The sequence below is a fragment of the Gastrolobium bilobum genome, unplaced genomic scaffold, assembly GCF_033153095.1.
Source record: "Gastrolobium bilobum isolate Gb01-03AN ecotype WA unplaced genomic scaffold, APGP_CSIRO_Gbil_v1 utg16477, whole genome shotgun sequence".
In the NCBI taxonomy this organism is placed as follows: Eukaryota; Viridiplantae; Streptophyta; class Magnoliopsida; order Fabales; family Fabaceae; genus Gastrolobium; species Gastrolobium bilobum.
In genome coordinates, this window is record NW_026897272.1 from 144,213 (window position 1) to 199,237 (window position 55,025).

At 34.4% G+C, this 55,025-nt stretch overlaps 4 protein-coding genes across 7 annotated transcripts; all 4 read right to left on the bottom strand.

The window, feature by feature from the left end:
- Positions 1-5,033: 5,033 nt before the first annotated feature.
- On the bottom strand, positions 5,034-5,549 carry LOC133305627 (uncharacterized). Its single transcript, XM_061505886.1, has one exon. It carries the CDS (start codon positions 5,547-5,549, stop codon positions 5,034-5,036), a length of 516 nt encoding a protein of 171 aa, XP_061361870.1.
- Positions 5,550-9,294: 3,745 nt separating this feature from the next.
- LOC133305633 (replication factor C subunit 2) lies at positions 9,295-14,017 on the bottom strand. 4 transcript variants are annotated; one of them, XM_061505893.1, is made up of 12 exons: positions 13,894-14,017; positions 13,715-13,793; positions 13,553-13,632; positions 13,339-13,461; positions 13,153-13,222; positions 12,981-13,054; positions 12,391-12,511; positions 12,212-12,274; positions 11,179-11,238; positions 9,927-10,052; positions 9,750-9,830; positions 9,295-9,554 (listed from the first exon to the last, which is right to left on the bottom strand). In XM_061505893.1, exons 1-12 carry the CDS (start codon positions 13,935-13,937, stop codon positions 9,348-9,350), a joined length of 1,128 nt encoding a protein of 375 aa, XP_061361877.1. In that variant the 5' UTR covers positions 13,938-14,017; the 3' UTR covers positions 9,295-9,347. The 4 variants fall into 4 exon arrangements, with proteins under 4 accessions (XP_061361877.1, XP_061361879.1, XP_061361878.1 ...); XM_061505895.1 differs by having other exon boundaries at positions 9,312-9,561; positions 13,339-13,440; XM_061505894.1 differs by having other exon boundaries at positions 9,312-9,561.
- A 15,816-nt stretch (positions 14,018-29,833) lies between these two features.
- On the bottom strand, positions 29,834-30,799 carry LOC133305628 (uncharacterized). The gene has a single exon (XM_061505887.1). It carries the CDS (start codon positions 30,797-30,799, stop codon positions 29,834-29,836), a length of 966 nt encoding a protein of 321 aa, XP_061361871.1.
- Positions 30,800-42,539: 11,740 nt separating this feature from the next.
- On the bottom strand, positions 42,540-48,359 carry LOC133305629 (metal transporter Nramp7.2-like). Its single transcript, XM_061505888.1, has 13 exons — positions 48,219-48,359; positions 48,041-48,119; positions 47,902-47,942; positions 47,544-47,622; positions 47,264-47,368; positions 46,994-47,106; positions 45,725-45,906; positions 45,314-45,383; positions 44,541-44,714; positions 43,702-43,806; positions 43,450-43,581; positions 43,253-43,348; positions 42,540-42,881 (listed from the first exon to the last, which is right to left on the bottom strand). Exons 1-13 carry the CDS (start codon positions 48,357-48,359, stop codon positions 42,540-42,542), a joined length of 1,659 nt encoding a protein of 552 aa, XP_061361872.1.
- Positions 48,360-55,025: the final 6,666 nt, after the last annotated feature.

Consider the following 55,025-nt stretch of genomic DNA (forward strand, 5'->3'; position numbering starts at 1 on the left):
ATAGGAGATAAAATATGTGAATTCCTAGAACCCTTTTACGAGACTACAAACATGATTTCAGGTTCATCTTATCCAACCTCTAACTTATACTTTGTACAAGTTTGGAAGATTGAGTGCATACTGAACGAAAACTTGTATAATGATGATTATACTTTAAGTGAGATGTCACTGAGGATGAAAGAGAAGTTTGACAAATATTGGAAGGAACATAGTACAGTTTTAGCTTTTGGAGCTATTCTTGACCCGCATTTGAAGCTTGTTTTCTTAGGCTTTTGTTACACAAAAATTGATCCATTTACCTCCCAAAATAAGGTTAAAAATATAAGAGAAAAGTTTGAGAAGCTATATGAAGAATATGCGAGCAATCTCAAAGGATCAAGTGCTTCTAATTCTCATTCATCCATCAAATCCAATCTCTTGCACAAGTCAAGTGGTGAAAGCAATAGGTCAAAAAAATCAAAATTATACATAAGTGTAAGTTCTTTCGTGCTAATTTAGTCATTTTTTTTCATTGTTGTTTCATTTATATAATTGATATATCAAATTTTGCAGGAGTTTGAAAGGTTTGAGAATGAAAGTATGTTTGTTGGTGGTAAGAGTGAATTAAATCTTTATTTGGATGAACCAAAAGCTAAATATGGTGATGGGGAGGATTTTGACGTGCTTAATTATTGGAAGCACAGTGAGAATAGATTTCTGACACTCTCTATTATGGCCCGAGATGTGTTAAGTATTCCAATTACTTCAATGGCATCAGAATCGGCTTTTAGTATCGGTGGGCGTGTTCTTACCAAATATAGAAGTTCCACTCTTCCTGAAAATGTCCAAATGTTGATTTGCACTAGGAATTGGTTGCATGGTTTTCTCGAGAATCTTAATGGTAATGCTTTGAGTTATTATGCTTAATATTTTAATATTGCTTGGTTATGTAGGGATTGATTGTCTAATTTAGTAGTTTTGTTTCAATTGGTTATGAGTTTTAGATGAAGATGATTCTAATACTAGTGATCATGAAACAACAACATCACAAGCCAATGTGCATCAAGAAGTTCAAATTGAAGATTAGAGAGGTATTTCTGTTAGTAGCTAGTCGAAATTTATAGTTTAGATCCATTGATTATGTGTAGGTTGAGCTTAATTGATTTAATTGTGATGATATTTAGTATTTACATTGATTTTGTGCAGAATTGATCCCGCAAAGTTGAGGCCACTGCTGTTGCTGTATATTTGGCATACATTCTTGAGTATATGACAGCTGAATTTCTTGAACTTTTTGACAGCAATGCTTGGAATTTACATTGATAGCAATGCCTCCATTCTTGAATATTTACATTGACAGCAATGCTGGAAATGCATGTAATTAGAATATTTTGTTGCCTTGATTCAGTTTGTAGGAAAGTATGCTAACTTTTTTCACTTAATGCTTGGTATTCTGAAGATTTAGTCATTTAATTTCTTTGTTACAATGTTGACATCTTATTGTAATCTGCTGCCCCATATGGATCACACAAGTCATTTTATATAAGATTAGTTTCCTCTGCATTACTATAAAATCTGTTTTCATTAGTGTTCCAATAATCTATGAGAATATGTTGTCACTTTTTTTTTATATGAGAAAATGTTGCTCCTTAATCTATTTTTAATGCAGGTAAGGACTTTTGAGATACATTGCTATATCAAATATGAATTTTTTTTAAACAAAAAAATACATATTAAATTTTTGGAAGGCCCATGGGCTAGCCCTAACCCTTAGGGCTTTTGGCCCATGTGGGCCTATACCATTGTGGGCTTTTTGACCCTGCGGGCTTTTTGGCCCTAACCCACATGGACTAGGGCTAAATGGGTCGGGCTGACCCATTTTGACAGCTCTAGTTGTGCGTTTGCTGCTTCGCCACCAATTGAGTGCTCAATTCTTCGGTTGCTCCACCGTGTCCGTATAAAAATTTGAAAATAAAAATTTCTCTTTAAGGTCTATAAAAAATAATATATTTATTTTTAAATTTTAGTAAATTAAAATTATAATTATTAGGTATTTTGGTCATGGATTTCAAACTAGACAAATTCAACTAAGCAAATGATCAAGAGCTATTACACACATTCTCAATGTACTGATGTAGTGCTATCATTGCAAATGGTCTACAAAATAAAATAAAATAAAAGACACAAGTTCTCCATTCAATTTCAATGTCTAAAGATTTCTGTCATAATTTCTGTAAAAACATTGGAAATATGTTAGATACAATGAAGGACAGAACTGTCATCTAGACTAAAAGAACCAAAAAATCCATTGAAACAGATAAATTCAACCCAATGCTACAATGATTCGTGCAAACGGACAGACGCAATGTTGTCTGTCATTTGAGAATTCCACCACAGAAAGGTTAGAAACGTTTCCAGCTTGTCCAAAAAATGATCGTAGACCTACGTCCCGGGCTGGTGGGCCGAGGTAGGCTCATATCCTGTCCCATGGCACATGAATACCTGGAGATCCTAAGCCGAGAGTAACCTGGGCCACAGGGCCCAGGCCCTACCCGGAACACTTACTATGAGCTGCCAATGGTAATGGGAATGAAAACAGCAACAAAATGACACATATACGGTGCATTGTTTCATTGTTTCAGCTTCTCTAATTACTTATAAAAAGGTGTAACAATGTTTCATTGCTCCATAGTTCATTTTTGTAGGGATCTAGATTAAGCAAAAGCATTTAGAATTTTAGACCAGTGGCACGTTAAATGCAATACAGTTTATGATAACTGTATGTCAATTTAATTTCATTTTGTTAGTGTTCGGTCTATGGCTGAAGAAAAACAGAGAGCCAAGCTACAATGAGAACAGCCTATAGAAAGAGGCAACAACGGAAAATAAATATATATTTAAACAAACATACATTTTTAATTTTTTACAATAGAAAGAAATAAAACTGAAAACAACCTCCTTAGGAGTCACAGAAATCCAATAGCTATGAACTGGTTAATAAGTAGAAGGATCATCACATACACATCTGATCTGAAAGGAAGGTTCGAAATGGGTAGATGTAGTAGATTTCATCTCGACCTTGAAAAACTGAACTTTTCAATCCAAAGATCAAATTCAGCAAGATAGATTGTATCTTTTCTATTCAGAATAACACAATCAATTAATACAAGTCACACTTTTTTCTGGAAGAAACAGGATGATTCACATACATTTGGTACCTTTTGATAAGGGAATTTGAGTTTAGCTAAGGGACCCTGCGTGAATGCATAAGTGCTGGATAAATTGTTCTTTATATTAGAGTTCTATTTCTCTAGTAAAGATAAGTATTTCCTATTATAAACACATAATGTGGTGGGATCCATCACTCATTAAAATAAAAAATGATAGCACAACTTTTTATGTAAAGAAAATATCAGACAGTTATTTCGTGTAAAATGAAACAATGATTTTCTTTTATATTATATTCAACTCAAAATGAATTTAAATACAGAGATTATAAGTGAAATATAAATAAATAAAAAATCCTTGAAAATATCTCCAACTACTACGGACGACTACACCTATTTGCTAACTATTTTTCATTCCTGTCTACCAACTTGGAAAATACACAACCACGTAACGATAGAAAGAAAACAACTAAACAAACAACAAAACTAACAGTAACAGTAAAGTTCAAAAATCCTTATATGGTTTACTCTAAACAACCTCATCGATCACAGCATACAATCCAAATCATTTTATTAATTTTTAAGGATTTAGAATTACAAAATCAACATTATATCCACCAATTCTCATAGGTAGTTTATTGTTCATGGAATAAAAATACACGTTATTAAAATATTAAACCCCAAGACAAATATGCAAATCTACAAAACCAATATTGTCTTCTTTTTCATCTTGAATTCTTGACCCAATCCTGACTTCTTGAGCCTCTTGTTATTCTCGTGTATAGTTTATTGTTTATGTAGCAAAATAGATAACTTATATAGGGAAAACATTTTCTCGTTGCATTGCATGATAATTCAATTATCATATTGTGATCTTTCGATTTGCGTGCATTTTTTTTTCTTAATAAATGTGGAATCCATTACTGATTGAGTAAATGTGAGATCCACTACTGATTGAGTCACAACATGAGAATTCAATTTTCATGCAACATGCATGAGAAAATGAAACCCCATTTATATAACTTTCACCAAAGTTGAGGTGAACTTTGTACAAAAATAACCACAATAAAAAAAATTAAAAAGTAAGTGATTTTAGAATAAACACGTGATATTTCAACTTTATCTTACAAATAATTAAAAGGATTAAATTAAAAAGGGTCGTAAATATATATTTTAATCAATTGAAATACGCACCAACATTCGTAGATCCAAATAGACGATATTGTCAGGTATAGTCTATGATTGTCCCGATGCTTTAAAAAATATGATATGGACATTTTTTTGATACTTTCAGATACGTCAATAGGCATTGAAGAGTTCAATACATATTGAAGAAATTCAAAAAAAATTCAAAAACTATGTTACGTTACATTTTTTTTTCTAAGTATTAAATTCGTTAGATTACTATTATTATTTTATTTTAATATAAATATTTAAGATATTTTAAATTTATTTATATCATTTTATTTAAATTATTAAATCTTAAACATAATACACATTATATAAATTTAAAATATTATTTAATATTATAATGTGTGTCCTGTAATGTCCCGGTTTAACATAAAGTACAACTCAATTCAAAAGTTGAAACTGAGAAGAAATTACTAGAAAACAGAGAGCACAGAGATCCAAAGAGACGCGAAACCATAAGAATTAATACAGGTTAAAGACACTTTTTTTCACTAAAAAGCCAATGATCATTCCAATATTCGCAAATGATATATATTTACACCAACAAGCATAAGCATGACCCTTTTCCATTAAGAAGAAAAGAAAATTATGTGCGATTCCAATTACACACACGTTTTACAAAAAAAAAAAAAAAAAAGTTACACACACGTAAACCCCAAAAGATAAAAACCGAAAATGACTAAACACATTAGCTTTTCAAAAAAGACCGAACCCGGCCCATTCAGCATCGCTCACGGGTCGGGGCGACGACGCCACAGAAGACGACGACGTTGAGATCCGGAACGGCGAGAAAGACTTCCTCGACGACAAGGACCACCGAGGAAGCGTTTCTAGCTCCGATGTATAATCGGGTTCAACCACTTGCTTCGGAACCTTCTTCTTCCTCCTAAGTAGTCGCTTAAGAAAAGGCGACAAGAAACAACTCGTAGTAGAAGACACGCTCTCGGTTCGAAGAAGAATGGACCGGTCGAACCGCAATCGCTCAGACCGGATCCTTGGAGTAGACCGGAAGGACTGGCTCCGGGTCTCCATCGAATAAAATGGGTACTGCCCTACCGGCGGCGGCCTCAGCTTCAATGACGGCGATTCCGGTGACAGAAAACGCGGCTTCTGGTGGTTGAATTGTAGTTGGGCTTTGGGGAGCCCAGGTTTTATCTCCCATTTGAATGGAACTGCTCCTGCCTTCTTGAATGAATCATCATTCTCACTCATTGTTTTCAATTTTAGTATCCTAAACCTATTTTTTAAACAAAAAACATAAAACTAAAGCATTTAGTTTGTGTGTGGCATGTTGTTGTGAGCACTAAGGTGCATTTATATGCTGAATAGCGAAATTAAAGGGATGGATTAGTGGGGACTCTTGAATCTTGATTGACCCACACTTGTTGTTACGGGTCCATTTTGATATGAGTAGCTGTTGACTTTGTTCCCGTTATTAGAAAACCAAAGTACATGCCATGTGACTAAGCTTTGTGTTTTGGACTTTTTTATATCAAATTTAAGATTGAATCGTCTTTTGAGAAATGAGATTTTGGACCTATATACTCTTTGTGTTATTTTTTCTTGTGAGGATTTGAAATGAAAAGAATGATCGCTCCGATTTCAGCGGACGTGAATTTCTCTAATTTTTAGTTACTTTTTGTCTCTTATAAGCCAAAGAGTCCCCAATCAATGCATCAATTGAATGTTCGAGGTTATGATTTTTATTATAGCAGCCTCAAAGGATGATAGTCAATTGATAATATTCACGAAAAAAAAAATTGTTTAAAATCGGGTTTTTTTGTCGAAGTTTTTAAGTTTATACCTTTTATAGTTGTTGTGTCTAACTTAGTTTCTGTTCTAGTATAATAAAAATACGTTAACCCTTAGAGGATCTCTGCCCTTATGTGGCAGCATATGTTTCCTTCACATATTATTAGAATTAGATTTGGCTTATTATTATTAATTCACTCTATGTAATTAATTCACTAATTATACAAATTAAATTTTAAGTGTAGCACATAAAATAAAATCATGTTAAATTAGAAGATCCATAATTAATGTGTCTCTTCATCAATCATACAAACAGACCTCTTTGTTTTACAAATAATTTTACAGGTAAGACATAAAATGAAAAATCATCAAAAATGAGATTCTAAAATTTTAGGTGCATTGAAATTACTTATAAAATAAGATGCGCGTTTGTGTGCATTATTTCCGGAAATGAATTTTTATGGTATGTCTTACAACTAAAATTAACTAATAGCTTATCATATTTGAGTAAAGTAAAACCTCATATGAAATATTGATTCATTAATTATGAATTGGTGAGTGCAACAATTTTAAAAATCAATAGTAAATATTATTTACTATTATTTACCATGCTCTGATTCTAGACTTTTTTTTTTTAGTTAGGCTCTACATCATATCCGCAAGTTTATGTTACTGTTCACTTATCCTAACTACATGGACCTAATCATTATCTTAATCCATTATGCAGGTCACTTATTGGCTCCGCTAGGGTGGTGAATAGTTAAACATACTAGACGGGGCAAGACTACCTAACCCATTTTATATTATGAGAAAATATGATATATACATAAGAGAAACTAACAAGGAGAAGAATATACAAAGGCTTAAAATAAAAAGTTTTAAGAAGACATGATAGTACCTTAGGAAAGGAGAAGGATTTCCCTTTCGAAAATCCCCGAAAGACTTCTAAAAGAACTGAGAAATGAAGAGCAGAATTATTTTTTCAGAAATGAAAACACTTTTATTTCAAATGAAGATGGATTACAGACACATTGTGAACTTTCAACACAGAACACTTGCACACACTTCACTCGATATATTTTACAACTGAATACTACATCTATTTATAGACCGGACTTGAAACACGAAATTAAAATACAATGGAGAATCTCTTCTTTTCTGAGTCGGGTGCTCATTGGGCCCCATCGATACTTCAGGTTGAAAAGAAGGAATCTTTGACAAACCTAATTTTTTTCTTAAAAAGAAAAACTCAATATTTCATAACCCTGCCGACACTAATAATTACAAAATAGCCTGCCGACATTCACTATTTAGGATTCTCTTGATACTTTCTGTGGTTATAATTTCTGCCAACACTTGCTTTTCTTCTGACAAAATTCCCATAGGGTCTAATGCTAGGCTCTGTCCTCTACGTTCTGTCTTCCAATTGTCTCTATGGAGTCTCCAGAAATTGGTGAAGATATGTCTTCTTCTCCTTTATCTTTTTCAGATTCTACTAGCTGTCTGATCTTTTTTTGTGCGTTCAATATCTCTTCTATTTTTTTTAATATTTCTAAAGTATTCTCTTCTTGGCTTTTTGGCTAAGCCACAGCCTTCAACGGATTTGCTTTTTCATCACAAGCACCGTTTGAGCTTGTGAAGACATAGAACTTGCTTCTATGCTAGCTTCTTGATTGCTCAGAAGGGAGCAATTACCTATCTCCTACATACATGTATTATTACAAGCACGAAAATTGATAGAATAACAATAAATTACTTATACTTTTATTCCAATTTGCATTAATGACAAACCAATTTCACAGATTTCTAATTAGGTGAATTAATTTATTAAAATGAATTAATGATAAATAAAACTAATTTTAATAAAATGGAAAGAGATAGTCAACGTGTTTCAAATAACCAAGGACAAATAAGTTAACAACATTCGCATAATGAATATAAATTAAAATTTTTTACCGTAAAGGTAAACAAATCCAGAAAATAAGATTCTACATGGTTCGCAAGAATAGACATTTAACGGTTCATTTTCAAAGGGACAAGTTGAAGTGCTGAACCACGTGTAATCATTTTCATAGGGACAAATTTAAGCGCTTCTCGTACTTGAAAGGGAAAAGGAAGTTCTATTTGGCACCACTAGACTCTTGAGTAAGACGATGCCAGGCAGGCCGAACAATGACATTAGTTGTAGGTTATGAATACTAGAACAGTCTCAATGCCTCATAATAATATTGTCATGCAAGACCAGAATTAATGAATAATGTTAATGTTCTTGAACATTATCATGAGGCAAAAGAATACTTATGGATCTCATTTTCAGCAATTACTGCTTCCTGAGGGAAATAATCTTCGGCATGCTTATTATTTCCTCGTTCTGACCGTTCAATTAATTAAAAGCTTCATAAAATCATACAGTTACGAAATAATTTTCCTGAGTAACAAACAGGCCACATGCATGTTATATCCATCTGTATGAGAGAAAAAACGACAGTAACAGTATTCGAAAAAAAAAAAAAAGACAGTAACAAGATAAATACACAGACTTGTATTATCTAAATGGAACAATATTTTCATGAATTATTCATGGGCATGTGAACATTAGAAATACAAAACTGGAAATACAAGATAAATACCTTGGCTCAATGCTATTGTGATTATTAACTGTAGAGTTTAAGATGATTCTAGATAGTAATTTTATTTTCACCAAATTCTGTTCTGATAAAATTATTAAATCAACAAGACGCAAACGAAATAAATTGCAGCTGAACTAAAAAATTCAAAATTTGAATTGAATTCGTTCTGAGATAACACTTTTAGAAGTAAGGACTTGAAAGGAAAGGGCAGTGCATAATAACTGTTTTAAATATGGATTCGCCTTTTCTAATTACTGCATATAAGTTATATGCAGTAAGTCCAATATGACATCGTTTTAGAACAGAAATCATAATGTTTTTGTATTTTTAATTTATCTCAAGGTTATAATAGTATTTATATTCATAATTTTTTAAGATTTTAATATCATGTCTTTTTGAAAATAAATGCAGATAACTTATATGCAGTAAGTGCTGAAATATTTTTTCTTTTAAATATTTTAGTGCAGAAACAGCAAAATTCTCCCGTTATATATTGATTTTCCCAGCTGCAGCCTTAAGTTTGTAGTTAAGAATGTCCTATGTTAGAAGACTTGCTTTTAATGGACCTGTTACTTGAGTGCAATTACCGAGGATTAATTTTTCAAAATTCAATTCTACACAAAGCAAGTTAACAACGGAGCCCAAGTCCGATTTCATTATACAGAATTTCATGAGTTTCTTTTTCTTTGCAGCAGAATAATTGACCCTCCGGATTTAACATGCCGACTATATAATATTTAACCTTCGTATGCAAATCCTTCTGGCATGTTACAAAAAGCTTGCATGGTATTGCTGACCACATCAAGAAGCTGCAAGTATTCATCAGCACCATCAACTAGGCACTGCAATTCCACAAGCAATAACTAAGAATTGTACCCAACATAGGCATATGCATTTAAGCAAACTCATGAAGCTATTAAAAAAGCCAACAGAAAAAAGAATTGTGCGTTAAAATCATATCCAGGAGCAGGAAAAGGAAAAGGTATGGAGGATTATTGTGTATATTAATTACTAAAGCGTCATATGTAACCTTATCTGCTTCACCCAGCTTCTTGAATATTCTTGCCTTCTGTTCATCTGATATGTCGTCTTCAATAATGGCCTCAAATAACTGGAAAAAAAATTAAATCAGTTCCGCAGTAAAAGGCTTAACTTGGCAAGCACGGTTATTGACAAGAATTCCAGGATGAAACTGGCAAAAAAAGACCTGAGTTAGCATCTGAGAGGCTGGATATCCCTCTGCGATGAAATTATTGACTTCCTTGTTGGCTAAATCAAAATTACCACTTTTGCATGATTTAAGAAGTGCCTCCACAACCTCTGCTGGAACAACCTGATATATTGATATTTTAGAAAGTCAAGACAAGCAGGAAGGGAGAGAAAAAAAGTGGTCCATTGTCATAAAAATAACCATAAATTATGTCGCAAAAAACACAACCAATTTAAATTGAAAATCAGTTAATCATGCAAAAAGGTGGTACACAGCAAAATAGAAGATACCACCACATAGGAAGCCACTTCAAGCAATATCAGTCGACATTCAATATTTCACAAAATGGCATAGACTGTGAACCGTTAGTGAGGCAAGAGAGCCACGTATGTAACCGCGAAGGGTGTAATGATCGCTATAGAGGTGCCCTTAACAGCAATGGTATAGACCAAGACTATATTAAGAAGTCCCAGGTGCAGTTGCAGTGTGTATCCATGAGGGTGGTGTTTGAATGGCTACAATAGCTCTCCAAGTTGATAGAGTAACGGCTAATAAAACAGTGGTATTGTGTGTGTTCATGGTGGAAAATGGACGCCGGGGGTGTGGGGGGGGGGGGGGGTGGTATTTATAGGTTCCAATCAAATGGGTGAGTGAGCCAAATCAACCACATTATAGGTAATAGCCAACGTAGCCTGGCCTTGCAGAGGCAAGGCACTTTGCAACTGCTGACAACAGCTGCTAGGAAGGGCAGGATGAGAGGGGAGAGTTTATTTTGGTGCCCGAGGAGGCAAGAGGGGAGGAGAGAGTGCCCCAACGCAAGACAATTTGGTGTCTTACGTTGGGATGTCTGATAGCAGTGCAATGGGTGGCAGCGCTGGCACAACAGAGTTGGTTATGGTTGAGGTGATCTGGACCCTTGATATTGGGTCTATCTTATTGGGCTAACCAATTGAGCCGACCAGAAAAGACTGCAATGATGTGAACTTATATATATCATGGCACAACACTATTAGAACCGGTGAAAAAACTTTTTATCCATATAATTTACAAAGCCAGAAAGGAAATTTTTTATAATAAGAATAAAGTCAAACTGCAACTCAAATCCCTTGCCCTTTAGCTAATAATTATGTCAATCATTAAGTCTTAGAATGTGCATTATCAGACATGCAAACAACTTTAAAATGTATATTTTAGCTCCCTTTGAAAATAGAAACAGAACATGCCACCGGAAATTAGTGCCACAACCTACCCCAGACACAGAAATCAGATCCTTTGAAGAAATGGAAGATCCAAATAAGCGAGCAGCTGACTGCAACATTAATACTGTGTTAGTTCAAATAATAACTAGGATATACATAGATGCCATATACTAAAGCTTGGACAACATTGTTGTTGAAGAAGAAATTAACACAAATGCAGAAATAGAAAGTAAAATCATAAAGCATAAAGTCCCTTTTACTTTAAGATTGCCTTGATTTAACAAAAAAAATAACATTATTTGGAGATAGCAACATTTGTATCCAACTATAGTGCATAAAAGAATTCCATTTTATTCTAATAAATTAGTTATGCATGAAAGGTTAAAGCAAAATCTACATGGAACTAATTGAACGCTCATTTGAAAATATTTCCTAAAGGATGGAGCAGGACGCAAATAAGTGGCCGTAACACCTTTCTTCTACCAAGTTTTATCAGAAAACATGATTCTTAAGTTAACAGCATGAGTCACTATCGGCTGGTGTGACACAGCTCCCATTTCAAGTAGAAGCTCTCCCATCCTATCAGCCTGGCATGGGTAGACTCTCCACTACATCATCTTCCCATTGAATTTATTCCCGAGTCAGCATTAGAAAAGAATAAAGATGAAAGCATACATTCCTACAATCAAATAACTCCCATTAATCGTAGAGGCTCTCCCCTCCTATCAGCCTGGTAATATGGACTCTCCGCGTATCATCTTTCATTGAATTTTATCATTGAGCCAGCATTAGAAAAGCATAAAAAGTGAAAGCATAGATTCCTACAATCAAACAACTGCCAACACCAGAACAATCTATCTTAGGATCATTACCAAAAATAACAGTTTTATATACATTACTTATTTCCTAAAAAACAGCATTATTAACACAGATAACTTGGTTACTAGTTTGGTGGAGTCAATCAGAATAAGTTCGAATCATAGGCATCAAAGATATATACACACAGATTATTCAAAGGAAACTGGCTCAGTTAAACAAATTACCCACGAAGACCTACTATGTTAATCAGGAAACATCTCTCACCTGCAAGTATGTGATAGCCCGACGAAGATCTCCTTGAGAAATAGAACTCAGGGTTGAAAGAGCCTATGGAAGCAAAGGCATTTAAAATAATTTGTTATGATGTCAACAAAAACTCTATAGACAAAGGGTTGAAACCATTAAGAATAACACTACCACTATATAAGCTCTAAGGCTCCCACCTCAGCATCAAGATAGAGTCCTTCTTCTTTACAGATGTATAATATTCGGCTGCTCATAATTTCTTCTGACAGCGGTTTGAACCTGAATTTTGCACACCTTGAAGCAAGTGGTTCTATAATCCTACAAAAAATGACAACCTTGTCACGTATAAAATCAATGTACCATCAATCCTTGATAAAGCATTGACATGGACAAAGGACAAAAAGACTATATCAAAAATTATTTTAGCATTATTATTTATTAACAGGCTTGACATGAAACTTACAAAGAGGGAAATCCTCACTGTTTGAGGATGATATTAGTGTGGTAATTACCCAAAAAACAAATAAAGATATCCTAGTAATTTTCTTGCAGGTTGGAAAAAAAATGATGTAACAATCAAAACAGTAAAAATATTTAGTTAAGTTCAACACAAAGAAAGATATCCATCAGAATCGGACCTTATACCTATGAAAACATTGGACATGTACCCAATTGATCAAAATCATGCTTATCATGGCCACTCTAATTCTCATTGACTCCTTAAAGACGTGAGATTAAAAATACCAAAGAAAGTAATCAGTAAATAGTATCATGGAAGACAAGGTACCTGCTAATGTAGTTGCATATAAAAAAGAACCTCGTAACTTTAGAGTAAGTTTCCATCGTACGCCTCAAAGCATTCTGCACACCAAATTGCAGGTGGTGTGAAACCATAGCACTTTATGAAGAAAAAAAAAAAAAACAAGCAAAGTTAGGGATGAAAAACACAGAAAACATGCCTGAGCATCTTCAGTCATTGAATCTGCCTCATCTAGAACAATAATCTTATATGGCGGGCAAGGATAACCACTGAAATATCAGAACACGAAAACAGAGAGTAAGTTAAACAAATCTAATAGACATAGAAGGGAGAAAGAAAGAACAACAGCCTCAAAAGAGGATTCGATTATTTATTTTTTGCATACTTCTTACGCTGATGAGTGCCAACAGCCACAGCAGCAAAATCTTTAATCTTAGTCCGAACAACATTAATCCCACGGTCATCACTTGCATTAAGCTCCAGCACCCTAGACTTGTAGAGTTCAGGCCTGTAATTTATATTAGGAAATGAATTAAAGGTACTTGAAGACACTTAAGAGGTCTATTTGCACAACATTAAACAAGGTTAGGTTACGTTACCCGAAAAGTTGATGCGCGATTGCAAGTGCGGTAGTGGTTTTTCCGGTGCCGGGAGGACCATAGAAGAGCATGTGAGGGCACTATAACACAAGATCGAAGCGATTGAATTAGATATCTTGAGAAGTATAAGAAGAAGAAGAGGGATTTAGAAATTGTGATTACGCTTCCGGTTTCGAGGGTGTTTGTGAGTACTCGAACAACTTCGTCTTGGTGAGCAACGTCTTTCACTTGCTTTGGCCGGCTGAGACATACGATTGTGATTGAAAATTAGAATTGCGAAAATAAGAGATAGAGGAAATAGAGAAGTAATAAATTAAAATTGAGAAAGAAAAAGTTGTTACTATTTCTCAACCCATGGCTGAGAGCTTTGAAGGATTGGCGCCATCTCTTGTAGACTCACTCCTACTTCCTCTATTGTATGGTATATGTATATATGGCTTCTTCATTTTTCCCGCTCTGGTTGCCCTAACACGCAGCGTTTACCCAAATGTAATTCGCGTTTTTAATGGGCCTGTACAATCTCTACTCGGGTTCCGCACTTGCTAGCCCGCGGGTAAACATCACAATGCAAATATGAGAAAACAAGAATTCTTTGTAATTTGAAAATTGGATTTTTAAAATTGAGATTAAGTTCAAAAGTCTGATAATGCATAGGAAATTCTGAAAATTCAATAACATTGTATACCTTGATAAATCTATTATTAAATGATTAAGTTACTTGTAAAAATTAATAAATTTTAAAATATTTCTTTATTGCAAAAAAAAAATGAAATAAAAAGACTAAAGTCATCAATTATAAATTAAAAATTAAATTGTGAAAATTTTAATTTTGCTTTACCAATTACAAAATAACTCGAACTCTGATGTAACTATATATGTGAATCGATCTTTTAACATCTGTGTCAAGTTAAAAAGCTTGATATAAAATTTTAATCTTTGATTTTCCTCAATCTAACAATTATAATTTATTGAGAATTGATAATTAATTAATAAGTGTGACCCAATAAATTATAATCGTTTGATTTACAAAATAAACAATTAAAATTTGATGTTTAACATTTTAATTTCACATCGACACCGATATAATATATATCTATATATATATACGGGGAAAATATTTCTCAAGCAGCTTAAGATAAGTTCATCTCCGGCTACCCCAAAACTACGTCATTATATTTATGTATTTTCTTATATCAATTGATTCACCTTTGAATAGTTATGATTCCCTTTTTCTCTCTCTTCCTTTATCACCATTGATCCATCTTTGTACGGTTATGATTTAGTAGCCGGAGATAAGATTATCTCAAGCAGCTTGAGAAACGATAAGCCATATATATATATATATATATATATATATATATATATATATATATGAAGAAGGTTCTTTTGACTCCGTCTTACTCCCCATCTCAGTCGTTGATGGACGAAAATCAACGGTTGTCATTTATAGTGTAATTAACAATTAATTAATATAACTTCCTAAACTATAATCGTTGGCTATGTAGCACCGATACCGACACGTGGCACGACACGATACGACACTCCGATACGTTAATTCTAAAAAATGTTAGATTTCGACACGTTAGGACACATTTTGATATTAAATAACATTTTTAATTTATGTAGTGTATATTATATTTAATATTCAATAATTTAACAAAAAATGAAACTAAACTTATAATATTCATCAATTTTGCAAAGAAACATAAGATATCCCAAATATTTATATTAAACTCGATAAAATAATAATCGTAATCCAACGAATCTAATAGTTGAAACTAAAAACTAAACACAACGCAACCTTTGAACTTTTATAACGCGTGTTGGAGTGTCAGAGTGTCGAAAAGTGTCAGACATGACACGTTAGGGTTTTTGAAGTGTCAGTGCTTCATAGACCGTTGGATGGACATAAATCAGCATTTAAGTTGGAAAGAAAGTCAAATGATCTCTTATATATATATATATATGATAGGATTCGTTTACAAACTTTTTTGCAAATTACACTAAGTACGACCGGTCGTACACTGCATGATTAAAGTATGACCAGTCATACTTAGTATAGTTTGTAAACAAATATATATATATATATATATATATATGTATATATCAATTTAACATTCAAGTTGTGACAGCTTAGTTGATTTTAAGTTTACATGATTACAAAAAAAAAAAAAGGGGTTGCTGTGTTAGGGTTTGTTGTGCCGTCGAATGTCGTTGCCGGAAAAGGGAGTGCCATCGGTGGAAGAAGTGGATAATCTCCACAGATCTAATCGCAAGAAAAAGAGGGGTGAAGGCTCCTTTAGCAATGATCAGATTTTGAAACCACGGGAGGAGGGGAGAAAGTCCCTCAAAGAAATGGTCTTGCGGCATAATGGGGAATGGCCAATGGAGGACGCAATCCAGGATGAGGAATAGGGTAATCAAGAAGAAATGGAAACTGAAGCGGGTAAGGGCTTACCGGAGGTCACTTGCGAAGTGGATAAAGATGGGCGGACCAATTTCCTACTGTCAAAGGAATTTAAGAAGCGAACGTGACGTCTATGGCATCAATCGGTTTATGTCAAACTTCTGGGTAAGAGGTTGTCCCTTACTTTTATGAAAAAGAGATCAGAAAGCATGTGGGCAAGAGTAGGGAAATTATTGGTGACTGATGTTGAAAATGGATTCTTTCTTGTGCGTTTTTCTGAGAAGAAGGATATGGATTTTGCACTAACAGCTGGGCCATGGGTTATTATGGATCATTACTTAGCAATCCGATCATGGGAACCAGATTTTGAGCCTAATCAAGCAGCTATGAATAGGATTATGGCTTGGGTTCGGCTACCGCAGTTCCCAATTGAGTATGTAAATACTGATCTTGTAAAAAGTATTGGAAACTGGATTGAGAAATTCATTAGGCTTGATGCTGCAACTACATCTCTGGCAAGGGGGAGATTTGCTAGGGTTTGTGTGGAGTTCAGAATATAAAGTAGAAGGCAAGCTGAAACGCATTGAGTATGAGGACTTACATATTGTTTGTTATTCTTGTGGACAATATGGCCATAGAGCTGACAATTGTCCAAAGAAAAGCAAAGCTCCAGCAAAGGAAGGGACTAATGAGACTTGTGATGTCGAGGGACCAAGCTCAGATCAGAGGGAAGAAGGGACTCATACTGTAAAGGAGGATGTAAGATATGGACCTTGGATGCTTGCCAATAAATATAGGGGTTCTAAGCGGATGGGTCTAATAAGGCAGGGGATACCAAAGGCAAGGAGGTGTTGAAGCAAAAGGAACCTATTGCTAAGAATTCTCAATTTGGTGTTTTAAGGAACTTGGAAACTGAGGCAGGGGATATGGCAAACATTGAGGTGGTGGCTGAAACCCAAATGCACCAGGAGAAGAATCAGGATGTGAATTGTCATTTAAAGGAAAAGCGAAATCAGAAGAGTAATTCTAAATTGGTGGAGACATCTCATGCCTACAAGGTAGTTTGGGACACCATAAAGGAAACAGATGCTTATAACAAGGTGGAAATTGTGGACAATGTGGCTATCCTGGATGCCAAAGTTAAATCAAAAGAAGTTAAGCAAGGTCGTGCTAGGGGTGATCCGACAGAAAAGATGGTGATAGATATTGGTGACATTATAGAAGAGCAGCCTTCAATCCAAAGCAAGGGTCCAAAGGAAGCAGTGATACTGCTTCCCTTTAATGATCATCAAATGGCGGATGTGGAAGTCTCTTTGGAACCCAAACCGCCAGACCAAGGAGGGATAGCACGAGATACTAGTGGTTTACAACTCGGTGTTCAGGATTATGATAATAGGACTTTGTCTGGTGAGAGGAACATTCTAGAGAAGCAGGTACTCCTAAACCCTGCTAATTCAAATGTTGGTTTTTAATGACTGTTCTATTTTGGAACTGTAGAGGGGCTGCCAAAAGAGATATGGGTCGTACCCTTAAATCTTTAGTTAATAAGCATAGATTGAAATTTGTTGTCTTGCTTGAACCAAGAACGGACAGTAGTACATGTGTTGCTCTGATGAAAAAGCTTAAATTTGATAAATATTGGGTCGAAGAAGCTAATGGTTTTTCAGGAGGAATTTGGTTGGTTTGGTCTTCTACTTGGGGTCATGTGGAGATCAAAGATCAAAATAGTCAGATGATTCATTTGAATATCACTATGAAATGTAATAGATCTTTCCTGTGTGCAGCTGTGTATGCAAGTCCAAGGGAATCAGAAATAAGTCATTTGTGGGATAGTTTACTAAATATTAGCAGAACTATCAATGAACCTTGGTTAGTGGGGGGTGATTTCAATGAAATTGCTAGCATAGTGGAGAAATCTGGAGGCTCTCCCCCTACCCCTTCGAAATGTGAATTTTTTGCTGCTATTTTGGATGATTGCAACCTTTGTAGTCTGGAGTTCACTGGATCTCCCTTCACATGGCAGGGGCCAAAATGGATCAACCATCGTAGGGTTTATAAAAGGCTTGATAGAGTGGTTGCGAATTCTCAGTGGAGGATTATGTTTGATAATGCTCAGGTTTGTCATCTTCCTAGAGTTCTGTCGGATCATAATCCATTATGGGTCAACTTGGAAACTAGTGTCTCTCTGGGGGGTAAGAAGCCATTTAGGTTTCTGGCAGCTTGGTAGGATCATACTAATTTCCCAAATCTATTGCAGGCTCATTGGGATACCAGCTTTGATATGCCTTACATGCTTCAAAGGTTTATTCCCAGTATTAGAAGATGGAATAGAAAGGTCTTTGGTGACATCAACTTGAAAAAAGAAAAGATCTTGAGGAAGATTTCTCATATCCAGAATCAATTGGTTAATAGGGATTCTAGTCATCTGAAAAGAATTGAAGCTGAATTACAGCGGCAGTTGCAAGGAGTGTTAGCGGATGAGGAGCTCTTGTGGTTTCAGAAATCAAGACAAAAGTGGTTAGAGGATGGTGATCGTAATACCCAATTTTATCATCTTAATACTGTGATTAGAAGAAACTGCAACAGGATAACCAGGCTTAAGAATGATGCTAATGTCTGGATATCTGATGTGAAGGTCCTTAAGAGAATGATTCTTGCCTTTTATGTCACCCTGTTTACTGAAGATGTGGTTAATAGGAGGTGGTTGGAATCTTCAAATATGTGGCCTGCTCTGCCGGTTAATGATATATCTGATATGGCTAGAATGCCAAGTGGTGAGGACATCAGAATGTGTATTTTTGACATGCAACCCCTTAAGGCACCAGGGGTGGATGGATTCCCTGCTTTATTTTTCCAACGTAATTGGGATACTTTGAAGAATCAGGTGGTTAGTTTTGTGCATGAGGTGTGGAGGAATCCTGATTTGATCAAAACGATAAACTCTAGTTTGCTTGTACTTATTCCAAAAGTTCAAAGCCCTTCCCATATCAAGGAGTTTAGACCCATCTCTCTTTGCCCGGTCTTGTACAAATTGGTGTCTAAGTTAGTGGTTCAGAGGCTAAAGCCTAGTTTGGAAAAGCTAATTTCTCCCAACCAGGTTAGTTTTGTTCCTGGCAGGCAAATTCAGGATAATATTGTGATAGTTCAAGAGCTTATTCATAGCATGCACAGAATGAGAAGCAGGAAGGCTTTTATGGCCATTAAAATAGATCTTGAAAAAGCCTATGACAGAATGAACTGGGGCTTCATTCAAAAGACACTGGAGGAGGTGAAGATCCCAACCAATCTGCTAGATATTATTATGGCATCTATTCAGTCTCCTTCTATTAATATTTTGTGGAATGGTGGCATGACTCAGGAATTCCAGCCATCTAGGGGAATCCGTCAAGGTGATCCTATGTCTCCATATTTATTTGTATTGGGAATGGAAAAATTATCCCATATTATTGAGACTGCTGTTAGTGGGCACCTTTGGAAGCCAATGAGAATTGGAAAGGGGGGTCCTCCGATATCCCATCTGATGTTTGCTGATGATTTGATGTTGTTTGCTGAAGCTAGTGATGACCAAATTCAAATTATGATGAAATGTTTGAATCTGATTGAGGAGGCTTTTGGGCAAAAAATTAGTGTGCAGAAAAGCTGTATTTATTTCTCTAAAAATACGGACGAAGGGCTGGCCTCTAGAATTGCTGAGACTAGTGGGTTTAGAAGAGTCACCAATATGGGGAGATATCTTGGAGCTTGGATGAAGCATGGGAGGGTTTCAAAGAAACACTATGAAGAAATTATTGTTAGAGTGAATAATAGACTGTCTGGGTGGAAAGCTCATTGTTTGTCCCAAGATGGTCAGATAACTTTGACAAAATCTGTTTTGGCTTCTATTCCATCTTTTCAAATGTAGTGTGGTAGATTGCCTAATGGTATTTGTGCTGAGTTGGAAAAAAATCCAAAGGAAATTTATTTGGGGAGATAAGGATGGGCAAAGGAAGATGCATCTGATTAGCTGGGATACTCTAACTAAATCGAAGGCTGAAGGGGGTTCAGGGCTAAGGAAGATGGCTATTGTCAATGATGCTTTTATGGCCAAAATTGCTTGGAGTATTTTTTCAAATCCTCATGCTCTATGGGTAAAAGTCTTGTTAGCAAAATACTCTCCTAACAAATCAGGTATGGAAATTTTTTCTTGCAGGACTGGTGATTCAGCTTTTTGGAAACACATCTGTCATATTTGGAGGAAGATGGATGCCCACTCGAGTTGGGAAATTGCTGATGGGTCTACGGTTCAGTTCTGGAAGGATAGGTGGGTTGGGGGATCCGTAAGGCTTATGGATGTATCCTTAGCTCCAATTCCTTGAGAGGAGGCATCCAAATCAGTAGCTGACTAAGTGGATTCCTCGGGAAACTGGAATATTCAGGTACTTTCTAATTGGCTTGCTGCGGAACATATGCTAGTTATTCGCAGTATACTTCCACCTCATTCTCTAGATGGGTGTGATCAATTTAAATGGAACATGGCTGGGAATGGGAATGTTTCGGTCAAGGAGATTTATAAACTGCTAGCTGGGTATAAGAGTGGGATGTCGATTAATTCTAATATCTGGAAGTTTATTTGGGATTGGAAGGGCCCTCATAAAATTCAAGTCTTCATATGGAAGGTTGCTCATGGTCGGTTACTAACAAATTTGCGCCTAAACCACATGAATATGGGGGATCCTCTTTGCTGTGTTTGTCAAGTGGAGGATGAGTCAATCATTCATGTTTTACGTGACTGTTTTTGTATTCGTAATTATTGGTTAAGATGGGAGCTCAACGCTACTGCCAGTCTTTCTTTCTATTGGATTTAGATGGCTGGTTGCTTTCAAATCTTCAAGTGCACAAGTCGATGATAGGGGTGTCCCTTGGTGTATCCATTTTGCAGTAATTCTTTGGCTTGCTTGGCGGTGGAGAAATGATAAACTTCATGGAAATCATGGTTTGTATAATGCTTATAGTTTGCAGGCAGTTGTTACCCATTCGAAGGAAATTTGGGATGTTTTTAGTATGAAGGATTCTATTATATCTAGGCCTAGTAGGGTAGAGGTCCCCATTGTTTGGAAATTTCCAGAAGATGGTTGGGTGAAATTAAATTCTGATGGTGCTGCGAAAGGGAACCCGGGTCTGGCTGCCTGTGGGGGGCGTGTTTCGTAATAGTTCTGGTCAATGGCTTTCTGGTTTCTCCTACAGAATTGGTCATTGTAATGCTATTATGGCAGAATTATGGGGTATCTTGAAAGGTATTCAAATGACTTGGGACAATGGCTGGAGGAAGTTAGTTATTGAAAGTGACTCTGCAACAGCGGTCACGTGGATTACTGCAAGTAGTAAGCCAGCCTGTGAGTATCATATTATTACTCGTATACGAGCTTGGATGAATAAAGAGTGGTATGTTGTTATTAAATACTCGTACAGAGAAGGAAATTGATGTGCGAATTGGTTGGCTAACTTCCTTTTGTTGAATCCGGAGATGGAGGATTGTTGTATTTTCCCTTCCCCTCCTGCGGGGATTTATTTCTTGTATTTAGCTGATTTGGGTGGGTTTGGTCGATCTCATTGTATTGAGCCTAGTTAGGCTTTTCTTGTGGGGGTTTTCTACCCCTTTAGGGTACCAAAAAAAAAAAAAAAGTTTACATGATTGCTAAGTTGTTATAACTCATAAGTACTTATCCCTTCGATTAAAGCAAATTAAGTGTTTGTGATTTTAAAAATTTATAAAAAAATAAAAAAAATCAGGAAAAAAGAATAAAATAGAAAAATTATAAAAAGATTCTTTCATGTATCATTTAATAATTCATACATGAGAAGATCCACTTTTTTTTGGATAGCCTATTCTCATAATCAAAATGGCCTAAATTAAAGTCAAAAGATTTAATAGTTGTCGTAACTTAATTAATTCTTTTTAATTAATTTTTAATATTTTTATTTTACAAATTAATTAGTCCAAAAATAATATTAAAAGAATGATCCATTTGAATAGGTATGATAAGTAAGTTGTTATAGCTAAAATGTCTTTAAATAAAAACCATTAAATTAATAAACTTAAAAACCATGAAATTAATAAACTATGACTACTTAAATAACCATTTTTAATTAAAATAAATTAACTTTTGATATTTTTATTTTCAAATTAATATAAAATTTAGATTAAAAAATTGCCGACTTTCTTTAAAAAAGTTTGGATCACCTTTTTTTTATAGCTAAAATAGCCCTAATATTTTTTTTAGAATTAATAAGCACTACCAGAAAATTCAGAATCTCCGAGGGAAAATATCCCTCGCAAAATTCCCTTGCAAAAACAGTCTGCGACGAAATTTGTGAGGGTAAAAGGTTCCTCGGTAAAAGCCTCCTCGCAAAGATATTTGCAAGATAAATTTGTGGAAACAAAAATCCCTCGCAAACTGCTAGGAAAATTTTTCCATGCAAAAAACTACATTTTCGTCGCGAACAGCAGACCCCACTACAACATTATTATTCCGTCGCAGGTTGCGATGAAATTTGCGGGGGAAATTTCCATCGCAAATTTGCAAGGGAATGATTTAAATTTCCCTCGCAATATGCTACTGAAACTGCAACGAAAATATACTAAATCCCACGAAATTTGCAAGGGAATTTATAAAAATTCACTAGCAAAAGACTGCGAACTTTGCAACGAAAATATTAAAATTTCCCTTGCAAATTTAGGAATTAAAAAAAATAAAAAAAATTAAATAATGTACTAATTTTTTTTAATTTTCCTATAAACAGCAAGGGTTTCAAATGAACATAAATACATCACTGAGCAATAGTAATCCTAAAAAATACTGGATAAATAATCAAATTAAAATCAAAAGGTGTATCAACAAAAGTGAGCAACAACAATCCTAAAAAATAAATAAAATAAATAAACATAACTTAAATGTCTCTAAAGTCCTAAATAGAATAAAACATACAAAAAATAACTAGTATGCCTCTAAAGTCCTAGCAAAGTCATCATGGTCATTATCCGACGCTGGTCCCTTCATCTTCTTGCAGTTGTCTTCCTTCTCCTGCATTAAAAGTCGGAGTTGTTCCTGCATTTGTTTCATGATGTATGCTTGCTGAGTCAGTTGCTCTGTCGCAGCATGCAGTTGCTCCTCAAGCTGGGACATCTTCTGTTGATTCTCTAGCTGGGATCCCCTCATCCTTTTAAGCTCATATGAGAATACATTATTATAAAACAATAAGTTAAATTTTTTGCTTAATATAAATATAATAGATATTGAAAACATGAAAGAATTAACTATGATTTGAGTTTACCTGCAGAAACACTTTCAGCCTGGGAAGAAGGTCGCTTACTAGGCTTCAGCCGGCTCGCATATCCTCACAGCCCTACCACCCTTTCTTTCTTGTTGAATCCACATGCAGTAGTAATGAACATGCTCCCATTGTCGGAATAGGAGGAGCTGGACTGACCGTCTGTCGGCGCCTGAGTGGACCTCTCATCATCAAGCTTTTGATAGTTTTCCTACAAGTTAAGAAAAACCAGCACACATGTGGATATGTAAAACATGACATAAACCCTCGTAGGGAAAATAAACGTCAAATAGTAACATGTTTACTTTGGTATGCATAATAACGCAAACACACAATTATATATGCTTTGTAGATTGTTACCTCAATATACAAAAAACGACTGTTGAAAACAAATGGCACGTGCTAAGGATGCAGAAGAGAATATCCCAGACAAGATCCAACTGCGCCAAATTCACAAATCATTAGTATTCCAACAAACCATTGCAAATCAAGTTTTCAGCAATATATTATAGTAATTATAATAGTCCAATCAATTTTTAATACACCATTTAATATTTAGTCCCTCAAGTATTAATATATTAATAAATATAAATTATGAAAAAAATAATTTTACACATAAATAAAATTTAATGCGTTAATGAATAATTTATAAAGACAAACTCAAATCAACGTAAAATATAGAGATAAATACCTAAATAGTAAGAATAATAATAATATAGGTATTTGAATATTATAAAATAAAAAATACATTTTAAAATCAAAAAAGGTTAAAAATGTAAAAATAAGAATCATATTTAAAACATGTGTTCCTATTATACAAAACTTAGCCTTTGTTTCTATTATACAAAACGTTTGTAATTCTATAAGTTGTAAAAAGGGAAAGCTTTCGAATTCAGATTTTTTATTTATTTATTTTACCAGATTTGGCAATGAAGTTGAATATTTAAAGAAAGAAAAAAATAAAATAAAAGTAAGAAGGAGGGAACTGGGGAGTACATTATATATAATAATAATAATTATTATTATTATAGTTAATAACATGTATGAATTTATAATATAAACAACATACCATAATTGAGGACCTTCAATTGATACACCAATTTTATAAAGGGAACAGAGATACAAAAGATTAAATTTAAAACAATACAAGAGACACGATAATCAAATCATCACCATCAGCGAAAAGAGAATTTGATTAATGCATGCTCATAATCTTTTATTAGTAAGTTATTTTCTTTTTTATATGTATACAAGTTATTTTTAAATATGAGTATAAGCTCATGTTAAAACTTATGTCATGTTTCAAACGTAAAATAATCTTTATTTTTTCTAAAGTTTTTTCTATTAAATCAATTAAAGGTATAAAACATATCTTCTTACGAGCACAGAATCTAATATATACAAACTTTTGTTTCATACCTTCCAAATAATTATGATAAGATATATAAGATTCACATTGCTACCAAGTAGTATCCAAAAAGATTGATGAATTAATACATTAATGGAATGCACGTAATAAATTTTCAAAAAAAAAAAAATAAGTGAATCATGAAGCCATCTCATGGATAATTTTTTGAACAAAAATTTGTAAATGGTACCGGTCATTATACAAAAATTGAAGCACCGCTCTATTATTTTAGAGAAAAATAAAAGGCCAATCATAATGAAAATTATAATTTGGTTTATATCAATCAAAAAGTCATAAAGTATGCAATGGATCAAAGCATATTTCAGAATGTCATAACAAATAATTCCAACAAATAAAATAAAAGTAATTTCACAAGGATGGGCAAGGAAACGTTGGCTTCTATTTTACCAAAGTAGATGAAATTGGCTTCATAATCTATATTCTGAATTCACAAGGTAATTGTGAGGAGAGATGGTGGAATGAAGAGAAGAAAGACTGGCAAGTAACATGGAATAGTCATCAATTGAAGCAAATAAGTTGGTGGTAACAATGGCAACATATTCAACATTGAAGCAAATAAGCAATTGAAAATGAAGCAACACTCCAATGTTATATAGTGATATATGACTCTGAATTAATATCTTGTGTCTTTAGTGTCAAAAGAGACGAAGCCCAATATTTTCTGGAGTCAATTAATAATGGAGAAGCATATTTGGTGAGCTTAGAAGCAGGTCTTGCGTATAATGCATTCATCAACTAAGTACGCGATTGCAAATGATGCCACCTTAAAAGAGGCAAAGATTTCAATTGAGTTGTTCTGCGTGGAAAAGGAAGATAAAAGCCTTATAAACCGGTTTTGGAGTGGCATTGAGAGTTTGTTTGTGACTAAGGCTCACAAGACAGTTGATGCAATGACTCAAGAAGTGCAAAAAGATGCTGTTATACAAGAATAAAACTGGATGGGCTCTCCACAGCAAAGGGTCATCTATGCTGGTCATGGAACCACAATCTTGAAGACTGTGGAAGAGTTTGAGAAATGTAAAGAGGTTGTGATCAAGAAGGGATTTGAGTTCTCCTTCAATGAATACCATGAGAGGATTGTGAGAACCACTCATCGCTGCTCACACCTTGAGATTCCTATTGTTGCGGGAAAGTTACCAGAGACCATAAAATGCCCCGAGTGTCCCAATACAATGGAGATTTTCATCAGCTACAAATGCTACCACAATGAGAATACTGCAAATGCCAATCATTAAAATTGAGTGTGGTTTGAAGTTCTCTGTTGAGTGTGGTTTGAATTTCTTTGTTGTCTTGAGTCAAGAGTTAAGGTCAAAGAGAGCTGCTCCTATTCTAATTATGATTATAGTTTGTGTTTTTTCAAACTAGTTTCTTCGTACTTTTACCATTGTTTTTAATTTCACAGAGCTTAAGTAACTACAAGTTAAAGTTCCACATCTACAAATTAAAGTCCTTAAAATTGGGGTACTTGTTGGAGCTAAAAAATAGGTACGAATTGTGGGGAAAACTATTAAATGGGATGCGGTGGAGAAGGCTGTAAAAAGGATAATGGCTGGGGAAAAGGCAGAGGAAATGAGGAACAAAGCCAAATTGTTATCACAGCTTGCTAGGCGGACCGTGGAAGGAGGAGGATCATCCAATACCTAATCTTCAAAACATCCAAGATTCCCTATTCCACAAAACACTATGAAGTTTAATGCAGTTTGAGGTTTCCCCACAAACCAGAACTTTGCCCTAACTAGGGACTTGCGCAAGGAAGGGGAGAACCACGATGCTTAATGCACGACAAGTATATATCAGAAAAAATTGCTCAAGTCACAGAGTAGACACAATGCATCAATACCACCAAATTGATAATAAAGCAAGAAACCACCTTGGAATAAGTCACTGCCACGGGACACGGTGGTTGCGAAGATAGGTGAACTACACAATGAAAAAGTGAAAAAAATCAGATATTGGGGAGCACAAATAAAAGGCGCGTCTTTTTTGTGTGTATAAGTATGAAAGTTAACAAGACAAAAACAAGCTACTCAGGTCTGGGTTCTCCTACACCCAGACAGTCATCTAAAAGCAAATCACTACATCCAACAGGAGGATTTCTATACCAAACTACGTTCCAATCCAATTCGGGAGCATGCCCAGCCAACCAATCAACAACTGTATTCCCTTCTCTGTGAGTGTGGGATAATTCCACCTTCCAGTTCCTCTCAAGAGCTTGCTTAATTCTGATTATCAACATATGACAGGGATGAAACTCAGGGCATCCATTCTGAGCAATCTTCAAAGCTTCCATGGAATCTGTCTCCAGAACCACCTGTTGATAGCCCATTTCCCAGGCCCATTCCAATCCAATAACCATACCCCAAACTTCAGCCAACAACACATTCCCACATCAAATCCTCTTTGAGAAGCCAGCAATCCATTCCCCAGCATAGTTCCTAATTACACCCCCACAGCTAATTGAAGCTCCCTTATTGAGACATGCTCCATCTGAGTTGATTTTGATCCAATTAGGAGAGGGATGTTTCTAAAAAATACTAACCTCTTTTCTCCTTTCAGGAAGAAGACCAGCTTTCAACAGCATGTTATCAGCCACCATTAAATCCTGAACAAATTTCGAAGCTTTGTAAACCATATCTATGGGATGGTTTCTAGAATTATTGAAGATAAAGCTGTTTCTTTCCTGCCATATTAACCAGCACATGACACCAAAGAATCTCCTCCAATCCAAGTTGGTTTTCTTCCTGTTTAAATTCTCTTCTATCCACTCTTTGAATCCACTAGTGTTGGAGTATCTAACAATCATTCCCTTACAACATATCCTCTAAATTTGTTGGGTCCAACCACACTCTCTGAATATATGGTTACAGCTGGCATATCCCTTACAATCCTTCCCTTACAACATATCTTCCACAGGGTTATTGCATCTACTACAGCTGGCATCGGCATATAAGCTCATTCTATTTCTTCTTTCATTTGTGAGTAAGTTCCCACCAATCAATAACCAGAGAAAAGCTTTTACTCTTTGGGGGCCCTCTCTATCCCAGGCTAGATACCACTTATTGCAATCATTTCTAGTCAGAGGAGGAATTAAAGAATCATAAGCTGATTTCACTGTGAACATACCTATTGAAGAATGGTTCCACATTACCAAGTCAGCTCCATTAGCATCAGAGGGAGGATGAATATTTTCAATGATTCTGATAGCCTCATCTTCAATGAATTGGTCAAATTTGGACCATTGCCAGCTTCCCTCTTGATTCAAGCAGTCAGCCACCATCCACTCCTTATCCCCATCCGGAACTGGTTTTTTCACCCCATCAATAAGTCGTCCCACACCAGGAACCCATCTATCCCACCAAAACTTTGTATTGTACCTATTACCAATACAGATCCTTGAGCCATTCTGAACACAGCTCCAGTTCTTACAAATTCCCTTCCAAGTACTGGATCCATTCTCATCTTCTTTCAGAACAGGCATAAGGTCACTACTCACCTTATATTTTCTTCGAAGGATTTTAGCCCATAAGGTGTCTTTATTAGTCAACATTCCATATCTGATTTTCATGGAGAAGGCTTTGTTTACTATTCTTTGGTCTCTTAATCCTAGCCCTCCTTCCTCCTTGGATCTACAAACACTGCTCCAGTTAACCAGGTGAATCTTCTTTTTATCAGAGTTTGATCCCCAAATAAAATTCCTGGTCAGTTTCTCAACCTCTTTACAGACATTCACAGGAATGATGGTTGATTGTATTGTATAAGCTGGGAGGGCCTCCAAGACAGACTTAGCCAAGGTGATTCTCCCAGCCAAAGAGAGAGTAGACTGGTTCCATGAAGAAAGTCTACTATGCACCCTTTCCATTACATTAATGAGAGAGTTCCTAGAGACTCTTTTATGACTCAGATTGACACCAAGGTACTTGCCCAAATCATTAGTAATCCCCACTCCAAGTTTTTCACCAATCTCATGAGCTCTAGTTGCACCCACATTGCTTGAAAACATAACTCTCGACTTGCTTGCACTGATTTTCTGTCCTGATGCCGCAGAGAAAAGCTTCAGCACCTGATTGATGATAAAAGCTTGATCCACAGTGTGCTTCTGCACATAATATGATGTCATCTGCAAAAAACAAATGGGATAAAGGGGGAGCCCTCTTATTCAGGAAGACAGGCTTCCAAGCCTTAGAGTCCACAACTAGATGAATTAGGTGGGCTAACCTCTCAACACACAGCACAAAGAGGTAATGAGATAATGGGTCTCCTTGTCTAATACCTCTTTTTGGTTCGAAATCCCTGGTTAATCCTCCATTCCACAACAGATTCATTTTGCTGGTGGCTATACAATTATAGATTAGATCAGTGAGACTGTTGTTGATACCTATTTCCTCCAAAGCCTCCTTGATAAAACTCCAGCTAAGCCTATCATAGGCCTTCTCCAAATCCACTTTCAGCATCATCCACCCCTTATTCCCTTTTTTCTTTCTCATGGAATGGACCACTACCTGAGCTATGATGATATTATCAGCACTTTGTCTCCCTTTTATAAAACTGCACTGATTGGGAGCCACCATCCGAGGCATAAATTCCTTAAGCCTCTCAGTTATGATCTTTGTAACAGTCTTGTAAACTACATTACAAAGACTTATAGGTCTAAAGTCCTTCATACCCTCTGGACTCTCTTTCTTGGGAATGAGGCACACCAGTGTTTTATTGACCTCCTCCACCTTCTTCGGGTTCATAAAAATCTCAGAAACCAAACTACAGACAGAGTCTCCCACTATATGCCAGTGAGATTGGAAGAAAACAGCCTGTAACCCATCAGGCCCAGGGGCTTTAAATTTTCCCATTATGAAAATAACCTTCTGGATCTCTTCAGGAGAGGGAGTTCTGGACATAACTTCCTTCTCTTTATTCTTAGACCAGGGAAGAGACCTTTCACAGGATAGTCTTCTAGCTCCTCCTCATTCGCAGCAAAGAGATTTTCAAAATACTTCACAGCCATATTGATTAGGTCTTCTTTGTCACCCACCCAATTTCCTTCATCCTTTTTAAGAGCAACAATTCTGTTATGCCTCCTCATTGAAACTGTAGATGAATGAAAAAACCTAGTGTTTTTGTCTCCATACTTAAGCCAATGACATCAAGATCTTTGAAACCAAGCTAACTCCTCCCTCACAAGAATCTCCTGAAGTTCCATCCATAAGCTTCTTTGAAGAATCTCCATATTATGGTCATACAAGCCAGATTTATAGCTGTCAATGCCACTAAGTCCAGCATATATTTTATTCTTCTTTTTGATATTCATCCTATAAACATTATGATGCCAATCTTTAGCCTTCATTTCAAACAACCTCCTAGCATTATTCCAATCAGGTTGATTGCTCCATCTATCCTTCACCACTTCCTCAAAGCCTTCCACTGTCATCCAGGAAGCCAAGAATCTAAATGGTTTATCCTTATCTTCCATCTTATAAACCTGATCCTGAATTAATAGGATATGTCTATGATCTGAGTTAAAATAGGGCAGATGAGATAGGATGCTATTAGGCCAACTTAGATTCCAAGCCTCATTCGAACAAGCTTTGTCCAGTCTTTCCTGGAGTTTACCCCTCTTCCATGTAAAGTCTGGACCTTTGAAACCAATGTCACTAATATCACAGCTAGAGAAGCATTCCTGTATATCATTTAGGCTACTCCAGCAGATCTCCTTACCCCCAATCTTTTCAGAAGCATTCAAAACTGAATTGAAGTCTCCTAAAACCAGCCAAGGGCCATCAGTCTCCTGAGCAATGCTCTCCAGATTCAACCACAAAGTTTGTTTCTCCAGTCTTCTTGGACTACCATAAACAAAAGTGATAAACTCAGATTTCATCTCCTCCAAATAAAGCACCTTAGTATGAATATATTGATGATGGTCATCAATAATCTCCACCTTCACCTTCACCTTCTTCTCATCCCAAAGTAACCAGATTCCTCCAGAGAATCCTACTGCATCCTTTTTGAAGCTCTTAGAAAATCCAAGCTTCTTTATTATTCTGTCCCCTCTAATACCACTAATTTTAGTTTCAAACAAAGCCAAAATACTAAAATTTAACCTATATGTCATATCTCTAACTAAGGCAGGGAACTCTTTTTTCCCTACCCCTCTACAATTCCAAGAGCAAATAAACATAACTTTATTAAAAGATGGGGACCACACCACCCCTTTTAGAGATTATTCAGAGTCCTAGCACCCCTTAGGGTGTTAGAATTTACCTCACGAACCTGCTCCTCCTGGGGGATAGTGCCAGAGCTTAGCACAGCAGACACATCCACTCCTTTACCCTTGATGCTGGCGTGACTTGTCTCTTCCACTGGACTACAACATCCAACTGACAATTCTTTAATTCTGCTTTTCTATTTACTTCATGAATCAGGACCTCCCCCCGTAACATTGGGAGGTAGATTTTCCACTTCTCCCTTTTTATGACCATAAGGCCCACCTTTAGTGTTTTTCACTCCACTAGTTCCAGTTTTTCCTCTGCTCTCCTTTAGAATTCCTTTTTTTTGTCTGCCAGTTTCCAGCCTACTAGACTTTAGAGAAGGACAAGGACTAGAGATTTCAGAGTTACCTCCTTTATCAGCTTTACTTCCCTCTTTAATCACAGCTTCCCCACTAGGCTCAACAATAGGCTTCTTAGCAAGATTAAACTCTTCCTTAGGTTCAGCCTGAGGTAGATTTGGAACAGAAATCCTAGCCTGTCCCATAGTGATATCCACTTTCTCCATCACATGTTTCGCCATGTCAACCGCAGCACCATCTTCCTCTCCATGAACCTTCTTCATTGGAACAACTTTGGTTTTACCTCCTCTCTTATTTCTCTGAATAACCATCCAGCTGCCGAAAGCTTCCTCCTCCTTAGGCTTTTCCCTATAAGTTTCAGCTAATTTTGCTTCCATTAATTTCTGGTTTCCTGAATCTGTTTCCATTTGTTTACCCTGCTCCCTGATCTGGTTAACTATACACTGGTCTTTCCTGTGGCCATACATGCCACACTGAAATCATATTAAATGCAAGCCTTCATAACCCACTTGAAACACTCTATCTCCAATTTTAAACTTCAACAAAAAGTTTTTCCTTAAATCCACCTCCACACAAATTCGAGCAAACTTTGCTCTCTCAGTAATGACATTATCTCCTAGCTCATTCCTGCGGAGGGAGTTCCTATATACTTTAAGAGTCCTTCCAAACAGGTTACCAATTTTCCACATGTAATGAGCCATATAAAATTCAATAGGGAGCCCAGGTACCCTTATCCATACCGCCAGTTTCTTAAACCCCTCATCATATGGATCAAAAAACGGACACCATCTCTGGACCACAAATTAGTGATCAGCCACAATCCATGGACTTTCCTCCAGCACATGCAAATAGTCCCCCTCATCATGGAATCGCAGAAGAAGATAGCCATTATCCAGATCTATCAGCTCATAGGTCGAGACCAGATTCCATAGCCTCTGTAACCTTGCCATTAGGAATCGAGCCCCAATCCTTTTCCCCAACAATTTGATAATTAGGGCCTTCCTCCATTGTTTACAGTCTTCCTTATGTTGGCTCTTAGAATATTGGAGTGATGGACACAGTGGATCGTCCTCAACACTTTGGACCAGATCCTCCTCACCTCCGTCTTCCTCTTCTTCCCTTCGTTGGGTCGCAATCCGATCCCCCCCTCGCTCTCTGAGTTATTATCGCCACCATTTAACCGGATTAGCTTGTCTCTGTATGAGACGAACTTCTTACCAGGCATCTCTTGCATGAGCACCACTTTCTCAGGGATGATGGTTGTAGTACCCTCACTAGCTCCAACTTCCTGCTTCTCTAGCATTTCATTATCCATGGCCTCATCAATCATCGCCTCACCTTTAGGCTTCTTCACGCTTCTCTAGATCAGATCTTCCTCCTTTGTCGTGCGCTCACGCGCGCCACGCGCACCATTGTCCTCTGATTCCATCTCAGACTCTCCTTTCTCTCTTTATCTCTATGTTTTCAATAATGATAGATTCAGTGCATCGTTAGCATAAAAGGCGCCGTCTTTGAAAGCTATGAACATGGATATTATTACCTTGGAAGAGGTGAACGCCGGACGGACCACCGGAGAGACCCTAAGGAACTAGAAGGAGCCAAACAACTGGAGAGTGAAAGGAGGGAACTCTCTTCTCAAAGGAGGGAAATGTGAGTGGGAGGAAAAATTGGAGGGAAGTGGTGAAAATAAGAGCGAAAGTGAAAACATAGAATAGAAATAAAAAAAAATCTACATAATACGTAAACAAAAAGAAAAATATTAAATTTAAAAATAGAATAAATAGGGTATAATATTAATAAGAATAAAAAATAATAAGAATAAATACTATAAAAAATATATATATATATATATATATATATATATATATATATATAGAAAAAAGTGTTTGTCATTTTAAATGACATAGAGTTATGTCATTTTAAGAGAGATAGACACAAAATAAAAATATTTTATTTAAAATTTAAATAAAAAAAAACCACACACTTTCTCTCCCATGATTTTCATTCTTTGTGTCCATCTCTCTCCTAAAATGACATAACTTTTGCCATTTAAAATAACAAACATCAAATCCATATATATATATATATATATATATATATATATATATATATATATATATATATATATATATATATATATATTCAATAGAATATAAATATCAAAAATCTTGAGAAGGAATATCAAAAATAGAAAATTAAATAATAAAAATTATTCTATAAATATAATTCACAAATATAGTGAAATAGAAAAATATTAATATAATTAAATAAAAATGGACAATCATAATATTTTGTAGCAGAAATCAAAGAAAATATCATTTCATCTTGTGAATCTTATACTCACAATAATTATAAGAAATCTCCAAACTTAATTACTTCCCCTCGCAAATGACTGTGAAATTTCTAAATTTGAAAATTTTGCCGACTTTCATTTTGGTAAACATAGGATTACCAAAATTTAAAATTATATGTGTGTGTGAGGTTAATATTTTTCACATTGTACAAGATAATTTGATCACGTATACTGATATGAAAATATGTGGGTCCCATATAGGGTCATATTAAGAGAAAATAGAAAATAAGAATATATTCATGTGTTTTCTGTTTCTGTTTCCTCCTCACCATATAAAGTTCTATTGAGAAACAAAAAACCAAGACCATAGCCATTTCTAATTGTAGTTGCACGATTCCTCTTTGAGAGGTCCAATCGACAAACTAACCGGTAGATATAAAGTATAATGGGTGTAACCATTCCTTAAAATATTTTAGCAAGATCCAACAGTGAAATTCAGAGAAAACCTTCTCTCAATATTGCTGCCTACAGCAGAATACTACACACAAACCACTTCAGTTTTGGAATTTATGGTGACGCTACAGACCTGCAACCATAACACCCACTGTTAGATATGAATAATCATGAGTCGGGAATATGCCAACAAAATCTCAGCTCGATCTGACGGTAAGAGATATCGAAGAATGATCAAAGGCTGCTCCTTCCTTTCTTAAACTAGCCTATTTTCTGAATGAATTATTTCTCTATTTTCTCTTGTCGTGATTGATTTCAATTATACTATTTTAATCAAAATGCTATTCACACACATTCAAAGTTATATATATATATATATATATATGAGTGTCATTTTTCATTCGTTTGTACAGTGATGACGATAAGGGTGGATGAAGCGTGTCTATTTCAGATATTTCCCTCTTATTCTCACTCACACTCGTACAATTGCACGTTCTAAATGATGTTCTTTTGCATAACTCCAGAATATGTAAACAACTGAAGAGTATGGAGAGACGACACAATCCCAACGGTAACATTAAATAAATAACTCAACAACAAGTTATACGAAAAACTGAAGAGGTATACATATAAACAAGCTCCTGTCCAATATGTATTCCAACTACCAGAAGTAACATCCAAAATCACAACGGTCAAGTTAGTTAAATACAAGATAGGAGGACACTGACTAATTTTAAGGACAATCCAATGGTTGAGCAAATAGATATTCCCTTTTGTACCTCATTGCCCAAAATTAGAGTAGGAATACTGACATCCTCTATTTGCAGTTACACGAATCCTTCTCGAGAGCTCCCATCGAACAACTGACCATTAGATATGAAGTAAAATGCGTGTAACCCTTACTTAGAGTTAAGAAAAAATTTTCTCTCAAGATCGTTGTGATTCAGTAGAATCGTACACACAAACCACTTTGGTTTGGAATTTCTGGTGATGCTATAGACCTCCAACAAGAAAAGCCACCGTCGGATATGAAGAATGATGAGTCGGGAATATGCCAACAAAATCTCAGCTGGACCGAACGGTAGATGGAGGATATATAGTAGAATGATCAAAGATTGCTCCTTCATCAATTCTCCTGTGAAGTTTCTGAAATGGTTCTCTCTATTTTCTCTTATAGTGACTGATTTTCGCACTCCCTTGTCTTCAAAATACTATTCACGCACGTTCAAAATGGCTGCTGAATATCTTGAATTGGGAAACCTAGCTTTCTTTATTGGGGTGGACTTGACTTTTAATTAAGTGGTTAAAGTCCATCTACAAAGACCAATGCCCTTTTTGGTGGCACCGGAAGCATGTCTCACTTTTCATTTAATTTGTACAGTGATGACGACGAGGGTGGTTGGAAAAGGAATCTTTCAGACATTTTTCTCTGCTTCTCACTTTTCATTCATTTTTGCACACACCTTAAATTTCAAAAGAGTCTTATCATTCCTATGATTAGCTAACATAGACACTACTGTCACTACACATACTCAATATCTGCCACAAAGGATGCGGCGACTAATTTATGCCCTTGTCCCTTATAAATTTGATTTATATGTTATTTAATTGCGAGAGAATATATTCCCTTGCAAATTGCGAGGGAAATTATGAATTTTCAGTTGCAATTTTTTGTCCTAGATCTTGCGAGAGAACTTCCGTCGCCAATATTTTCCCTCGCTAGTTTCCGTTGCAGACTTATGATGTTTGCAAGGGATTTAATTTCCCTCGCAAATTGCAACGGAATTGCGACCGAACTGCAACGGATTCTGCGACGGTGTTGTAGTAAGGGAAAATTCGCCTACTTTTTGTCGCAATTGTCTTTGCGAGGGAATTTTTCCCTCCCAAATTTCTCTTGCTATTCACAACTTTTCTAGTAGTGAAGTTATCACGTCATATCTAATTTTTTAACCAAAAAATTTTATTTTCTAAGACATGAGATATCATGTCTATCTTTTTTTTATACCTACTTTATTTATTTTTCTTTAACAACATTAGATCACAATTCTAACCAACAACGGTATAAGAGAGAAAGGGTTGAGATTTGATCTAAGCGATCAATATTAAAGAAAAATAGGTAAAGTAGGCATGAGAAAAAAAAGGTAAATATTATATCTCATCCCTATTTTTATTTTTATTTTTATTTTTTAATAAAACAAGACATGTGCAGCAATTAAAATAACTACGTAAATAGGGATATGATATTATGTTAATGTTTTTTTGTACTTACTTCTATCTGCATCGTTTGGATCATAAATTTTAACTAAGAATGGGAGGAGAGAGAAAATATAAAAATTATGATCTAAGAGTATGTATAAAGTAGGTAGAGTAAGGGAGTAGACCTAAAAAAAGGATAGATATATATAAGATATTATCTCAAGTAATTATCAACATATAAAATAAAATTATACAAAAAATGAAACAACATAATATGCAAAGAAAAATTACAATACAAAAGGAGTTAAAAAGAAATAAATAAACTTACGGCAACAAAACTTGGTGTATATAGAATATTCAAAATAATGAATAAAAAAAAGAATACTCAAAATCAAGTGGTAGATAACCCATTCCAATTTCTTAAGTTTTTTTTAACTATAACAACATTGGTTTTATATTTAGTATTAAATCCAAATATTTTATGTTATTTTTATGCCTTGAACACATAATTAATGAGCATGACTTCTTAATGTGAGACTTAGAGATACTTAAATGATAATGGGCCAAATTCATTCATTTCTTTTATTTTTTTTCTCTCTTTTGTTATTATTTTTATTTTCTCAATTTTTTTAATACAAAAAAGCTCAGAAACAGACTATAGTGATAGTCTATACCATTGACGAGTGAGTAGTTTTCCGTCTGGCAGCAACCGGAATAAAAAATTATAGAATAAATGATAAATCGTTATAATTATAGTGAATGACGTATTTATGAAAGAAACTATAGAAGTATAATAATTTCTTAAAAGGAGGATGGATATATAGATTACATTGATATAAGTTAAAAAATTTAATAACTTTTTATTGGGGCAAGTTATATTTACAATTTTTTTTATTTACAAACTCTTATAAACTACACTATCTTCTCCGGGGAGAACACTAGTTACACTACCTGAAGATAGTGTAATTCGTAAAAATTTGTACAAAAAATTTGTAAATGAATCCTTTCCTTTTTATTAGATAATTTTATCTCAAAGTCGACCCTTGTTTTTGTTGGAAATCGACAACACACAAATCGAAAACAGAAAAGAAAGAGAGAGAGAGAGAGAGAGAATAGACACGGCGATTTATCCTGGTTCATCCAATTTAGGCTACGTCCAGCTTGTCTGTACTATATTCACCTCACCGCCACTCGTTACTAGTCTCTCGGTTTACAAGGCAAATATAAATAGGATTACAAAACCCTAACAGTAGCTATTCATGGCCCAAGCCCAAACTGCTAAGAAAATTACAATAAAACAGAGGCCCACAACAATACCTAGCCTCTATGGGACCCCAGTTGCCTTTCTGTTGATCCCGACAACTAGGACCTTCATCAACATGCAAAGTATCAGTCATACCCAACAATTTTCAAAGTCACTATCGGGGGTTAGACCCCACTATCTAGTAAAAAAAGTCGCTATCATATATATCATATTTAAAAAGTACTATTTTAACACAAAATTATTCGATACTTTATTACTAGACATCAAGTTTAACGTAATATATACTTTTAAAATATATGAAAATAAAAATAATATTATTCTGTTCTTATTGATGTTCAATTTTTATAAGATTTGACACCAACAATCAAAGTAATAGATAATATAATTTAATTGTTTGATTTGATAAAAATCACATTCTATATAAAATTATTAAATTTTGTAACAATGTTAACTTTTATATCCATGTAATTCGATTCCTTCCCTATTAAAAAATATTCAACATTTTCAAAAATTACTATATATATAAGAGTTACAACTTGTTGCTCCAGATGTTTTTATGGGCTCACATCCGACTATATTTCCTCCCTTAACTTCGGTTTCACATTCGGCTAATGACCTTTCTATTGCTCTTCGTAAAGGTACCCGTAATACTCACCCTACGGCCAAGTATACAATTAATATTGGTTACCATCGTCTTTCTCTATCATATTATGCATGTCTTTCTTTTTTGTCTTCTGTGTCTATTCCTAATATGTCTATTCCTAAGACTACATGTGAAACACTTTCACGTTCCGGATGAAAACAGGCTATGATTGATGAAATGAGTACTCTTCATCATAATGGCACCTAGAATCTGGTCCCTCTTTCGTTTTGGAAATTTATTGTCGGCTGCCGTTGGATTTATGTTGTTAAGGTTGATCCCGATGGTCAAGTGGATCGCCTTAAAGCCCGCTTGGTGGCAAAGGGTTTCATTAATGTATTTGGACTGGATTATGGTGACACATTTTCCTCCTGTAGTGAAGATGTGAAGATGTCTTCTGTCTGCCTCTTTATTACCATGTCTGCTATCCGCCACTGGCCTCTTTATCAACTTGATATTAAGAATGTTTTTCTTCATGGTGATCTTGCGAAGGAAGTTTATATGAAGCAACCTCCTAGCTTTGTTGCTCAGGGGGAGTCAGGTCTTGTTTGTCATCTCCGCAAGTCTCTATATGTTCTCAAGCAATCTACACGAGCTTGGTTTGACAAATTTAGTAGTGTTGTTCAACAATTCAGTATGATTAAGAGTGAGGCTAATCATTATCTCTTTTATCGTCATTTATCTTTCAGGTCTATCTACTTGGTGGTGTATGTGAATGATATTGTCATCACATGTAATAATAATCATAGGATTACTCAGTTAAAACAACATTTATGTCATAAGTTTCAGACCAAGGATCTTGGAAAACTTCTTGGGAATCGAGGTGGCACAATCTAAACATGGTATTATGATATCTCAGGAAAAATATGCTATGGATATTCTTAAGAGACTACTTTGTTAAATTCTAAGTCTGTTGATACCCTTATGGATCGAAGTGTCAAGCTTCTACCAAATAAAGGGAAGCCCTTTTCAAATCCTCAAAGGTATAGAATATTGGTTGGAAAATGGAACTACCTCACAATCACTCAACTTGACATTTCATTTGCAGTTAGTGTGGTAAGTCAGTTTCTTAATTCTCCATGTCAAAAACATTGGAATGTCATCATTCGTATTCTCAAGTATATCTAGGCATATCCAGGAAATGAACTTGAATATGAAGATAAAGGTCATGTTAGAGTTATTGAGTGAGACTACATTAATAATTTTATATATCTTTAATAATATACATACACTCTTTCCACAATTTCAGTCATTAATTTTTCAATTGAAAATTATAACTATATTTTCCCTTCAATACATCCCCAACTTTAGAAAAGTCAATTCTTTCTAAGATATTATTCTTTATAATTCCATTCTATATCGTTAAAATATTAATCTTTATGTTTTTCACCTAATTAGGTTTTAATCATTATAGTTTTTACTGGTCAAAATATTAATGCCCTTTTACATTAAATATTTATCTTTATAATTTCTTATCTTTAGGGACAATATTAAAAATATATTAATTACCAAAATCCAAATCGTATAAAACTATAAAGCATAATAATTTTTTTAACCAAAAATACTGATAAATTAGTCAAAGTTGGGATCATTTAATCATACTTGTATATGAATACTTTCTAGCTCACACAAATCGAAGGTCAAATAGGTTGAGTCCTAAGACCAGCCTGTTTTTAACCATGTAACACCCCCTGTTAACCCGGTTTGTTAACATGTCATCGTATTAAGCCATGCTTAATTTAAAAATGCAGAATATCTTTTTCTTTTCAATTATGACGTCATTATACTTAGCCAAGTTGATTACTTAATCATTTTCATAAAACATCGCCTGTAAGAATATTGCAAAAGACAGCTAACTGAAATACCTCATTAATTAATATCATAAATATGTCTCTAGTCACAGAACTACAACACGTAGACCGGACAACCTGATAGTTTATACAACACATATAAACCTAAACAAGACGGAAATCAAAGTGGCATGGACAAACCCCATGCTCACTAATTAAGGCACAAGCCCAACAACAGTCTCAACTCACTAATCATAAATGACAGAAAACACAAACAGCAACCAAGTCCACATCATGTCAGCATACAACATAATAACATGATAACAACATAATCTAACTCAGCTCCGGCCTCCTGCCGCCCGAGGTCTCAACCCCCGAGTTACCTGAACCTGAAATAAGCGTCCCCAAACGTGGGGTGATATTTCTGAACAAGAAATCTCAGTAAGACAAGGGGTCCTTAAGGATCTTCCACCCCAAGCTCACTTACATGTGCAATATAACTTCAAAAGGCAGTTTAACAGTATAAGTTCTCAAAATAGTGCAATGCAGCATATAATCATGTCATGTGTGTTATAACTATTCTACTGATCAGAGAAGTGTAGGAATCCATCTAAACCCACACGGTACTAGCATTTTGCACCCACCCACAGGACCACCTCTTGGCCTCCTGTAGGCGTAACACCACAAACATATCATAAGCAATTACATTTAACAGCTCATTAGCATTTCCATAAAACAGTACATGAAAACACATCATGCATACAACCATCCCCCCATGGGAAATGGTGGAACCAACAATGGCTAAACCGAGGACACGAAAGCTTACCTTGCAAGCTAACAATCCAAGCCAAGAGTCCAACCAATGCTCAAAGTCCAAACACAGCAGAATCACAATCTGATTTGGACCAGCAATCATATCAATAAACATAGCTCATAAGCATAAACATAAAGACAATGTTTCTCTTTTACGTTTTACGTTTTACGTCTTAAGGCTTCTCACAAAGCCACAAGTCCTTAATCCCTTGATTCTGACTTAACTTAGTCATTACAGAAGTTCAACTTCATCAATCTAGGGTCCACAAGCCCATAGATCAGTTCTGTATGAACAGTAAGCTACTCTTCTTCGAAAACCCAGAATATCCGGATATGTGTCGGGGGGAATATCTGGATATCAATATCCGGATATCACAGAACCCCATATCCGGATATCACGAGGCCCCATATCCGGATATCAATATCCGGATATTTTGCGACAGAATGCAGTTTCTGCATTTCGCGAGATATCACACCCAAGGTTGGGTTTTTAACCCATTCCAACGTTAAAGCATGCATTTTTATCCTCTTTTAAGTTCATATATCAGTTGGTTACTTATTTAACTCATTAAACATGGCAAGACTCCACTTTTATCCATTAACACATGATGAAAGGTGGTAACACTTACCCAAGCTTAAAACAGAGCAAGAAGGTGCTCTTGGAGCTCTCACTTCAGCTCCTACAATCTGACTAGCAAGGGAAACGAAAATGCCAACCAAGCTTGGTCCTTTCTTCACAAAGAAAGCTTCTTGAAGCTCCACAAGCCAAGAAGATGACCCCCACAACCCAAACTCAAACACTCAGCCCCCTCACACCCACAAGACAGCAACCAAAACTCAGCAATGGTGTACTCTACCCACTCACAATGATAGCTCACACACTCACAAGAGGTTTTGATGAAGAGAGTAGAAGGAAAGGTGACAACTTGCCCTCCAAATGGTGAAGAGGAGCCATGAAACAATGGAGGCTGCTCAGCACACACAAAACTCACGCATAAGGCTGGAGGATCAGCCTAGGGTTGTGTGTAAGTGGCTATTTATAGCCGGTTTAAAGTTAATCACACAGTATTAGCACTAATAGTTACGTTTATCATTTTAATCCCAAACTTTGGAATCTGAAACTAATCATTTTTCTAAGATTTGTCATCTTTTTATTTTATTTTTCGCAGCACTTTTCCGGTACGCGCTTTTCCATAGCCAGTATCAGTTCTGGTTATTTTGACCTGAAACTTGATTTCCTAGTCCTATATAATATTCCAGGAATATTCATGCACTTATTATAATTTTCTGGGATACTTCATCGGTACGCATTTATACCGAGTAGCAGAACCAGTATCTGCATTTTTCCTCAGAAAAGCGACTTTCAACATTATTACTCACCTACTATAATTATTAAAGTCTCATAATAATTATTAGGATCAATTATGGAATTATTTTTTAATTTAACATAATTAATTAATTAACTTCCTTAATTACCGGTGCGGGTTCTTACAAATCACCTCTTCAACATATTGTTATTTTTTAAGACAAGATATTCATGTTTAGTTTTCTATATAGTAAACAAATTTTGTTACTTGTCATAAAGAAAACGTCACTTTATTATATATACATATATTTGCACATTTTTTTGTGAACTCTTACATATGATGTCATAGTGAACATAATCAATAATGTTACACAGTTATACAATATAGATGATCACTTTCAACACCAATCACTTTGAAAATCATCGATCATCATATGCTCATTGCTCAATAAAATGGCTTAAAAGCAATGTTAACTTTCCTTTTTGTGGACAAACCCTTTCTTGTAAGGTGATCCATTTCATTCATTGCCTAAGTCCTACGTTCGGGAAATGGGATATCAGCTAAATCTTCTCTATAAGGAGCTTGGTTCAACTCTAACTGACCAGCATTTTGAATTCCGCTTTCTACATGGTCTTGCATTGCTAAGTCATTCTTCCTCTCCTTATATGTTTCTACAGTGTCTTTCCTGAAGGTTAGGTAGATAATTGAAATAACATAGATTGCCATGAAAGGAAATACTACGATCCCAATTAACACGTTTGCCACCTTTGGTAGACTACTATGAATTAGCCAACCCACGAAAGCAGTGCTGAGGAAGTACATATTGATAGCGAACATCCCCGCACTTAATATCCATGAGATGATAATAACCTGCACAAAAATAATAGAATAATACATATTGTAAAGAACCAATTCAATCCAAAAGCTTAAGTTGTTGGGTGAGATTACATTAATAGTTTTATACATCTCTAACATGTCCCCTCATAAGTGAGTCCATTAGGCTTGAAAGGTTGATGATGCATTAGGCCCAGCTTAACCATGCTAAGAAATTTCACAATAGGCTCTGATACCATGTAAAGAACCAATTCAACTCAAAAGCTCAAGTTGTTGGATAAAGTTACATTAATGGTTTTATATATCTCTAACACATATAATCTTGCTTTAGGTTTTACCATTCCTTTAACCAATATTAAAGTGACATTTGTGTGTGTGTATAAAAACTAAGAAAGAAGACAACTCACAATCATAGAATTCTTTTGAGTTCCCATCTTGGCACTGCTATTACTAAACTTAAGGAGTGGAATTAAAGTGAATGGAAGCTCAAAAGAAAGGACCATCTGCAAAACAATTTTAGTTAGTTGCATTATAATTTAAAAATATAGATGGGTTTAATTTATGAAAAAGAAGAAAAGAATGACACAATCTAGAACATACTCACCGATGCAATGATGATAAGTTGACCAGACCCAGAAGGACCACCAATGATGGAGACAACAAGACTAGGTATTATGGCAATACCCCTAGTCACCATGTTCTTAATCCAGCCTTTCATCTTTAAGTCCAAGAAACCCTTTATGACCAATTAACCGAACAACAAGTCACATTTAGCAATTCCTTCTACAAAATCTATCAGTTATTTAAAAAACAAAATAACATTTAATGATTTAAGAAAAAAAGAAAAGAAAAAAACCTGCATGATGTATTGCCCTGCACAGGTTCCGGTGATAGTAGAGCTTAGTCCTGAAGCTAGCAGTGCTATGGCATAAATGGTCTTGCTCGACCGTCCCAACACACTCTACAAGGAAAGGGCATCAAATTTCACGCTAATTAAATTGATGCTTGATTATGACAATAAACTTAAAGGGGTGTTTGGCACGGGAAATTTTTTAAGATTCCTGCGAAAGTGATAGTGGTAATCTTATTTACTCACATTTGATATAAAGTTTCTAAAAATTTTAGTGAGAATCTGATTTTTCTGAGATTTTATTTTGTATACATTTTTTCCCCAAAATGCCATCCAAGAACACCACCAAATGGGTGGTATTCTTGGAATTCCAAGTATTGGGAAAATTTAACACTTTTTTTTGGAACAAAATCTCAATAATATTTTGGCCTACAAAACAACTTTTTTATAACATTCCCATAAAAGTGACTTTTCCACTATATTTCTGGAAATCATGATTTTTGGGCATAAAAAAATTTATTCTCTACCAAACGCCCCCTAAACGAAAATCCTTTTCTTATGTTTATGGAAAAGAAAAGTTTTCTTGCAAAAAAAATAAATAACTATGCACTATGGATAATATATAATTATAATATTAAAACTATTTTTTCTCTCCTCAGACATTATTAGCTGACGTGGCGAAGAGCGAAAAAATAATTTTATCATTATAACTATGTACTATCCTTAATACATAATTATAATCGGTTGCTCGAGATAACTTTTTTCTAGCAACATAAGAAAAATGGAAACCATAAACTTATTATGATTGGATTATAGCAATTTATGTAATGAATTAAATTAAGAACCTTGAGAAGGAAAGAAGCAGATTTAAGGGTAATATTATTGCAATTATCACTATCTTCTCCAGAAAGGTTGCTACCGGAGCAAACAGCAGCCGGCACAGAAACCATTGCAACTTGTATTAAGAATGCCACAAATAGTGCAAACCCACTCTCTATGAGAAAGTATGTACGTGCTTCCTGCATAATCAAGCATATACGTCATATAATATTAGTTTGCATGTTAAAGGAATTATATAAATGGATATTATTTTTCTTATGTTACATGATAAATAAATTCTTTCATGCACACACAAAGTACAATATGGGTCCTACTTTATATTTTGTATTTTTCTCTCTTCTCTATTTAGTGAGACCCACATTACACTTTGTGTATGCATGAAATAATTTCTGTCTTATGTAACTTAAGAAAAATAATATCCGATATAAATATATGTATTATTTAATTGATTAAATTCTTGAGATGAATTAAATATTTTACTTGATATAAGAGCTTTTATACATGCTTGAGAGATCTAGAATTCAATTCTTTTCGTCCCATACTTTTAATAAATAAATTTCAGTTATCCATATTTCAAATTCTAAAAAACATTATTCATATAATAAGCCTATAAATTATTCACACCTCAATCGTATAAAGCTAGTACAAAGATCAACCATTGCTAACCACACATAATGTGGCAACTAGGCACATCTACATATATAAGTTGTTTCCTCTTAAATATGTTCTTTTCAAACTCAAAATTTGGCACGTATTATGTGATAATGGCACAGCTTACCTTGACACCATTCGCGGAATTGGATACTTTTCTAGACAGCACAAGGCCAGAGTGAAGGAAAAGGTTATGCCTGCATTTTGTCAAAAGCAAAATATTAGTTAGTAAATATTAAACAAGCTATACTTAAAAAAAAATGCTATGTAAACATAATTTACTTGTGTGCATTTTGCCAATAAAGTATTGACATTTCATTAATTTACTAGTGAATATAACATTTATTTCGTAAAAATCGATAAAGTGTTGAGACTTTATTAATTAGATTAGAGTACTCGAATTGAATATTCTAAATTTATGGATGAGTATCTCACATTTAAAAAAAAAAAAAAATCATGGAGGAAAAACCAAAATAAGTAAAGACACAAACTAATTGGCATCAACAAATGAAGTTAAAGGAATAAGGTGGAAGAGTACGGCATGATAAGGGCACCCAAAAGGGCAATAGCATTGCCTGTGGCTCCGTTACCACTGAGTTTGGGCACAAACATTCCCTTTAATACATCAGAAGTACTGACTTTCGCATAGCTCATTTCCGCAAAGAAACACGCAGCCAATAACAAAATTGAGATAGCTATGGCCAATTCCAGCTTCCTTATCTGCGGAAACAAACAAATAAATAACCATAAAGGCAGAGTGAAAAGATTTCTAGTGAATTTGTATTCTCTAGGAACTGTCGGTCGGATTCCGAAATCGACTACTTAGAATACCAAAATCTTACAAGATATGAAAATAAAAAACCTTATTTAAATATTGAATGTATCATATATTTATCGAAGTAAGCACAATGCTATTTCATATCATAAATTTTATTTATGATTGACTTAGAATGAAATTTTTCAACAAAGAAATGAAATATTAATTTGTACCATAGTTTTTAAATCCTCCAATAAGTCTTTTGAATCAAAGTTTACACTAATTTTTTTCCCGTTTTCATTGATGTGAATTTATTGAAACTTCATGTTTAATTTTTTTTTCTTTTTACCTATGCATGTTCCTTACTTTTAGAATAAAAATTTGATGGGAGATATTCATACTACCTCATTTTTCCATTATCATTTACTACCATCCGTTATAACTATGTACTCGAGAGAGTACATAGTTAAAATATTAAAGTTATTTTTTTTTACATCAACTAACAAGTTCTGAAATGTGTTTGAAAAGAAAAAAAATAAACTTTAATATTATAATTATGTATTCTTCCAGAGTACATAATTATGGATAGTAGTAGATGTAGTGGAAAAATGAGGGAGTATGAATATCATTCCTTTACAAATTTTATTATAGCAGGAAATGAAACCATGGTTGGAGGACCAAGACTTCTGCATGTCGCTCGTCCGTTCTATCTGTCTAGGGTTCAACTACAATGCAATTGAGAAAATATAGACACAAGATTTAAAAAACTGTAAAACTTTTAAATAATGAAATCCACTTTTTTCCCTCATTGTTCTAAACTGCACAAGTTGCAGGAATACTAGAGTATCCTTGTCCATTTTTGTGGCTAAGAGATAGTATTGTGTTTAATCATAATCCTTGACTATTTCAAACTGACATACCTTAAAAAAAAAAAAACGAAAGGAGATAAATGATTAAAAGGAAATTAGATCTAATTACTAGATTTTAATAACCTAAATGAGATATTTTATATTGTTCATGTTTCATAATTATTACAAAAAGGTAAATTACCCCATATCTCTGAAGTCCAAGAAAAAAGAGAGTGCTACCGCCAGTCAGCAGAACTCCTGCCCATAATGGAATGGCGTTGAAAAGTAGATTCAACGCAATGGCTGTGGCAAGCACTGCAACAATAAAGTTTGGATAAAATTAATTAATGATTATAGAAGTCTAAATAGGAATACAAAGGGTATATATCTTACTGTTTAATTAATTGAATGATTTTTTGTTTGAAAGGGAAAAAACGAGGCTATGGAAAAATAGATTTTTTTTTTTTAATACCATCAGGTATGTCTGCAGCTATGACAGCAAGCTCGGCCAATAACCATAAACAGTACTTGACAAATAATGGATACTCAGCTTTACATATTTCTGCAAGGTGTTTTCCTGCAAAATTCAAATAACAATAATAATATTCTCAAAGAGAAAGTATCTCTCATAAACCTAAACATATAATTTAATCACAACCATCCCTCACATCAATGGTTTTATTTTTTGTACAACATCTTAGATAGAAAATGTTACATATTACACATGAACTGGTGTTAGTTTAGGATCTTACCAGTGGTTACGCCAAGATTTGCAGCCAATGATTGAATTACAAGCGCAAATATCATTCCAAGAAGTACCAACCACAGCATCTGAATTCAGCAGCAACATAATGTTATATATTATATTGAATCCAACAAAAACTTTAATCAAAATAAGGATTTGATATTATGCCTATATTTTTTCATACCTTTTTTATATACTCCTTTTTGATATTGTTAGTTCACAATCTCAACTTAGTTTAATCCTTTCTCTCTACTCTTGAGATTGCAATTTAAGGGTGTTGAAGAGGAGTAAGTAGAGTAAACATAAAAAAAATATAGATATAATATCCTATCAAAATATATAGCTTTGTTGCTTAATTGTTATACCTCATATCCATAGTTAGCTCCAGCTTTCAGATCAGTTTCCACTGCCAAAATAGCAAAACAACTAGTAAGTAAACACAAAGACATAGAAGATAAATAAAAAAATAAAAAAAAAAGGAGACCCAAAGAGAGAGAGACTTACAGCTTCCACCATCTATGTAAGCCATTGAAACGAGCATACCAGGACCCACATGTGACAGGAACTTTTTCCACCCAGGTTTCTGTTTCATTGCATCAAGTTTTTATATATGTATATATATATACGTAGACATATATAACAGTTCAGAACTTGGATGGGAAATTGTAAAAGGGAGAAGGACCTCGATTTTTGAGGAGCCATCGGAATCAGACGGTGGAGGAGGGTTGTTAGAAGGGATCACGTTGACGGCTATGATGCGGTTGCTACCTCCAATCGTCGATGAGATTGTTGCATCACTTTCTTGCTGCATCAGGCTTGCCATAACTCTCACTCCGCCTCTTGCTTTCGCTCTGTGACTTTGTTGTGTATGGTGTTTCCGAGTGCAACACTTGTTGACTTCATTGAACGATGAATAAAAAGGGGTCGTATTTATACTTAAAAAAAACGAAATATACCAAATGGTGTTAAGGGAAGTGACAAGAAAAGAGTTTTCATTTTATCCACGCATATTATTTTTGGGATATGACTTGAAATACCTTCATCTTGATCTTTCTCGTATTTTGAATTAATTCTAGAGTAAATATTTTTTTTTATCATGCTCAAATTTTACGATACCTATTTTAGTTTCTAGTAAATAAAAAGACTATTCTTCATCTCTAAGAAATTCAAAATGGACTCATTTAGTTGAAATCGTGATCCCTCATAAATTCAAAAAAAGACTCCCTTTTTATTTGCTAGAAATTAAAACGGATATCGTAAAATTTAGATCGAAAATAATATCTATAAACAACTTAAAAAATAAAAAATATTATATTTTTATAATCAGCTCAAAAAAATTGAATAATTAGGATTTAGTTAATTATGATTGTTTGGTTTTCACACTGGTCGAGGTTCCATCTCGTTGGCTCTTAATTACACATGGCAAACCAAAGCCGACACGTCATTAACCTTAACGTAAGCAAAATATATATTACAGGGAACAGCGACAAGACAGTTTTAGTCAACTTCACGTTAATTGGATACCTATTACGCCAGTAATTCTAAAATTGTTAAATATTTCTATCTATTTTAACGCTTTAATGTTTATGGTAATTAGAGGATGTTAGAAGGAATATATTTATCATTATTACTTCGTTTTTTCTTTATTTTTGGTAATAGATAAATTTAAAAAAAGAAATGTTGCATGTGTCGTTCACGTTAATGTCATACTTAGATGACCTGTCTGGGACCCAAACCAATTCAAGACCTTTCATTTATGCTATTTGATATTCATATGGGTCAATTACATTGTTGTTTATTTTGTTTCTATTGGCTATAAACAAATTAAGTTTACCTAATCTGAGTTTGAATCTTTTTAACATTGACGTAAAGTAAAAACAAGATCAGCTTGATTTTAATATTTTTTTATCCTATTAAAAAATTTAAAAATCTAGATATCCATCGCTATATATTCAATTAAGTATAATCTCTTGAAAATAGTTTGATATTCTGGTCTAATTTTCCTTGAAAATGATAATATTATTCTTGACCTATCTTCTTTTAAATTTTAAATTTAAATCTTTTGAATTTATTATACACACATAATTTTAAATATTTTTATCTTTTAATCTATAATTATTAAATTTTACCTAAATTAATTATGCATATATATTGAAATTTATTTTTTTCTTTTAAATATTATTTTCTCTTAGTTTATATTTTTTAAAATTTACATGAACCTAAAAATATTCGTACAATACACAAACTATTTACTAAGTTTTATATATTATCTGTCGTTATATAATAATCTAAAGCTTACTCTCTTGAGTAACTTTATCTTTTAATGTATTTTTTCACAAATAATGAGGCCTGTCACTCTCAACTTTTTTTTTTAATCTTTTAATTCGAACTAATTTGAAAATCTTTTGTAATTTCAATTTTTCTTTTTAACTATACTATTTAAATCCTATTTGAATTATATATATTATTGGTAAATTTGATGAGAGTCTCACTAAATAATCTAGACTCATTTTTTATGAAATGGGGACTCAGATAAAACTCACCTATTAACAAAAAAAGTGTTAAAAAAAGGTTTTCAAAGTATGTTTATGTAGGCAAAATTGGATCTGTGGAAGCGATTTAGACCGTTGCGGTTTGGGATGCAACAGATCATCATTTTTTTCTGATTACCTCTTGTAGCGGAGATCGTTGATGATGCTCCACGAATCGGTGTCCTCTGTGTCACAGTACGAATTCATGAACCGATCTCTTCTACGTCGCAGCACAAACAAATATATATATCTATATTTTGGTAAACCTTTCAATCTATCTCCTGAGAGAAAATGGGAAGTGCGTGGGCACTTTTTCAAATCTGAGCTTGCTTCTTTTGTTCAATGACCTTGGAGGCTGATGACTTAAGTGATAATATTTATATGAGTACCAAGAAACTCTATCCCTAAGCTCTTTGGGCTCTAGGCTTCTTGCGCTCTTCTCATACTCTTAGCTAATTGGGCTTAAGTAAAAGAGTATAAACCCAACAATCTTTCACTTGCTTTTTTGGGAAGAAACTTGAGTCCAAAACCCAAGACTATATAACCCACGAGTCATCATTAACTAAAAGCCACCTTATCCCTTGTCTCAAGCTAGCCTGGGAATCTACTATCTGATATTAATCAAGGGTCCTGATAATCAACAAATGATTGTCTAATTTGATTTTACTCCACTAAAAGCCCAAACTTGAACTCCAAAATTATAACACATAACATGAATATGCATTGACCCTTTGTAGAATGTCAATAATTGATTGATGAGTTTTCTGTTACTTTATCAATTATTTATTCTCTTGACTATGATAGTTTTCCTAATGGATTACATGCACTGGCCAATGTCTTCAACATCCAAGTATCGAAACATATCAAGGGGATATATCCTACAAATTTCATGCTATTTATCTCATAAATATCGATAATCAAATAATTTCACTCCCAAAATATCGAGTTATTAGCCGTCAATAGATCAAACTTCACCCGTTGGTAAATCAAACAACGAAAATTATTCAATTACCTATTTATAATAAACTCAAGATTAAGATCAATCACATAATTATAGTTAACTAGAGATTTGATATCTTATGACAGAAAAACAACCTTAATCAAATCTCTCCTTGATCCTTTCAATGTGAATGTTAATTCACACCAATATTTTATAATGATTCGGACAGAACCATTTCATAAGATATTGCAGCCTAAATAAAACGACCAACTTTATTTAATAGTTATGAACTAATTCATTAATCTTGAGAACCTATATATGTCATATTTTCCATGAATGTATCCAAATGATCATATACTCCACAATTGATCTGAACCTTAATGTTCGTAGATTGTATGCACAAAATAATGAATAATACCTCATTTGTAAAATTCAGAAAATGACTACATTATTTCATTCTTTTACTCCAAGAGCACAATGAACACAATCTCTCTCTCTCTCGCTTAATGCAAGTCTGGGATCCTCCTAAGTCTCAAAGAAGTAATATGCCTCTTGAACATAAGTTCAGGCAAACTCTTAGTATCTGGGTCTGCAATATCCACCTCTGATGTTTCCTTAGTTCAATGTAAACTTTATAGCTCGAGGTTGATTTTCTTGAGTCAATATTTACTTGAAAAATTGAATCTATGAAAGCTCTGCTTTTCAAAACTCCCACTACTTACTACTCCCACTGTGTGGTAGGTGTTTGGTTTATTTCATAATACGGTATATATGAGACTACTTATTATTAAAGCATAAGGTATCCTACTCATGCATTCTTCCTTCCCAGAAGTCTTTAGAGGTTACTCCTTAGTAATATGAATTTCACATCTGGGAGATATGATTCCCCTCTTAGAGTTCTCCATGTTGAATTTTGGCAAGAGTTTTGTCAATGTAGCCTAAGGTGATGCCAATAACTTATTCTTCTGGTCTCATAAGAGTTTAATACCAAGAATATAATTGCCTTCCCCAAGTCTTTCATATCAAAACTCTTACTCAACCAACTTTTTATGCCTCACAATATCTCCATGTTGTTTCCAATAAGGAGCATATCATCTACATAAAGATTTAGAAGAAAATACTGTTTATCCTTGTATCCTTTACATACAAATACACATGATTCATCAAGGTTTTCTCAAAATTAATTTTTTTTGATAAACTAATCAAAACTTATGTTCCATGACCTATATGCTTGCTTAAGTCCATGAAATAGACTTTCTTAACTTGCATACCGTATATTCTTGCCCATTAGCTATAAACCATTTTTGGTTGTTTCATGTAGATATCATCTTCTAAGTTTTCATTCAAAAAGGTTATTTTGACATCCATCTCCCAAAATAAATATCATAATTGAGATTTGTAATGTAAGAACTGGCACAGTTAAATGAAAATTGTATAAATTTAATAATAATTAAATAAAAATTATTAGATGAAAAATGTAATAGTTGAATTAAATCACCTTTTTGAGAAAAAAGGTAATTAATGAGTGTTTCGCGGTAAAAGTGTGTCGTGGGTAGAATTACCCGAAACATAAAGATAATTAGTGATTATTACTCCATAAATTTATGGAGTTAAATTGACAATAAAATGTTTATGTTAATATTAGTAGGAAATTTTAATTACTTAGAATTGAATCACTTTCTGCGAAAAGTAAGGATACTATGTATTTCGCGGTAAAAATGTGTACCGGCAAAATTACCCAAAAACCTAAAAATAATTTAGTAATTATTATTCATACTTGATAGAGAGTTAATGTGGCCATAAAAGCATCTAAGTTATGTAGGAAGATAATTAATGGGTGGATTAAGTGAATAATTAACCCCTAAGGTAGTGGGACCCACTTAAATGACTAACACAAGAATCTTCTTCACTTTGTAGTCAATCTCTCTCTTTTGTCTAAACCACAGGAAGCTCATCTCTTACTATCATGCCTGCACTCTCTTCTTCTTCATAAAAGTTTAAGCCTTTTTTTCCATTAAACTATGCCAAAACTTCACTTTTTCTCACCTTTCTTCCATCTCACCTCCATAAACACTTGAAAGCTAGTGTCTTGAGAGAGAAAAACCCATGCTTGGAAGGAGATAGTTGCTGTCTTGGGAGATTTGAAACACTTCTCTTTGTTTTTTGAGGTTGAACCATCTTTATTCATTGCTTGGAAACTCTTGGTGGAGAAAAGAACCATCTTTGACCACTCTATTTTCGTGCACTTGTCTTGGTAGAAGTGGTGAGTGAGTTTGCGACCTTGAAAGTCCCTCATTTCCTCTATTTTGAAGCTTTGAGTATAAACCTCAACTATTCTCTTTGTGTTTTCATGAAAAGAGTGAGCTTTGAGCATGTAAAAATGGGAACTTTGATAACCTAGGTGCTAGTTATTAAAATCAAGTGTAAAATGAGTAGGTTGAAAATATGGAATTGTGAAAAATTAAGTCTTGATGGATATTTTCACTTAAAATATAGTTCTGGAAAATTGACGTGAAATATTCGGATATTGGGAATCCAATATCTGGATATAGATATCCGGATATTTCCTCGACAATATCCGAATATTGTGTCGACAGGGAACATGGTTTAGTAAAAATTCAATATCTCGAGCTACAGAACTCCAAATTGAGAAAGGTTTGAACTTATATGAAGGTAACACATAGGAATACAATCCTGTAAAATGTCATAGCCATTGGATAAGTGGATTGATTTCAGTTTGAGTTTAAAGTCGCGACTTGACTGTTGGAATTCCAGTTTGCAGCAGTCACTTTGAGAAAGAGATAATCGGAGTTATACAACTCTATTTAAGACATATAATATGTTGTTGAAAAGATTGAGATGTCTAGTTTAACATATTAAAATATCAAAAAAATTCGTAAAAAGATGCAGTACCAGTTTTAAAAATGGTAAACGAGGTTTGATGTAATATTGGTAAATAGAGTTAATTGCTTTGGACTGTTCTTCAAGGAAATGATTTATAGACTCTATTGTGCTTGTAAATGATATTTTAAGGTTATGGGACCTTAGGGAGTTGACTTAGTTCCTCCTACCTTGAGTCGATGCCCCTACATAAAGAAGGACTACGTAAAAGACAATATTGAATTAAATGTCGTAAACTAGGTTTTTACATCTTTGAAATACGTTGTGATTTTGTGAGGGCCTATGGTTGTGATCCTTTTGATACTGAGAGTATATTGGAGTTTGTTGCTAAAAAAGATAAGCTTTCAGTTCTTAGGGTTAATCCCCTGTCTGTTCCACCAAACTCTGTGGGAGGATAGTGTATGCATATATATACATATATATATATATATATATATATATATATATATATATATATATATATATATATATATATATATATTTGGATTACTACTTTATATGGATTGGAATTTTTGATTGAATTGAGATATTATATGATGCTGTCATATGTATACATGTTGGTGTGTTTTTTCACACAAGATGATAATCCCTGAGTATGGATGAGATCCCATACAAGATGGTAATCTCTGAGTATGAGGGTATAAGGTGATTCCTTATACTCGTATGTAGCAAGACGTTGCGTAAATCATACAATATTCTCTGGCCAATAGGATTTATCATTGCACACGTATGAGATGTACTTGATGATGCATTATATATTTTTACGATGATATAATATTTTGAAATGATTATATTATTTTTTCATTATTATTGCTAAAGTGAACTTGGGGGCGGAGTAATCTTTCGAGAACCCCTAGTTTATTGAGATTGTCATCTTACTTCATTTGGGGACCATTTTTCAGGTGTTGAGACTCATGAGATGGGTGCATCTCGAGGCAAGAGACCGACGTAGATATCATTGCATGATATGCTACTTGTTGTTATTTGATATATTATGACATGATATATATGTTACTGACATTTGAGGCATGATATGTTATGTTTATATTTTATGTGAGTATCGGGGTTGTCTATGCCATATTGTAATAAGTTTTGTGTATTGTTGTTGGAGAATATG

Coding starts and splice junctions, on each gene's coding strand:
- LOC133305628 (XM_061505887.1), bottom strand. CDS start 30,799: ATGACATATAGGTTAAATTTTAGTATTTTGGCTTTGTTTGAAACTAAA.
- LOC133305633 (XM_061505893.1), bottom strand. CDS start 13,937: ATGGCGCCAATCCTTCAAAGCTCTCAGCCATGGGTTGAGAAATA. Junction 13,794..13,893: donor CAGCCATGGGTTGAGAAATA/GTAACAACTTTT, acceptor CGTATGTCTCAG/CCGGCCAAAGCAAGTGAAAG. Junction 13,055..13,152: donor CAATGACTGAAGATGCTCAG/GCATGTTTTCTG, acceptor TTTGGTGTGCAG/AATGCTTTGAGGCGTACGAT.
- LOC133305629 (XM_061505888.1), bottom strand. CDS start 48,359: ATGGCAAGCCTGATGCAGCAAGAAAGTGATGCAACAATCTCATCGACG. Junction 45,384..45,724: donor TTGGGTGCCCTTATCATGCC/GTACTCTTCCAC, acceptor GACAAAATGCAG/GCATAACCTTTTCCTTCACT. Junction 43,582..43,701: donor CAGGGCAATACATCATGCAG/GTTTTTTTCTTT, acceptor TTGGTCATAAAG/GGTTTCTTGGACTTAAAGAT.
- LOC133305627 (XM_061505886.1), bottom strand. CDS start 5,549: ATGAGTGAGAATGATGATTCATTCAAGAAGGCAGGAGCAGTTCCATTC.